This window comes from Sminthopsis crassicaudata, chromosome 6, assembly GCF_048593235.1.
Source record: "Sminthopsis crassicaudata isolate SCR6 chromosome 6, ASM4859323v1, whole genome shotgun sequence".
NCBI lineage: Eukaryota > Metazoa > Chordata > Mammalia > Dasyuromorphia > Dasyuridae > Sminthopsis > Sminthopsis crassicaudata.
This window is the reverse complement of record NC_133622.1, coordinates 54,155,276-54,227,364: the sequence shown is the minus strand read 5'-3', so window position 1 is coordinate 54,227,364 and position 72,089 is coordinate 54,155,276. Positions and strand designations below refer to the sequence as shown.

General features: G+C 34.9%; 1 protein-coding gene across 1 annotated transcript; it reads left to right on the top strand.

The window, feature by feature from the left end:
* The first annotated feature begins 33,347 nt into the window (after positions 1-33,347).
* On the top strand, positions 33,348-66,464 carry LOC141547264 (uncharacterized). The gene is made up of 3 exons (XM_074275747.1): positions 33,348-34,119; positions 53,478-54,107; positions 66,295-66,464. The coding sequence occupies exons 1-3, from the start codon at positions 33,402-33,404 to the stop codon at positions 66,462-66,464; spliced, it is 1,518 nt and encodes a 505-aa protein (XP_074131848.1). The 5' UTR covers positions 33,348-33,401.
* Positions 66,465-72,089: the final 5,625 nt, after the last annotated feature.

Genomic DNA, 72,089 nt, shown 5'->3' with positions numbered 1-72,089 from the left:
TTCCAGATTGCTCTCCAGAATTGTTGGATTCTTTCACAACTCCACCAACAATGCATTAGTGTCCCAGTTTTCCCACAGCCCCTCCAACATTCATCGTTATTTGTTCCTGTCATCTTAGCCAATCTGACAGGTGTGTAATGATATCTCAGAGTTGTCTTTATTTGCATTTCTCTGATCAATAGTGATTTGGAACACTCTTTCATATGAGTAGAAATAGTTTTAATTTCATCATCTGAAAATTGTCTGTTCATATCATTTGACCATTTATCAATTGGAGAATAGCTTGATTTCTTTTAAATTAAAGTCAATTCTCTGTATATTTTGGAGATGAGGCCTTTATCAGAACCTTTAACTGTAAAAATGTTTTCCCAATTTGTTACTTCCCTTCTAATCTTGTTTGCATTAGTTTTGTTTGTGCAGAAACTTTTTTAATTTGGTGTAATCAAAATTTTCTATTTTGTGATCAATAATGGTCTCTAGTTCTCCCTTGGACACACACTCCTTCCTCCTCCACAAGTCTGAGAGGTAAACCATCCCATGTTCCTCCAATTTATTTATGATCTCATTCTTTATGCCTAAATCTTGGACCCAATTTGATCTTATCTTAGTATATGGTGTTAAATGTGGGTCTATGGCTAGTTTCTGCCATATTAATTTCCAGTTTTCCCAGGAGTTTTTGTCAAATCCCAAATCCCAAAAGTTGGGATCTTTGGGTTTGTCAAATACTAGATAGCTATTTTTATTCACTGTTGTGCCCTGTGAACCTAACCTATTCCACTGATCAACTAGTCTATTTCTTAGCCAATACCAAATGGTTTTGGTGACTGTTGCTTTATAATATAGTTCTAGATCAGGTACAGCTAGACCACCTTCATTTATTTTTTTTTTCATTCCTTTCCTTGAAATTCTCGACCTTTTGTTGTTCCATATGAATTCTGTTGTTATTTTTTCTAGGTCAATAAAATAGTTTCTTGGGAGTCTGATTGGTATAGCACTAAATAAATAGATTAGTTTAGGGAGTATTGTCATCTTAATTATATTCACTCGGCCTATCCAAGAGCACTGAATGTCTTTCCAATTATTTAAATCTGACTTTATTTTTGTGTCAGGTGTTTCATAATTTTGCTTATATAATCCCTGACTTTCCTTTGGTAGATATATTCCCAAATATTTTATACTATTGATCGTTATTTTGAATGGAATTTCTCTTTGTATCTCTTGCTGTTGGATTGTGTTGGTAAGGTATAAAAATGCTGAGGATTTATGTGGATTTATTTTGTATCCTGCAACTTTGCTAAAATTCTGAATTATTTCTAATAGCTTTTTAGCAGAGTCTTTGAGGTTCTCTAAGTATACCATCATGTCATCTGCAAAGAGTGATACTTTGATTTCCTCATTTCCTACTCTAATTCCTTGAATCTCTTTCTCGGCTCTTATTGCCGAGGCTAGCGTTTCTAGTACTATATTGAATAGTAATGGTGATAGTGGGCAACCTTGTTTCACTCCTGATCTTACAGGGAAAGGTTCTAGTTTATTGCCATTACATATGATGTTTACTGACAGTTTTAAATATATGCTCGTTATTATTTTAAGGAATAGTCCATTTATTCCTATACTCTCAAGTGTTTTTAGTAGGAATGGATTTTGGATTTTATCAAATGCTTTTTCTGCATCTATTGAGATGATCATATGGTTTTTATTAATTTGATTATTAATATGGTCAATTATACTAATAGTTTTCCTAATATTAAACCAGCTCTGCATTCTTGGTATAATCCTACTTGATCATAGTGTATGATATCCTGGGGATGATTTTCTGAAGTCTTTTTGCTAATATCTTATTTAAGATTTTAGCATCAATATTCATTAAGGAGATTGGTCTATAGTTTTCTTTCTCAGTTTTCAATCTACCTGGTTTAGGTATCAGTACCTTGTCTGTGTCATAAAAAGGAATTTGGTAGAACTCTTTCAATCCCTATTTTTTTCAAATAGTTTATATAGCATTGGAGTTAGTTGTTCTTTAAATGTTTGGTAGAATTCACATGTAAATCCATCTGGTCATGGGGATTTTTTCTTAGGGAGTTGGTTAATAGCTTTTTCTATTTCTTTTTCTGAGATGGGACTATTAGACTACTTACTTCTTCCTCTGTTAATCTGGGCAAGCTATATTTTTGAAGGTACAGAAGTCAATTTGTTAAATTATTACTTGCCAGTGTATATTATTTTCCTAAAGGACATCAGACATTCTGGAAACTGCATTAACTCTTTCAGGTCACTATGATAGTACTGAGAAGCAGTTTTTACTGAGCACAGTTCATTCATGTCACACATCAGATTTCTTTGCCCATAGGCTTTTAAAGATAGTACTGGCATGGTGTAAGTCTCAGATTAAGTTAAGAGTTGAGCTTCAGAGCATGAAAATATGAAACATTTCAGAAGTAATTTCATAAAAGAAAACCATCAAACCAATGCATCAGTATGTCATTTTAGCTTTAGTGTCTAAAATGAGTGGCTCAGACTTTTTCAGAAATCCTCTTTATTTCTTTTTTTTTTTTTCAATTTTCTTTCTTGATCTGAGATTAGGCAAGAATCACAGATGTAAATAAACCATGTAAATCCTGAGTGTGAAAAAATAAGTTACTGAAGTACTTTGATCTCACCAGCATACATATGTATGCAAATGCTTGATATGGTCCATTTTGATCATAGACATTTTATATACCAGAAACAAAGAAGATTCCCAAATAGTGACAGAACAAATACATAATGACCTCTATCATAGAGGAAAAAGAAGTGCTAATGACACTCTGATGTTGAAGTTCTTCCCTGGACACATGCCATATATTTTTAAGAATTTAATAAGTGTTTGTCAATTGTTTACTTTACCCTTTATCATCATTATGTGTGATGAGAGTGAGGCCCTTGACTTCAGATCTTCTCAAGATTTGATGTTTTTTTGAACACATGGCTCTTCTTCTTGCCATTTGTGAAGAATATACCTATTCTATCTTCCATCACTTGATGGTGCTTGTCCCCATTATTTGAGAATATAGCACCTTCTCTCCTCTATTTCCACAAGGTCCCAGGTACTGCCCAGATGATAATGATACCATTGGCACTGATCCTGTTTGGCGTGCATTTACTCCCCATATTCAAGAGTCCTAAGCCCCTCAATAGTCCAATGATGGAGAGGAATAGGAGTGGAGAGACCCTTGTTTCTTTAACCTAAAGACTACTTTCACAATTCATCTCTCCTTTCCCTGGCTATCACTAGAACTGACCTTTCAGTAGTCTCCCTCATTACCTTCTTTATCATCTTTATGACCAAGTCTCTCTTCCTCCATTTTGATTAACTGACATTTGCCCTATTTTAGATAAACACTCTTCAGTTATGTTATAATGATGAACCTTTTTTAGATGGGTTGAACTACATGACTGATGGAGTTCCTTCCAACTTCTAAATTCTATGATTCTGTAATTCTGATAGTTTTCTACTAATTCCTAATTCTCAAATTTCTGGATTTGGAATTGTACAGCAAAAAGCCTTTCTCCTGTTACATTAACCTGAACTTTTATACCTGTCCAATTCAGGTCTACCTTTTTTACATACTCTTTTCTTCCCTATGCCCATTATGCCTTCTGAACTTTTGGCCCTAACATGAATGTTTTCTACAGCCTAAATCTCTTCCTTTCATATTCTTTCCATCTTCCAGTGGTCATAAAATCATAGCTTTCTCTAGATTGGTGGTGGGGAACTTTATTTTCCTGCCAAGAGCCATTTGGATATTTATAATGTTGTTTGTGGGGCATACAAAATTATCAACTTGTGGAACTCAAATAGTGGGAAGCTGTTGTATCTGGCTTTCAGTTATCATCACCTGTAGTTGCTTTAGCAAATAATTTTGCAGGCCTTATATGGCCTGTGGGCTGGAAGTTCCCCACTCCTACTCTAGGTGATACATCATCCCTTGGTTACTATCTGGTTGATACTTCTTTCATGGCCCAATACACAGAGCTTGTAGAAGGAGCCTAGTATGTATCTTTCTCTCCATCACCACTTCCAGACCTCCCTTTTGCTGACATTGCTCACCAATCACTATTCTTTTGAATTTTACCCCATTGATCTATGGCGCCCTGTCCAGATACTTGCTCCTATCATGAAATGGGTCCCAAATTTTTCTTCCTTCTTTCAGTAGCTAAGCATTTAAGACTCACAGTCTTTCTAGATGTCCCAGAGAAACCTTTAATTTAACATGCCCTCAACTTAAAATATACCCAAACTCCCTTGTTTCTGTACCACAAATATTCCAAGCACCCAGCTTCTCAGTGTCAACGTTATTCTTGATTCTTCCCTTTCTCTCATTTCCAATAACCAATTAGTTGTTATTTTTTAGTCAATTTTATCTCTACCAACTGAGTGCTTGTGAAGCTGGGAATAAAAATATGCAAATATTCACTTGACTTTTTTACTCCTATCATGCACCTAATAGGTAGATTTATGCCACTCAAATTATCTTCAAGATTTGATACCATTCAAGAAAGCACTTAGAAACATAGGAAAGGAGAAGAGCAGAGATGGTGACATTTGCCCATCATTTCTGCCATTATTGTATTAAAGTCCTTGTTCCTTTTAAATAAGCTGTGATTATTTGGATGATTTTTATATGGTAAGACTTAAAAGGGCACCATGACTTAATGGAAAGGAAGTTGATCTTGGAGTCAAGAAAACCTAGTCCTGCCCTTGACAGATACATGCTAGCTATGGGACATTTGGGAATACATCTCATTCTATAAGCGTATCATCACTAAGAAATTGTATATCATGAGTTGCCTAGATGAGTAGACTCCCAATTGAACACTTTATATATGTAGATAATACCTCTTTTCTCATTAGCACTTTTCTCCTCACTCTTTACCTGAACTTCTCAGAAATCTTCTCCATTCTTGTCTTAGACCTACTGCATCAGTGTTTTAATTATTTACTTTGCTTCTTTTTCAGTACTAATGAAGCCCTCCTAGTCTATGATGGCTTTCCTGATAAGATTTGAGTTCTTAGATACCAGGTAAACAAATACCTGCTATTCTGAACACTTGGACAATAACTAATAAGTCACTGAGTCTGACGTTTTCATTAAGCTCTGTGTTACAAGTTTCTTTAGGAACTAGTCTTAATTACTATATCCTGCCCTGTTCTGAAGGGACTAATGTTATTTTATTTTTTACATTTGGTCTGCACCTCAGGACACATGCTTCACTCAGTTTTGGTCTAGTTGGGAGGAGATTTCAGCCATGTCAGCTCCACATCATTTATTGAGGAATCAGCCTTTAGACAATTCCCTAACACATGTGTGGTGGCCAGTACACACAGGGGGACATTTCAGAGCCCATATAAATGGACTTTAATATTGCAGTGCACCTTTTGGGATATAGCCCTAATTTGTTATAACAGGCAGAAAAGCTGACAAACTACTTTCCTTCTTTTGGGGGACCTCAGTTAAGCACTTGCTGACATGGTGAAGTGCCAGTGAAGAATATTTAGCCAAATTTACTGTCATACAACGAAGACCATACTCACTTTTTTTTAAAGGAATCCTCACACTTATTTTGTAATAATAACACTAAATCAAGTTTAAACAGATCTTGTAAATTCACAAAGACAGTTTTTCTTACAACAATATTGTGAAGTATGGATTATGAGTATTACCATCTCCATTTTCCAGATGAAGAAACCAAGAATCCAACAGATGAAGCGATTTTGCCACACAAATGTGGCCACAAATAAATGATGCAGCCAGAATTCAGATTTAGTTCTCTAGACCTAAAGTCCAGAACTATTTCCATCACATTATTAAAAATCTATAAAGTGAATTACTTTCCCCAAAGATCCTAATAAACAATGAGTGACTGAGCCAAGATTTAAGAAAAGGTTTATTGGCTTCAAGTCAATTGATTTTTTTCCATTATTCTACAGTGCTTTTTTCCTCCCTTTTCATCATTAGTTTAATTTCTTCCATGTGTTAGAAGTTTAAAAGCAAAATTTATTTCCTTTGTAGTTTTCTTCTCCTATGAAGCTCTCTCCTTCCAACTTCCTATTTTTTTTATTGAGAGCATCACTATCCTCCTAATCACTCAAGCTTTTTCTACTATATTCCCACATTCTATCAATCCCTAAACGTTGGCAATCTCATCTACCTATCTCCTTCACCTATCTATCTATCTATCTATCTATCTATCTATCTATCTATCTATCTATCTATCATCTTTCTTTCTTTTTCTTTCTTTTATCTATCTATCTTCCCTTATGTCTATTCATAGGGTCCTTACTTCCAAACCCTTGATCAGACCCTCAACATCTCTACTATCTTTTGTGCAGAGTTTTTGCAATCTTCCTTCTTTCCATTCTTTTTTCCAATCCATTTTCTACACAGATGCTGAATGTTTTTACCTAAGATATAGGTCTGACCAATCACTCCTCCCCAAGACCTTCTTTGGCTCCTTTACCCTCTAGGAAGGGTAGTATTTGAAGATCTCTACTCAAACTATCCTTTATAGCTCTTTACAATTTGGTTCCAATTCTATTAGTGTCTTTCACACATTCTGCAATCTAAAAAAACTGGTGATTCCAGGGTCAGTACTCTATCCACCACACCATCTAGCTGCCCCTCATACTCATAGTCAGAATCTCTGACTGTAAATGGAACACTTTTTTTCTACCATGTCCTGCTGGCTCTTGAGAAAAAAGCTTGGTCAATGAGTTGAGCCAACATTGGCAAAGCTAAGGAGATAGGAAGATAATGCATCTCTCTCTAAGCAGACTGTTATGTCCACATCAGTGCCCCATGAGTGGAGGATTAAGACTATCCATTCTCACTCCAGCTGGAGTAGTCTGTCCCAGATTAAAGGGTTCCTAATGACTCATAGTGTGTATATAGTTAATGGGGGTGGAGGGAGGTGTTGCTTGGAACAGAGTTTACATCTTCCTTACCCAGGATATCTCCAGAATGGATTTTGGAGATGATATTCTCAGACCTGACACAAAGAGTTTGGGCTAAAGGACTAGTAAGAGAGATTGACCTAGAATCTTGAACCTTTTCAATTAGATCATGTTTGTTTTTTGTTTTTAAACATAAAACATCACACTTTCACAATGAAACTTCCAATCACTACTAACTAAGGGATCACTGGAATTATAGAAAATATGTCTTTTGGATGAAAATGTTTTCACAGCACTGGGAAATTTTTTCTTGGCTTTAGATAAGCTTGTATTTCAGTTTTGACTATGGATATGAAGTGGGGTGACATGACTTCTGTTGAAAGGAAAAAAAAAAACTTGTTGTTGTCTGTCCTTTGTACTTGAAGAGGACCATGATATCAGGGAAGTGATGCCATGACATGAGGAAGGGCTGTGCAAGGTCACCTGCCTCACTTTCCCTGACAAAGCCATCTGGTCCAGTGGCAAGATATAAAACAAGATGCCTGGAGAAAGGGCCAAAGCATATAGAAAAACAGTGGGGAGTTAAAAAAAAAAAAGAGGACATATCTGAATGTGTAGTTCCTTTCCCCATTTCTGGATCTGAGTAGACAGTAATTCTCTTCATTCCATGTGGTGACACATGAAACTGGGTGAGCAATCATTTCTGTCCTGTTGATTGGAGCAAGTAGATTTGGCGCAGCTCAGGGAGCAAGTGTGTGCATCTGTTGTAATTTTCTGCTATTTCCTCAGTCAGCTGGACAAGGTGTCCAGTCTGATGCTCATTTAGCCTTTGTGGAAGTAATAGTCATCACCTCTTGCATGGCTGGTCACTTGTTTCTATAGCAAATGTTGTGAATGGCTGCCATTACCCTTTTCCTGTGCCTACGGCATTGAGAGACAAGTAGTAGATATCATGCAGTTGAACTTTCTGACTTCTGGGCTTTGCAGTTCAAAAGATATAAGAGGGGGAGGAGGGATTGGGACTTTGTCTTGGAGGCAGGATGAGGAGATAGGGAAGGAGGAATTGAAATTCTGATACTATGGCTACTATGGTCACTGGTGTTTTTTTTTAAATATAATTTTACTAGTCTCATAAAACTTATTTTAAGATGCTGAGGTGATTGGTAAAAATGAAAAACAAAAGCAGGATCAAAAAGGATTTGGAGGATTTTTTCAGTGGAATGGAAACACACAAACTCATAGAATAAAGCCTGGGAATGATGGCCTCTATCTCTATTGATTATGGGATAAGATATAATTGTAAAGAAGGTTGGTTAGGGAAGCTCTTTATCATTTTTATGAGTTTATTGATCAACTTGATTATGGGGCATGGATCTTTGAGGGAAGAACTACTCCAACAAAGGCATTCATTTGTCCTGATAACTTGTGTACAGCACACTAGGAGTGCCAGTATCTGGGCCGCTGCCAAGATCACATCACTCCATCAGTCAATCAGTCAACAAACATCTATTAAGATTTGCCAAGCACTGTACTAAATGCTGGGAATACAAAGAAAGGCCAAACAAAATACACTCCCCATTCTTTAAAAGTAACATGAGCAGACAACATGTAAACAGTTAGACCTATAAGAGATGCTAAGAGTAGGTGGAAAGTCATCTCAGAGGGAAGTCACTGACAATTGGAGGAGAACTCCTTGTGTCACTCCATGGTGTAGAAGAGTAACCTGAAATGCCAGCTCAGGTTTTTGTTGCTGTTTTTTCCTTGAATTTATAGACCAGTGTATACCAAGAGGGCATAGTCAGGTCCTGTCATATAGAGATGCTTCTGCCACATATCTAATCTTTAATCCGTATGATATTCAATCTCTCTAGTCCTCCGTTTCCCCATCTGCAAAATGAGATTAGGTTAAAAGAACGTTAATGATCCAGCATTAAACCTATAATCGTATGAGTTATGCTATCTTGTATATAATTTTCTCTTTCTCTTTGATTCTCTCTCTCTCTCTCTCTCTGACTCTGTCTCTCTGTCTCTGTCTCTGTCTCTCTGTCTCTGTCTCTCTCTGTCTCCCTCTCCCTCTCTCTTATTTTTTTCTTTGGTAACTCTGACATTCTTTCTGCCTCTTCTCTGTCTCTCTCTCTCTCTCTCTCTCTCTCTCTCTCTCTCTCTCTCTCTCTCTCTCTCTCTCTCTCTCTCACACACACACACACACACACACACACACACACACACACACACACACACACACACACGAGTGACAGTGTGGTGTAATGATTAGAGCAATGAACTTGGGACCTGGATTCAGATCCTCCCAAAGATGCAGCTTTTAGAGCCCATTCTCCCTTACTCTTATATTCTCTCCCTACCTTTCATCCCCGCCCCCTCAAAAAAAAAAAAAAAAAAAAAAAAAAAAAAAAAAAAAAGACACTCGGGAGATTCTGGACCCACAGCCCTCACCCACTCAGGGAGTCTTGACAGGAAGGGGGAAAGGTAGCCATGAGCTCTGAGTTGTAAAAAATTAGCGAGTTTGGGCGGATGATTGCAGCAAGGATTCAGCCTCTTTAAAAATGCAGCTCTCTGCCGGTTTCCAGCTTTCTCCCCCCCTCCTGCACCGCCGCCAACCCTCCTCCCTCCCTCCCTTCCTTCCTCCCCATCCTCCGCCCGAGATTTTCAGGTGACACAATGATGAGACCTTTGTAAGCGAGCACTTCTTCTCCTGGAGGGCTCGGAGCAGCTCAGGAAAGTACTGCCACCTCCCGGCTACGCCGCCTGCCGCAGCACACGCCGAGGCTCTCGCTGAATCCCTGGAGTGCGAGTCCCGAGCTTCGGCCCTAGGACTCCCTCCCCCCCGGCCCCCCCCCCCTCCCTCCCCCCCTCCCCCAGCGCCTTCCTCCTCCTCCTCTGGATCCAGACACTAGCGGGACAGGACACTCTGACGGCCCCCCGCGGCCCCGGGAGGACGCGTCCCTGCCTTTCCCACCGCGTGATAAAATGTCTCTGACGTTCACCTGGAAAAATCCCTTCCCCGGGCTTCCAGGGGCAGCTGTGTGCCAACGTGACAATCTGGATTTTTCCAGATGACGCAATCAACAGCTCCTGTGTCAAGGAGAAAATGAAGGAGAAGGAGAAAATGATCCTGCGGTGTTTACTAAGAAACAGAACAGTGTTCAAACTCCATCTCTGGAGCTCAGTTGTTTTACACACACACACACACACACACAAACACACACTCCTCCTGTGGGAAATTAGATCTGACACTTCCTTGTCTTCAAAATATCCAGGGTTTTTTGCTCTGGGGCTGGGCCATGAATTTCTTGCCCTTCCCTTTGATTATTATTTTTTCCTTTTGTAATATTCATATGAGTCGGGGGAAAAATGCCCTAGGAAGCAAACACTTTGTAAAACAACAACAACAAAAAAAAACAAACAAAACCCCCCCCCTATATGTATTTATTTATTTATTTATTTATTTATTCCTGTGAGTCTCAATATATCCTAGGAGAAAGGAGATTTGTTAGATCACATTTTTCCGGGGCAGATCACTTGAAAGGTTTTGTTTCTTTAAAAAAACAAGCAAACGAACCCACTTCTCTAAGGATAGGTAGAAGATTACCTTGGTTGCTTCTCCTTAAAGCCACATTTTCAAAGTCCCACTCTGGGAGTTAAAAGCCCAAATCCAGTTATTGTTAAGGGATTAATGCAAGGAACTCCCACGAAGCCACTTAAAAATTGTGATTGAGGAATATTATTTTAACATATCAGATTTTTATTTTCGATTTTCCAGTTGTCCTGATTATTAGCTGGCCTATTGAGTCAGACCAAGCAGATATGTGGGATATACTGCTGTCTCCAGTCCAAAATTCTAATTGGGTTTTGTGCAATGGGTAAGTGTATGAGTGCATCTGTCCTATATTGTTGAATATTTGAAGAAAATGAAAGCACAGAAAATAAAAGCCACTACCTCCTACCTGTTCTGTTGCTATAGATGCTGCTGCTACTCAAGCTGGATATTATTTTTAGCCTCTCTCCAGTGGGAAAAAGGGGATAGAATACAGCAAATAATAACAGTGATAACTGATAGGTCTGTTGTGCTTTAAAGTGTGCAAAGCTCTTTATATGCATCATCTCATTTGATCCCCATGACAAATCCATAGATGCAATGTGCATAGCACAGGGGAGAAGAGAGCTGGGTGTGGAGCTAATAAAGCTTAGTTCAGATCTATACTCTGATACTTATGAACACAAGCAAGTCACTGAATCTCTTTAGACCTCAGTTTCCTTAACGGTAACATAAAGAGGCTGGAGTAGATAACCTTCCCTTCCAGTTGTGTATATAATTGAGATAGATTCTTAAAAAAAAAAAAAAAAAAAAAAAAAAAGTTTCTATATTTGTAACATTGCTCTGGAAAAAATCAGACCAGAAGGTTAAAAACAAAACAAAACAAAACAAAAACAAAACCATGAATAAGAAAAAAGAAGCAAACAAACAAACAAAAGTAAAAATACTATCCTTCCATACATATTCAGTTTCCATACTTCTCTCTCTGGATATAGATGACATTTTCCATCTCAAATCTATTGAAATTGCCTTGAATCACCTCAATTTTGGGAAAAGCCAAGTCCATCACAATTGATCATTATATAATCTTGCTGTTACTTTGTATCATGTTCTCCTGGTCCTGCTCACTTCACTTAGCATCAGTTCATGGAAATCTTTCCAGGCTTTTCTGAAATCAGCCTGCTTGTTATTTCTGATAGAACAATAGTATTTCTTGACATTCATATACCATAACTTATTCAACCATTCCTCAATTGATGGGAATTCACTCAATTGAAATGGATTTTGAAGGTAATAGGTATTGAAGGTAATAAATATTACCTCCATTATATCCATGAATAAATGGAGATTTAGTGAAGTAATTTCTAAATATAACATTATCACCATTTCACAAATAAGGAAACAGATTCATAGAGTTTAAGAGATTTGCTCAATCACATAGTTTGTAAGTGTTAGGTTCTTACTAAATGCTAATGAGATAATGAGATATTAGGTTTTTACTAAGTGCTAAGTCAGTACTTAACAATTCTCTAGTTCCTGCCTTTACTGGGAGTTTTACTTGTGAATTCCTGGGGAGGAGCTTGCATGCTTAGGAGGAGCAAGTTCCTTGGTTGAAGTAATTTTTCCCAGAAATTATCCCACGCCCATTCTCTGGGAGGATAAAAGAGGGCGGCCCTAGAAAGAAAGAAGAGTCTCTGCTCTAGGTCAGAGTTGAGGCGGCTCTCTGGAGGGAGAAGTCTCTCCTCTAGACCAGAGAGTGATTGGCAGTTTCTGGAGACAACAGCATGTTACATATTGGCGCCCAATGTGGGGCAAGGACTTTTGCTTATCCTGACAAGGACTTATTCTGAGCCCTTCAGAGGAGCTAGCCCAGACCTTCACATTTAAGGACTTATTCTGAGCCCTTCAGAGGAGCTAGACCAAACCATCACAATTTGGCGCCCAAACAGGGACTCTTCAGCCTGGACTTCCACCTCCTACTCAGTTGCCAAGAGAATGGCCTCTATGGGTTATAGACATTAAGGATTGTTTCTATTCTATCCCTCTAGATAAAGAGGATATGAAAAGATTTGCTTTTTCAGTGCCTAGTGTTAATTTGGCTGAGCCTTATAAAAGATATGAATGGACAGTTTTGCCACAGGGAATGAAAAACAGCCCTACTATGTGCCAAATGTATGTTGCTGCTGCTCTTGCTCCAATAAGAAAAGCCTTTCCAAAAGTAATATTGTTACATTATATGGATGATATTTTGGGATATGCACCTGAGGAAAAATGTTAGAAGCATGTCTATCAAGACCATGGAAACACTAAAATACTACAAACTGCATATATCTACAGAAAAAAATTCAAAGACATGCTCCTTTTCAATATTTAGGATATGAAGTATATCCTAAGACACTCACAGTACAAAAGCTTTCTTTAAGAACAGAGAAGTTGAACACCTTAAATGATTTCCAAAAATTAATAGGAGATATCCAATGGATGTGTCCAGTGTTAGGCTTAATTACCAATCAACTACAACCTCTATATGACATTTTAAGGGGAGACAGTGCTTTAAATTCACCACGCCAACTTACAAAAGAAGCACAAGAGGCTTTGAGACAAGTTGAACTGGCTTTATCCAATGTGGTTGAAAGAGTCACTCAAAAACCCTTGGAAATATCAGTTTTTGCTACAAAAGAAGCACCCACAGTGTCCTTCATCAAGGAGACAGTGTGATTGAGTGGGTGAACCTCCCAGCACAACCAGAACAAAGCCTTACTCCTTATCCAGTGCTTGTGGCTAGAATTTTATTAAAGGCTATTAAGAGAGTAATACAATTATCTGGGATAAGTCCTGAAAAAATATACACATTCTATACTAATGCACAAATTAATATACGCTGTGACACCATCCCAGAATGGCAAATTTTATTGGCCACAGCTCCAAATTTTGCACATGGATCTCCATTAAAGATAACCCGGCTACTACAGATTGGCGATGGATTTTTGAAGAAAAGGTTTCTAAGGTTCCTCTTAAAGGATCAACAATCTTTACAGATACCTCCAAAGAAAATATTTGTGCTGCATACTCTCATGATTTAACCATAAAGAGAGTAGTCAGGATTCCTTTTCAGTCCACTCAACAGAATGAATTATTTGCTATCATGGTAGCTCTTACTTATTACCCAGAAGACGTAAATATAATTACTGATTCAGCCTATTTGGTAGGTGTAGTACAAAGAATTGCCACAGCCCAAATAAAATTTGCAGCCTCTAATATTTATCAGCTCTTTAAGGAACTTCAAGAGCAAGTGAGAAAACATCCAGGCAAGATTTATATCTTGCATGTCCACTCACATAGTGGACTTCCAGGTCCTATTTTTGATAGAAATTCAAAGGCAGATAGCCTTCTAACCATGTTGGCCAACACTCCTTTATTTCAGGAAGCACAAGAATCTTATTCTAAATATCATCAGGCTGCTTGAGCTTTATGTTTACAATTTATAATAACAAGAGAGGAAGCTAGGAGCATAGTAAAAAGCTGTACAGCTTGTCTTCCTTTCCACACTCCTACACTCCCTCCAGGGAAGAATCCTCATGGTTTGAGACCCAGTGAAATCTGGCAAATGCATGTGACCCATTATAAATCTTTTGGTCATCTGTCTTTCATCCACATGGTAGTAGATACTTTTTCAGGTTTCACTTTTGCAGTGCCAACAGCAAAAGGGACAGCCCAAGTGGTCACTGAATTCCTTATCCAAGCATTTGAAATTATGGGTGTGCCACAAGAAATAAAAACAGATAATGGACCTGCATATAGTTCTAAACATTTTGCGCACTTCTGTGCGCAGTATAAAATATTACACATTACTGGAATACCTTTTAATCCGCAAGGTCAAGCAATAGTAGAGAGAAGAAACAGAGACATTAAGACACTCCTCCAAAAACAAAAGAAAGGGGGAGCCACAGGTAGCCCTAGGGAACTTCTACATTTAGTTCTCTATACCATTAATTTTCCAATTTTTGACAAAGATGCACTGGCTCCAGGAGACAGATTTTATAACCCACCAGAAGGGCAGTGTCCAGTGCGAGCAGTTCCACTGTCCTTAGATAATTGCCAGGTGATGTGGAGAGACCCAGAAAGTGGTGAATGGAAGGGACCAGATAGGTTAACTGCTTGGGGGAGAGGGTTTGCTTGTATTTCTTCAGCAGGAAAAGGAATCAGATGGGTGCCAATGAGTCGTATTCTCCTTGTCCATCAGAGAGAGACAGAAAAAGAGAAAGACCTCAAAACAAAGGATAAAATCTAAGAAACATCTGACACTGAAAGAGCATGGCTAATAAGAAGACTGTTAAAGAACTTTAAAACCAGCAGGAATCATTTGACTTCCTAATACAAGATGAGAGTAATGGACAATGGACTTATGGACATTTATAAATTTTCAATTTATGCTCATTTGATCATGTTATTTGTTACATACTTCTAGCATGTGTTATGTTGCTATGTTACTATGTGTTTATGTAATCTATGTATTTATGTGTAATGCCTCCCATATTGATGGATTTATGTTTCAAGGTCATGACCACCCTATGTTCTAAATCAAAAGAAAGGGGGAGATGTTAGGTTCTTACTAAGTGCTAATGAGATAATGAGATATTAGATTTTTATTAAGTGCTAAGTCAGTACTTAACAATTCTCTAGTTCCGGCCTTTACTGGGAGTTTTACTTGTGAATTCCTGGGGAGGAGCTTGCATGCTTAGGAGGAGCAAGTTCATTGATTGAAGTAATTTTTCCCAGAAGCCCTTGCATTATCCCACATCCATTCTCTGGGAGGATTAAAAGAGGGCGGCCCTAGAAGGAAAGAAGAGTCTCTGCTCTAGGTCAGAGTTGAGGCGGCTCTCTGGAGGGAGAAGTCTCTCCTCTAGACCAGAGAGGGATTGGCAGTTTCTGGAGACAACAACACGTTACATGTAAGTATCAAAGATATAATTTGAATAGATGTCTCTCTGGACTCCAATTTCAGCATTGTTGCTGTGACTTCTGTTGCTACTTCTGAGTTCCACTAGCATGATTGGAATTTAACTTTAATACTGTCATGGTTCCAGTTCTATTCTTTAAAAAATATTTTTAGTTATCAAATATTTGTTTTGATTTTAATTTTTCCCCTCCTTCCCATCTCTGATTTCCACTGAAGGAAAAAAATCAGAAAGCAACAAAGAAATATAGATTCCTTGTATCACATAAGCACAATCAATCAAGCAAAACAAATTCCCATATTGGTCATTTTCAAAAAATGTATTTCTTATCCTGTGTATTAGTCCATCATTTTTCTGTCATGAGATGGACAGTATCCTGTATTATCAATCCTCCCAAATTATGATTGATCATATACTTGATGAGTTCTTATCTTTCAGAATGATTTGTTTTCACTATTTGTATGCTAAAATGTATTTTCTTCCTAGTCTTGCTCATTTTATTCTGCAATCATTTCACACAAATATCTTTATGACTTTTGGAAACTGCCATTTTCCTGAATTCTTAAGCATAATAATATTCTATTACATCCATCTACCCTAATTTATTCACTCATTCCTCCATTAATGATCCCTCCCTGAGGTTCCACTTTTTTGCTACCACAAAAAGATCTGCTATAAATATCTTTGTACATAAAGGACCTTTTCTTCTTTCTTTGATCTCTTTAGGGCAGAGACCTAGCAGTCATGTAGTTGGGCCAAAGAGGAAAAATTCTTTTGTAACTTTTTTGTTTGCACATTTCCACATTGCTTTCCAGAACGGTTGGATACATTCACAGACCCACCAACAGTGCCTCAACGTAACTATTTTCCCAACAGCCCTTCTGATATTTGTCATTTTCTTTTTGTGCCATCTTTGCTATTCTGATGGTTATAAGGCATAATTATAGGATTGCTTTAATTTGAAGTTCTCTAATTAGTAGTGATTTGGAATACATACTCCTGGATTTCTTGCCCTGATAATTTCCTGTCTAGGTTTCAGTTAAAAAAAAATTTTTTTTTAATTTCTACTAAAGGGAAAATTCTACTAGGAGCTAGTTTGCTTTCATATGGAAACTAAAAGGATTTCTTCCCAGAGTCAACCAATATTTATTGGTGATGTAATTACACCTTATTGGGTTATATTAAATCAAGGCCTATCTTTACTTTTACCCTTTAAATAGTTTGAATCTGTGATAGTAAAATACCAACCTCCAGGATGTATGTACCCAGAGACATTCCCATATATTTACTAAACCCTAGACTCACAACAAGTCCAAAAATATTTCCAATTATCATTTTCAAAATATCATGAAATTCTGAAGGAGAAAAAATAGACTTAAAACAATAGCAGAAATTGGAAGTTCATAAGTGCTAAATCAGATAATGTCTTATAGAAAAAAAAATTCTGTACTCTACATTTTATGCAGGAGCCTGCCAAAATCATTTTTTATTAATTTATATTAAACTAACTTTAAACAGTTCTGCTTAAAGAGGAGGTCCAAAGATGGGAGAGATACTTTATGTCTCTGAAAATCTAATGAAAACCATTAGGAGCTAAAATTTACAATATCCCCAAGACAACAAGTCTAAAATAAGACAGAACATAGTTACAGAGCTCCAGTGACAGCTTGATTGGATGGGAAAATTTTTACTTTATTTTTATTGGTTTCCTTTGTAATCTTATGTATTTTCTCTTATTGATTTAAAAATATTATTTTGAGAAAAGCTCTGTATGCTCCACTAGCATCTTGGCTAAGAGGTTCATGACAAAGAATGTTAAGAACCATGGTTTTAGGAGATTATTTTTTTTTCTAAAAACATTCAGTCCTTTTTCAACCACTACCTCCAACAGAGAACTCCAAAAATATTTCTGTATTTTTTTTTAATTAATCAAGTTGATGTTCCTTCTCTTAATTTAATTATTGCCCTAATAACTTCATGGAGGAGGCCTTCCTTAGTAAATTTGTAGAGAGGGTTCCCATTATGTCTTAGCATCTGGTTAGGCCTTTGATAAGAATGATAGAAAATATTTCAGCGCAAAATATTATTTTATGCTGAAGAGACACCTGGCCTATCAGTGTGATTGGGAGCTGAGATAAGAGATCTCAGGGTTTTCAGAAAGTACATTATGATATGTAGAAAAATGTTTTCTTATTTAGAAGAGAGAAATTGAAGCTTAATGTTATATTTCTATTATCTATAGGGTTCTTTGTTAAAGCTCTCTCTATGAATAAACATTTATTGAGTACCTTCTATGTGCCAGGCACTGTGCTAACTCCTAGGCTATATACAGGACACGTATGAATTAATTAACAGAGGGGAAGATTCTAAAATTAAGAGTGGTTGTGGAAGACTTCCTATAGAAGGTGGAATTATTGATTGGTTGTTGTCTTTCATTCTTGAAAAGGACCAAAATGACATCATTAGGTTAGAGTCAAGTCAGTGTGTCCAACTGTGACGGATCAGAATAAGAAGCTCGGAATGCTCAGACACAGGTTGGACACAAATAATGCTAGGAACATTTAGGATGGATTCTCTAATTTTGAACATCTTAAGTTTCTTTTGAGCTACTGCAATTCTGCTTTGCTCATAGAGCACAGCACCTTCTTTGATGAGGGCTTACCATGGTGGTTCTGTGCCAGTGTCTGCCATGTCATGCAATAAATTCAAAAGTTCTTAAGTGAGATCTTGAGAGTGACCTGGTACTAATTTTTTTTTTCTGACCATTTTACCCTGAGTGCTCAATAAGATAGTGTTTTGTGGTAGGGACTTAAAGGAAATTATTTCTGATAGTAGTTTTAGGACACAATTGTAATATATTTTGATCTAATAATCTCATCAGTTGTTCAGCATATATAGTTTATACAAGAATCTTATTATAAAGAAAAACAGTAAATGATATCTCCTTTGAAGAATCATAAAACAGCATTATTTGTTGGAGTTAGTGATCTTGAGTTCAAATCCAGCTTGGACATTACTACCTGAGTGACTGGACAAGTTATTCCACCTGTCTGAGTCTCATCTATAAAATGAGAACATAGACTTGATGATCCCAAGAAATTGCCCCAATACACATTGATTGAATAAACCATGAAGTAGCAATGCAATGGGAAAACTATGAAAATGATATCTGTTAAAGAATTTGGAAAGACATATGTAAAAATGTAACATAAAGACAGCAGTTTGAAAAACTAAAGATACTGCAGTATGACAGTGCAACAAGGAAAAATATATATACACAAATGAAAGATAAATTAATGGACAGAGCACCGTAAGGTAATACAAGGGTATCAAATAAGATGTGGAAATATTTTTCATATTAATTAATTTTTTATATGTAAATAATTACAAATGCAATATGTATTTGGTTTTGTTATTTTAAATTAATAGTTTAATACTTCACTTTAGAGACATTTTAAAGTGGTGGTACAGAGTTTCTGGATAGGGAGGCAGGAGTTTAGGGGACAAGAAAATGGCACTGCAGAATCAAACAATAAGTCCTTTACAAGTGCTTGCTTATTTATTTTGGGGGCAGGGTAACAGCCTATGACCAAGAGTACAGAACACAAAGAGTACTACACTGAATTTAGAGGGTGCCGGGAGCTATTGTGCTACTTCAGGAATACAGAAGCAACAGAACTATGTGGATGAGTCAGGTCAGTGACACAGTCTGTGTCCATGGAGGAAGTATCCACACTAATGAAATGACAAAATCAGATAAATAGATTCATACACTCTCCCTAACATAGTTTTAGTTTTATATTAAATCTAATATTTATAAAAGAATATCTCTTTTGTCCTTTTCCACTTTGTATTATTTAATATAACCCTTTCCACAGGAATAGGGAAAAAGACTAGACCTGTGATTTGTACTGAGAACTCTCAGATGAGGAATCGCCTCCTACCAATGAAGAATAACAGACACATCTATCTCAATTTTGAGCTTTCTAATTGCCTTTTGCTGGAGTTGCTGTGTCTTGTCCAGGATCTCAGAGCTAGTATGTATTAGAGATTGAACTGACCTCAGGGCTTCCTGGCTTTGAGACAGCTCTCCAGCCACTATACACTATAATTTTTTATATATTCTCAGTAATTGCTACTCTTTATGCTAATATCTTCTTCTACTGACTAAATGAAAATTAACAGATTTAATCTCACTTATACTACAAAAAGTTTTCTTCCAATGGCCTTTCTTAAACATGGTTCTCTAAGGTTAAGCCAATGAGACATATATTTTGGCAGATTGATTCTATAAACCTATAAAAGCTTCAAGTATGGATTCAATGAGTGACTTCCATGAAAGGTCCATCACTATATTAAGAGAGACTTAACAATCAATGGACCAAATCATGATAGATTTTTCAGTTGCAGCAATATTTGAAGACCATAGTCTTCAAGTTATAGAAGTGTAGCAACCTACATCAGTCTAGAGAGCACTTAATGATAAATTTTGTATAACTGATTTTTTAATAGATTTATTTAAAGGTACAATTATATAAATTCAAAAATATTCTGGTTTGTAAAAAAAAAAGAGAAATAAAATGAGTAGAGAGGCTTTGAACTTCATCAGTAGAAGGAATAACTGTATATATTAAATTATAGAGCCATTTTATATGTAGGTTTGTATATATACATGCAAACATACATACACACAAATATTCATATATATACAATACATATATACATACACATATCTCTCTGTGTGTATATATATGTATGTGTAGATGAATATATATCTATATATCTCTAGCTCTATATCTATCTATCTATCTATCTATCTATCTATCTATCTATCTATCTAGATACTCATAGGCAGGGAGTTCATCCTACAGGATGATGTAGTTGTAGCATTTAGTCTCCCAGCTCCCAAAACAGTTAGTATTAGAAGAGGCACGGAACGGCCAGCATGCTTAGTAGGAAGAGAAGCAGTAGCAGGGGCCCAAGCAGCAGCAGCAAGGGATGGCAATGGTGGCAGAAGACCCAGGACCCCTGGCAGCCCCAAGCTCCAGGAGGACAGCCAAAGCTCTGGATATTGGAGGGCTCAGAACCATGGCTTCTACTTCACATCCAGCCCACTACCCTTAAAGGAAATTTGGATGGCATGGGATGAGGGGAGAATATAAAAGTCATGGTTCCTCTTAGAAAGTGAGTTAGGTTGGGGGCAGCTAGGTGGCACAGTGGGTAGAGCACCAGCCTTGAATTCGGGAGGACCAGAGTTCAAATCTGGTCTCAGACACTTAACACTTTCTAGCTGTGTGACCCTGGGCAAGTCACTTAACCCCAGCCTCAGGGGGAAAAAAAGAGTGAGTTAGGTCAACAAGAGAGAAGCCCAACTAGGCTGATCTAGGCTGGCTTGTTTCTCTGAAGCTAGAAACCCCATTTATCCCTTTGGGAAACTGGATTGGGAGGGATGGTTAGACTGCAGACTGAAGATGTATTCCTTATGGGAAAAAATTCATTCAGGACTTCTTGTTTTCAATCAATGCTTTCATCACTAATTAATGATGAGTTCTGAGCTACTTGTATACATAAACAAACACATGTATGTATACATATATGATATATATCTACATATACACACATATCCATGTGTGTGTTATGTCTGTGTGTAAACATATAAAATGAAAGAAATTCTAAGAGACAAAGTTCCAAGCATGAGCTATTTATTAGCAAAGCTAGCAATTGTCAATAAATGGGCTCAATGATCTCTCATATGACTAAAGATCCCAAATAAGGGTTGACAGGATCTTTTTTAGTGATTAAAAAGATGATAGAGCAAAATCTTGAGCAGCAGAGATGTGATTTCTTCTGATTGTTTAGAAAGTAAAAATCTCTCACATCAGCTTGAGATTTCCACATTTCCACATTCCCCTTATGAAACCCCCTTAACCACAGACAAAACATATGACTCAGGGAATTTGGGAGTGGCCACAACAGGTTAGATTGAATCAGCTTGAATTTTAGGTTAAACCAATTTCTCCAGAATGTGAGTAAGAGATAGGGATTCAGGGGTGGAAAAACAAGTCAAAAGACAGGATGAATATTCAATCTAGCTTGATTAAGTCTTAACAAAATAGAAATATAAATCAACTTTCAATTTCACAACTCTATATTCTAATATATAGTGCCTGTCATATTAAAGACATTTTACTGATTGATTCGAATTTTTTTGGAGATAGTTGAAGTTAAGTGACTTGGCTGGTCCTCCTGACTGCAGGTCTGATGTTCTGCTGGCCACACCATCTAGGTGCCCCAATTGATTTGAATTTATAGGGAAGCAGAATTGTGTAGTGGATAGGGAAAGCTGAGCTTGAGTCAGGAAGACTTGAATTAAAGTCTCATCTTTGATACATACATACTCTCTATATGACCCTGGACTAATCAATTGACTAATCTCAGTGTCCAGCAGGGCAGGAATTGGTGATTTTCATGAAATTTTGTGATCCATTAAGTCTGAAGGACACAAACCACTTGCCAGTGGGATTTATGCCTTTAATAGAAAAGGAAACTAAGTCAACAAAATGAGATATCACCAAGAAGCTTTGTCAAGAGAGGCATAGTTTGAATTTTATCCCATCCCTCACCAATCAAATTCTAGCTTTATTAATTTTTGAGAAAAATTTTGCAATGCATATCAATCTTAGCACATAACTGTATGAATAGACTTTAGATACACATTGTGAAATGGGGGGGAAATTAGTATAAAGAATGACAATTATCAAAAACATATAGAAATAAGGGAAGTGCTACACAAAACAATGCTAAGTGGGGGAAATAAACTTTAATATATACATACTAAGAACAGTTTTATAAACATATTCAATTATCTATTTGGATCTATGGTATTCCTTCCATTGGTACAGATTGCATTGCTATTAATCTTTTTTTATCCGATGTAATTCTCATTTTTGTCTTTTCATAAATCTTCATACAAATATGGCTATATATTTTTGACATAGTTGTCAGGTTGTGTATATGGCAGTCCTAGTTTTGTTTTTCCCCTTCACTTTGTAATATTTGAAATCAAACTTGCCACATTTCTACATGTTCTTCACTATTGGCATTCTTTGTGATGATTCTATTAATATCTTTTGATGTGACTCATTTTATGACATTGAGCATTTGGGTTGGAATGCTGTTTCTTATATAGAACTGCCTGAAAGGTTATTCCTGATGGAGAATGGAAGTCCCTGCAAGGTTTAAATCCAGTTACAGTGTGAAATCTTTTAAATGTGAAGAAACTGCAGTGTTTTAGCTAGGTCTTTAACCTTGTATTGCTTATGATCCTTACATTCTGGAGAGACTAACACTTTAGCCTCACCAGTTGATTTAACATTTGCCTTGGTTATTATCAATTTCAAGTTTCTTTTGTCTAGAGTTTTAGAAATCCCAGTAATAAAATCTTATCCTTTCTCTTTCAAGAGGAAATTAATCTTCTCAGTTATTTAACTCTCAGAGAACATTTGAGCTTTTCTTTTTTTCCCTTAATCTCTCTTCTTAAGATCATCATTTTACCACATCAAATTACTGATTCCTTGTTGGGATTATGATTTAAGACTGGCTTTAAGTCCAGTTCTTTATTGTATGGTGCAGAGACTCCTACGGAAAGATCAGGTAAGCAGACTTGACATAATGTTTAAAATTAGAAGATGAAGTATGAGTTGTGATATCTTCAATGTCAGAGGTAAAAAATTGATTTGTTGGAAGGAAATTGTGACTTGATGCAACAAGTATTTGTGGGCTTATCCAACTATTTGTTTTTGGTAGCATAATCTTTCTTAGGACTTAGAATTGGCCAGATATTATAGATTATAATATAAATAGTACTTTTTTTCCCTCTGGATCCAGCAGAATTGTCTCAGAATTGTTCTGGACACCTGATAAAGGCAAGATGTCAGGTGATCCTACCTCTTTATGCTAAAATGCCAAATGGGACTTGAGCAGAAAGAAATGGTATCTCAGGAGGGAGGGCTAACAACTATAGCTTGACCATATTTGCCACATATGTAGGTATGTTTAGATGGCAAGTGTCCCCGAACTGTTCCAGGAGGTTCTTTGATTTCTGGTTTAGGAATCTATCCCAATTCTTCTCCCACTTCTTCCCTGTCTCTGACACTCTCTCTCTCTCTCTCTCTCTCTCTCTCTCTCTCTCTCTCTCTCTCTCCATGTATGTATATTTGTATGCTTATAAATCTCTACATTATTACATATGAGACAGGCTTATGGTATCCAGAAAACTACTAAATCCATAGTTTATTTTTATGATTATGGATTTTGACTCTCAAACAATAGCATATGGCTTCCTCTTCCTCATTTTGGATATTTAAATGCCTTGGATTCAATTTTATCTAAGCTATAGAATTGTCTTAAAAACCTAAAAACTAGATATGGACTCAATCTCTTTTCAACTATTGTTGATAAATCCCCTGCAGACAACTTTTTCAAACCAAATGTTTGAACCAAGATAGAAAATAAGGAGAAAAGCTAGCTTTTTGCTTTGCCTTTATTCTATTACATTCTGCTTTTGCCCTTAACTTTATTGGGTATTACTAGAGGATGGGAGAGGCTAAATTACCTTTACCTATGTGCTGAATGTATTTTGCCTTCAAGGTCAACCACTTCTCACTTCTGAATAAACGAAAGGTCATTTAAGACACTGTCTTAAGGTGTCTCTAAGTCAACATGAATTTAGGACTAGGGATGAAACAGGAACAGTACCATTGGACCACACAACAGGAGGAGGAGGGGTGCTGTAATATTGGGAGAATAGGTCTTAAATATTGGCTACTAGTTAGGATATATAGAGCCAATCCAAGGCAAAAATTCCATAATATTATTTATAATCCATAACTTAGTTTAGCTTTGGGAACTAAATAAAGAAGCAGTGTGGCATACTGAATAGGTGGCCTGCCTTCTGGAGACTAGAAGACATAGGTTGAGAACCTCCCTCTGCTATGGTAGGTATGTATCCTTAGGCAAATACTATCACCTCTCTGTGTTCTAGTCAGGTTTTAAAATCTATAACTTGTAGTTCTAAATCTACTAATCTCTATTATAAAGGCAGGTTCCTCATCAAGGAGTTGCCTATACCAATGAGATCCAGTCTCTATCCTTATCCCTAAAAGAAGAGAGTTTTGCTGTTAACTTTAATTAATTCTACTATGTAACACCCATGGATGGTCAAGATACCATGGAAGAAGAAGCTTGCATTATAGATTTAGCTTTGATGAAAAGTACTTGAAACAGACCTCTAGCTCATTATTTTATAGCCTATCATATCCAACAACCCTTAAGTGTTTTATTAAGAGCCATAAAAATTTAAAATAACTAGAGGAAGATCTCTAACATGTTGGATGCTCTGTGGAAGATCCTTGAAAGAATGTGGAATTACAGAGGAAGAGAAGGCACAAGAAGAGTATTGACATCAGTGAGACTGTGTATCTATTGCATAATTAAGGGAAGCTTAAGATAATATTAGCTGACTAGGATGTTAAGGTTTATAAAATGCATTATAAACATGATCTCTGATTTTCTTGTGCAATGTGATAAATATATATATATATATATATAATATATGTACAGAAGAATTGCACATTTTTAACATGTATTGGATTACTTGTTGTCTAAGGAGAGAGTAGGGAGAAAATTTTGGAACACAAGATTTTGCAAAGATGAATGTTGAAAACTATTTTTGTATGTGTTTTGTAAATAAAAAGCTATTATTTAAAAATGGTCTTATTTGATCCTTATAGCAATCCTGTGATGTTTTCTTAATATTAAGATTCTTAGGACCCCACTTAGGATTTTCTTGACAAAGGTACTAGAGTGGTCCACCATTATAATCTCCAGCTAATTCTATAGATTAGGAATTGAAGCAATCTGGGTTAAGTGACTTGCACAGCTAATAAGTCTGAGGCCAGATTTGAATTTAGGAAGATAAAGTTGCTGACTTCAGGTCCAGAACTCGAACCACTTCACCACTTAGCTGTCCATCATTTTAGATGAGCAAATCAAAATTTAGGGAGATTAAGTGATTGGACTCTTAATCTTGGATCATCTTAACTTCAAGTCAAACATTACATCCATCTACACAATACTATCTTCCTAGAATCTGTTCCCAAACTTAATAAACTTTTATGTGAACATCTAATAATGCACACATTTGAAACATTGCTTATGGCTCAGTTGTACCTTGTTTAGCTTGATTACCCCTGGCTCTAAAAGACATCAAGAGCACAAATTATAACACCACAGAAGGAGGTGACACAGAAGAGACCTTGGAGACTATATAATCCAACCCTCTTATTTTATAAATAAGGAAACAAAAACTTCAAAATGTAAAGTGACTTGATCATATAATTGAAGTAGATCTTAGAATCTTATGATTTCTCATCCTTTCTATGTTTACTATAAAGAATGATTTCAGAAATAATCAAATACTATGGGTAGACTCAAGATATTCCTGAGATGTCCATGAAGAGAAGTATATGCTTTTATTTCCGGCAAGGGGGGAGGAGGGACTCAAGAACTTAATACAAATGAAATGAACATTTCTTTAATAAATTTAACATTGGAGAGCAGAAGTGACTGATTGTGGAAGTAGAAGGAAAAAAAAAGGAAGGGGGAACAATATATACAGGGAAGGTCAAGTGATCTATCTATATCCTCAAAAAATTTGGGAGAGAATCCCTTATTTGTGAAAGAGTTGCAAAGCTACAACATACCTCAAAAAAAATTTAGGCCCCACATGTTGCTATAGATATACTTAGTCAATCAAGGAAAACTTTAACAAATTAAATTGCATGATGCAAATCCAATTAGCTAGTAGAGGATCTGGCAGCTGTATAATTTGGGCAAGAAATTTAATTTTTTCAAATTCAGTTTTGTCATCTATAAAACAGGGGTTGGCATGACCAAGGTGATCTTAAAGATCTCTTTAAGAATAAAGGTTCTCTGATTTCTCTTTAAAAAATCTTTATGATCTAGTCTAATTATCCTTTATGATATAATAAGATCAACCAACATTGGTAAGAGAAGAGAGAGGGGACGCCATGATCCAAATGAAGATTCTCAGCATCTGTTAAGATTAGGTGATTAAGCTCTATATTAAGGATGTTTAACTAAGAATAGGATAAAAAAAAGTCACTTAATATTGGTCAGACCTTTACTTAAAGATTGCCCAAGTCTGGGCTTGGCAATTCATAAATATAAAAACCTCTAGGGGAAAGAGAAACACTATTTACCTATTAATTAATAAGACTTCATTATAGATTTACTATGTCATTAAATTAAGCCCTAGTAATATAAAGCAAAGCAAAAAATTAGTCCTTACCTTGAGGACTTCATATTCTAATGGGGTTATAAAATAAATAACTAGGTACATACAAGAAAGAAGTTAAAGAACAATCTGAGAAGGGAAGGTACTTGGAAAGACTTGAAGAATGTAAGGTTGGACCTGAGACTTGAAGGAAGGCACAAGGCCAAACAAAGGGACAGAACTTTATAGACAGGAAGAATAACATGAGCAGAAAAATATAAGGAATGGAGTTGTATGTTCAGAGAACAATAAATAAATAGCTCAGTAAAGCTGAATCTTAGAGTATATCAGGCAAGTAATATATAGACAGCTGGGAAAGTTATGAAAGATTCAGATTATGAAAAGCTTTAAATGTCAAATAGAGTATTTTTTATTTTCTCCCAAAAGTAATAGTCACTGGAAATTATTGAGTAGAGTTGAGAAATGAACAAACCTGCAGTTTAGAAAATCACTTTGACAAATGAGTAGAAGAGGTGAAAAATGGGGAAAAACTTGAAGAAGGGAGCTTTTTAAAAGGCTTTGTAATATTGAAGGTAAGAAGTAGTGAGTACTTGAATTGGACTCTTAGCTATCTGAGTGGAGAACAGGGGATATAAAGTGAAGAATAGAAGATAGCATCAAGATGTATAAGTTTCAGTGATTGGGAGGACAAGAGTGCTTTGGATTGTAATAGGAAAATTTAGATGAAGGGATAGTTTTCGAGAAAAACTAATTAGTCTAATTAAAGGGATGGAAAATATTTGAGATTGAAATTGTTACTGTGCTTTTAAAAAATGAAAACAAAGCTATAATATGAAAGTCTAGGATCATTTGTATTAAATACAGAACATGAAGTCAATTTAGATTGCAATGTGCAGAAATTAGATTAGTTGGGTGAAAGGATTCTCTCCTGGTGCATTAAATCAAATCTTAGAATGCAGCTACTGTAAAATATGGTGAAATGTTTTACTCTGGAGGACTTAAAAATGATATGCTTTTTATCCCACTGAGTAGGTTTAGATGTTATTCTGCCTGGATATGGGAATTGAAGACTAAATAGTCTATCAATTTATTGATAATTTGATTAAAATTCAACAAATATTTACAGAAAAACTCACCAGAATGTCCTCTCAAATGCTTTATATGTTAACAAGGAGAAAATCATATGTATAACATGAATTTAATAAAAAATGTTTGCATTAACTTCACATGTATCTTCTCAATGGGGAGGGGGGAAAAGAGAATCTGGAACTCAAAGTTTTAAAAACAAATGTAAAAAATTGCTTTATCAATAACTCAGAAAAATAAAAATATTAAAACATAAAAAGACAAAAATGTTATACAAGTAAATAAATATAAATATATTAAAAAGTAAAAACAAAGAGATTGGGATCCAAGACATGAGAGAATAAAAACAGGTGGAGGATGAGGAAAATATCCATATTCCCCCCAAGGCTCTGTTATTTCTATGCAGGATGGTGTTGTAGAAATAACTCTGGTTTAGAAGTCAGAAAACCTCAGTTCAAACCCCACCTGTTATGAGGGATTCTACTGTCTGATTGAGGGACAAGTGATTGACCTTCATTTGGCTTCCCTTGAGACTGTATTTTCTTCTTAACTTACACTTAAAATAATACATTTTAAAACATTTGTGGAACCCTCTCCTGAAATGTTTTACAATGTCAATCTGCTTCTCATTTGGAAAGCAGTTAACCTAAATAATTATTTATAATCTGTTCTTCATTTGAGACCAAATCCCTTATATACTTTCTTATCAAATTGAGGATTCACTTAAATTCAACTTGTTAAACTGAGGCATAGAGACCAAGTAATTAAAGTGGTAGAATAATAAAGGCTAGTTGCTGACAATTTGTGCTTAAGATAGGAAAAAATAAACAAGAGATACTTGTGGCTTTTGCTTGTTTGATTCCTTTTTTTCTTTTCTTTCCTTTTTGTTCTTTCTTTTTCTTTCATTCTCTCTCTTTTTTTTCTTTCTTCTCTCTCTTTAATTCTCTCTTTTTTGGTACTTTTATTAATGTCCACTTTTCTTTTCTTTTTGGAGGGAATGGTGATATTTTTGAAAAAAAAATTGTTCAGATTCTCAAATGAAATCAACTTTATATAGATTCAGGGGAAGATTCTAGGAAGATGGCAGAGTTGGTAAGCAAATTCCAAGCTCTCCAGATTTCCTCCACAAACATAGGCGAATGTAGACTGGTGAAACACAAAAAAGACTTGTGGCAAAACAGGGATTTTTCTGGTACAAATAAGAAGATCTGAAGAGAAAGATCCCAGGCCAGGATTAACCCATGTGAAGTATGAACACTTCCAGGCTAGCTCCACAGAAACACCAAGTGGGGAGCCTTGGGACTAGCTGGATTTGGCTGAAATTTCAAGAGGAACCACAGAAATATTCAACACCCAAATTGCATGTGGCGTGGGGGTGGAGGTGGGAGACCAGGAAAACCTAGTGAACTTTGGTTGATTAGAAACACTAGGCCCAGCTATGTGGCAGAGACATGGCCCTGGGCAAGAAGGAATCAGCACATTGGCTGAGTGAGTGCAGAAGCAGTGGGGCAGAGAAATTGCCGGCTATAGGCACTTGCTGAAGTGGGGGAGCTCTTGGTTTGAGGTTTCAGGTCAGAAAGGAGAACTGAAGTGAAACTAGAAGCACCATTTCTTTACCTCACGATTAGAAGTATTTCTATTAATACTTATTTTTTTTAAAATGGACTAGTAAAGAAGAAAAAAATAATTATAGAAACTTACTGTGGGAACAGGGAAGATTGGGGTTCATCTTAAGAGGGACATTGAAATAAAAAAAAGCTTCTTCTACCCCAAGTAATAATGTTAAATAGCTCTTTGCCCAGAAAGAATTTATAGAAAAATTTTTAAAATAGTTTAAAAATCAAATGAGAGACATTGAAGAAAAACTTTTTAAAAAATCCAAGAAAAGCAAAAATATTATGAAAAAACCTACTAGAAAAGGAGATGCAGTCTTAAAGATGAAAACAACTTTTTAAAAATTAGAATTGGGCAGAGGGAAGCCAGTGAAGCTATAAAAGACCAAGAAATAACAAAATGGAATATAAAGAATGAAAAAAAAAAGAACAAAATGTGAAATGTAAGAAAACAACAGATCTAGAGAACAGATCAGGAAGAGAAAATATAAGAATAATTGGACTACCTGAAAGGTATGACTAAAAAAGAAACCTTGATGAAATAATCCAAAAATATTGTCCTGGAGTAATAGAACTTATGGGGAAAGTAGAGATAGAAAAAAAATCTACTGATCATAACTTCAAAGAGATCCTTTGTGGGACACATATAGGGATATTATTGCCAAATTTTGAAACCCCTACATTCAAAAGAAAAATTTGCAAGAAACAAGGGAAAAAACAATTCAAATATGTGAGAGCTACAATTATAATTGTACAGCACTTATCAGCGGCCACAGTAAAAGAACATAGATCCTGGAATCATATATACCAATAATCAAAATAACTAGGCCTATGGCCAAAAATATCATATCCAGTAAAATTATCTGTAATATTCAATAAAAAAGATGGAATTCAACAAACTTGCAGATTTTAGAACTTTCAACCAAACTCAAACTCAATAGAAAATTTAATCTATAACAATCTATTTAATCTATAACAATATCAAAGGTCAATTTCAAGGAACGTGACATTGATAAATTATTTGTGTTTTTACATGCAAATGTATACCATATGTTTAAGATTGATATTAGCAATTGGGTAGCTCAAAAGAAAGACTGAGGCAGTTAAGATAAAAATAGTAATTCTGTTATACAAATGAGGTGCAGAAGAAGAACAGATACAGAAGCATTAGAGGAGAGAAAAGGGCTCATAATTCTGAAAACCATTTGCACTGAGAATGTGTTAAATAGCTATCACTATATAAATACCATAAAAGGTATAGCACCCTCCAAAATCTATAAAAAATAAGGGGGAGATCGATGGACAGAAAAGGAAACAAAGGGTGGGGGAAGAAGACAAGGGAATTCTTGTGTGGGGGGAGATATTAAGTAATACCAAGGCAAGTTAAGGAACAGAATTAAAGCTAGTTAGCAGCTATAGGAAAGATATGTGTGTTTGGGGAGGGCAGGGTGTATGTGTATGTGTGTATATGTATATATCCTTACTTAACTATAGTTTGTTTGGGTGAAGTGGAGAGAATAAAAAAAGGATAAAGTAAAAAAAAAAAGTGTGCAGCAAAGAACAAAAGAATAACCTAGATGGAAGTAAAGAAAAAATGAACATTTCCTGAATATATTTTTCTATTATTACATATTCTTTCTTGAACTGATAATTTATTGTTATCTATTTTGAATCCTCCCTGATGTTCTTTTGGACACAAGACAATGTTCTGTTTTGTCTTGTTTTATTTTGTTTTTCTTTTTAATTTTTTTTTTAAAAATGAAACAAATTTAAAAAAAAAGAAAAATAAACAATAGATTCAGAAAATCACCTTTAGACTAGAGATTTGGCAGACCTATCAATAACAAGAATTTTATTAAGCACCTCTAATGCACCAGGATATGTGCTGGGGACTTGGGATACAAAGTCCAAAGTAAGTTAATTTTGAGAAATTAGAGTCCAACTAATTTCAAAATTGCCCTCCCTCCATAAAATTCCCATCTTTACATGCTGGAAGAATTTATTTATTTCAACAATTTATTCAATAAATATTAATTGGACATGCACTGTGTAGAGTGTGTGGTGATACAAATTACACCAAGAAGTCCCAGTTCCTGTTCTGGGAGAGCATGTGGTCTACTAAAGAGAGAAAAATACTTCCAATCAATTTCCAGTTCTAAAAGGAAATTTTTCTTATTTTTTTTTCTTATTTTTTTTTATTCATTTTTCCAAATTATCCCCTCGCTCCCTCCACTCCCTCCCCCCGGTGGCAGGTAATCCCATACATTTTACATGTGTTACAATATAACCTAGATACAATATATGTGTGTAAATACTTTTTCTTGTTGCACATTAATTATTAGCTTCCGAAGGTATAAGTAACCTGGGTAGATAGACAGTAGTGCTAACAGTTTACATTCGCTTCCCAGTGTTCCTTCTCTGGGTATAGTTATTTCTGTCCATCATTGATCAACTGGAAGTGAGTTGGATCTTCTTTATGTTGAAGATTTCCACTTCCATCAGAATACATCCTCATACAGTATTGTTGTTGAAGTGTACAGCGATCTTCTGGTTCTGCTCATTTCACTCAGCAACAGTTGATTTAAGTCTCTCCAAGCCTCTCTGTATCCCTCCTGCTGGTCATTTCTTACACAGCAATAATATTCCATAACCTTCATATACCACAATTTACCCAACCATTCTCCAATTGATGGACATCCATTCAACTTCCAGTTTCTAGCTACAACAAAAAGAGCTGCCACAAACATTTTGGCACATACAGGTCCCTTTCCACTCTTTAGTATTTCTTTGGGATATAATCCCAATAACAGCAATGCTGGGTCAAAGGGTATGCACAGTTTGACAACTTTTGGGGCATAGTTCCAAATTGCTCTCCAGAATGGCTGGATTCTTTCACAACTCCACCAACAATGTATCAGTGTCCCAGTTTTCCCACATCCCCTCCAACATTCATCATTATTTGTTCCTGTCATTTTAGCCAATCTGACAGGTGTGTAGTGGTATCTCAGAGTTGTCTTAATTTGCATTTCTCTGATCAGTAGTGATTTGGAACACTTTCATATGAGTGGAAATAGTTTCAATTTCATCATCTGAGAATTGTCTGTTCATATCCCTTGACCATTTATCAATTGGAGAATGGTTTGGTTTCCTATAAATCAGGGTCAGTTCTCTATATATTTTGGAAATGAGACCTTTGTCAGAACCTTTACTTTTAAAAATATTTTCCCAATTTGTTACTTCCCTTCTAATCTTGTTTGCATTAGTATTGTTTGTACAGAAACTTTTTAGTTTGATGTAATCAAACTCTTCTATTTTGTGATCAATAATGATCTCTAATTCTCCTCTGGTCATAAATTCCTTCCTCCTCCACAGGTCTGAGAGGTAGACTATTCTCTGTTCCTCTAATCTATTTATGATCTCATTCTTTATGCCTAAATCATGGACCCATTTTGATCTTATCTTGGTATATGGTGTTAAGTGTGGGTCCGTATCTAATTTCTGCCATACTAATTTCCAGTTTTCCCAACAATTTCTTCTGAATAATGAATTTTTGTCCCTAATGTTGGTATCTTTGGGTTTGTCAAAGATTAGATTGCTATAGATGTACCCTTTTTTGTCCTTTGTATCTAATCTGTTCCACTGATCTACCGGTCTATTTCTTAGCCAATACCAAATGGTTTTGGTGACTGCTGCTATATAATATAGCTTTAGATCAGGTACACTTAGACCACCTTCCTCTGACTAAAAAGAAATTTTTCAAAGAGCTATGTCAAGGTACAAAATTTAGTTATTTCTGAATGAATCTGATGTTTGTCGCTAAACTTATATTAGAATAAAAGTATGTTTAAAATGCCCTATTTTTGTTTTATATTTTAGGCTTAAGGAGGAAAATATCTGTTTGCTTTGGACTCCAGAAAGACTTCCATCAACGTACACCATGTTGGGGAAAACTATCCTGTTTCTGGCTTTTCACATGACTCTATTAGGGACAATCTTTGCTGGAAATGTCCTGATTTGGCCAATGGAAGGTAGTCATTGGCTTAATATCAAGATAATTTTAGGAAAACTGATAGAAAAACAGCACAATGTCACAGTACTGGTTGCTTCTGGAGCACTCTTCATCACACCTACTACTGATTCATCTTTGAAATTTGAAGTATATAAAGTATCCTTTGAAAAGGAAAAAATAGAGGGTGTCATCAGAAATTTTGTTCTCACATGGCTGGAAAATAAGCCCTCTCCTGCAACTATCTGGCGTTTCTACTCAAAAATGACCACAGTCATTGATGAGTTCCACCAAGTGTCTAGAGCAATCTGTGATGGTGTGCTTACCAACCAGAAGTTAATGGATAAGCTGCAGAAGGGAAAATTTGATATCTTAGTCTCAGATCCAGTATTTCCCTGTGGTGACTTGATTGCGCTTAAACTAGGAATCCCATTTATATATTCCTTGAGATTCTCTCCAGCCTCCACAGTAGAAAAACACTGTGGGAAAGTGCCATATCCTCCTTCCTATGTTCCTGCTGTCTTGTCAGAGCTCACCGACCAGATGTCTTTTAGTGACAGAATAAGAAACTTCATCTCCTACCATTTACAGGACTACATGTTTAATACTCTTTGGTCCCCATGGGATTCCTACTATAGCAAAATTTTGGGTAAGTTGCACTTTCCATTTTCATATTTGTATCCTGATTCTGAGATTCTTTTGGATTTCTCCATTTACTCTGTAATAAATCTGATGTAAGTGAATTTGTGGAAAAGTGATATGATCACAAGGAACCAGTCTGGCTCTTACTAGATTACCTCGATTTCCTTCTTTGACAGGGTTGTTATACATGTAGATCAAGGGATTATTTTAGATAGGCTTTGCCTAGACTTTAGCTAAGACTTTAACAAAGTCTCAAATTCTGTTCTTGTGGTCAAGATGGAAATATGCCTGCTAGACACCTGTAAAGTACAAATGTATTTGGAACTGGTTGAATGGTCAGATTCAAAGAGTAGTCACTAGTTATCTGTGGACCATTTTCTGACAACTTGGATGAACATAGCTACTATACTTTTCAAATCTACATATCACACAAAGTTTGGAGGGATTTCTAATGCATTGGACAGCATATTACGTATTCTAAAAGATCTTAGTTAGAAGATGGGGTCAGATCTGATCCAATGAGATATAAGAGGAATAAATATAAAGTCTTATGATTGACTTCAATAGTCAACTCTGTTAATACAAATGCACTTAGTGGCAGTTTAAAAGATCTAAGGACGTAAGCTCATTGTAATTCAAGAATATGAGAGGGAAGCCTAGAGAACTAATGCAATATAAGATTTCTTGAACAAAAAGGATTTTGTGTGGAATATGGGAAGCAATAATTCCACTATAACAATCAGAACACATCTGGAGAATTGTATTCAGTTACATGTGCCACAACTTAGGAAGGGAGTTAATGGGAGAGGGATCTGTTGATTATTAAATTTTCAGTGTGAGCATTTACATCTCAGCATTTACAGCACTGACAAATGCTAGAAATTAGCATTTAGTTTGTTATTTGGTGATTGTCTAAAGAAATGATGGAGATAATGTGTCTTATTGGGCATATACTAAGTGCTAGTAATGGTCAGATTCTATTTTCTCCTGTAGAGAGAATGCATACCAAGGATATCAACATTGTGATGAAATGACAAGGTCACACACCCCAAGAAAAACTGAAAATGTTGCCATTTTTGCAAAAGTGTGTGTCAAAAAATAAAATATAGTTAATAAAATTTTTTATCATAGATGGAAATTCTATCTCATCTTTCTTATAAAAAAATCTCTTTGTAGAAGGCCCTGATAATGATATTAATTTTCATGACAAGATAATTTTTATTATATTTCACACTAACATTTAAATTGTGATTTTAAAACATTATTTGTAATGCTGATGCTGTCTTCACATTTCAGGGTTCCTTTTTTTTTTTTTTTTTTGAAACTCCAGATACTAAATAGCTTTTCCTCAACATTTAAATACCTTTCCAAAAATATACAAAATAAATCAGAATTATAATTTAAGATGAGATCAAATAGAATGCATTTTAGTTATTGATATAAACTTTCATGTTAAAAATTTTAATATGAAACAATTTTAATATGAAAATGTCACAGGACTGGTTGCTTCTGGAGCACTCTTCATCACATTATTGATTTACCTCTGAGGTTTGAAGTATATAAAGCATCACTTGGAAAGGAAAAAATAGAGGGTGTCATCAGGAATTTTATTCTCACTTGGCTTGAAAATAAGTCCTCCCTAGCAACCATCCGACATTTTCATATGAAAAATTATCTGAGTTTCAAGTCCAGCTTCCAACTTTGGGGAATTAGCTCTTGGAGGCATGATTATCAGAGAACATAACCTTGCAAGAAAAACTTGAATAGAGAGTAAATATTTGGACAGTGAAGAGAAAAGAGATGTGGCCATTATCAGTTTAATTCAAGAAGAATTTATTAAGTAGCTAGCTTGTGCAGGATATATAGGATACAAAGATAGAAAATTGATACCCTCTAGGTACTTATATTCTTCAGAGAGGAAATAGGAAATATACAGATAATAACAATAAAAGTAATAACAACTAGTATTTGTATAGCCCTTTAGGTTTGCAAAATGTTTTCCTAATATCTAATCTTATAGATGAGTAATATAAAATATATTCACAATAATGAGGGTGGAGCATTTATAATTTATGGAATAAAAAAAGAACCTCAGAGGCAAGGGATAGAATATTTAGTCAAAAGAACAGCAACTTTACTAGCTTCTCTTAAAAGTGGAGTGTGAGGGCAGCCTGGGATTGCTTCTATTCAGTACTGCTAGGACTGGCTTCCTTCAATCTCTCCCCGCTCAGCAGTATATTGTCCTTTATTTAAAAAAAAAAAAAACGTTCCTGATGATTTAAGGTGAAATTTTGTAAGGTGAAACTTCTTGAAGCTTTGTTTCTTTCCAATGGAATTGGCCTTAAGGCCTACTGTTTATTGATCTATTGGATTCAGTGGACAGTCTAGAAGTGTCTTCACTTTATTAAGGCCGAATCTCAGCCCCTGGAGACCCTATCCTTTCTGAGTTCCTCTTAAGTTGTCTTAGGAGGACAACTGCTTTATTCCTTTAATTTTGCTGTTTTATGTTCACATGTGGCTATTTATCATTTGTATGTGGAAGAAATGGGAAGCATCTGGAAATTTCTGAGCTACTCCCTTATCATCCCAGAATGCCCCTTTGTTTAAGCTAAATTTAAAGGGGATTTAAAAGCCAAACAAGAGAATTTTTATTTTACTCGAGAACCAATAAGAACCCACTGAATATTCTTATGTAGGGGAGTCATATAGTCAATTTGTTATTTAGGACTATGAATTCGACAGTTGGGTAGAGAATGGATCAGGGAAGGATCAGGCTGGATAAAGGGAAACTAATTAGGTGGCTACATCAATATTCCAAGCAAAAGGTGATGGAAGCCTGAATTAATTGGTAAGGAAAGAGAAGGGAATATTGGGAAGATATAATCTAAAATATTTGGCAATTAATTAGAGGGGAGTGGAAGATTAAAAATTAAAGGATGGATTTGAGGAGTGGATACAATGTAAGCTGTCATAGCAAAGACTGCTTTATCTTTATATCTCCAGCATGCCTGGAACAGGGCCTGCTGCTTAATATAAAACATATTGATTACTCCCAGGTTGTGAATTTGGATGTGTGAAAAATTGGTGAAAAATCATGGACAGAAAAGGTAAATTTAGAGTAGGTTGGCTATAGGGAGAGAGCTGAGGAATTCTCTTTGGGACTTGTCTAGTTTGAGATGCCTATGGGACATTGTATTAATGCTTCTTTCTCACTTGACAGGAAAAGTCAATGTATCATTTGAGAGAATTTCTGAGTTCCCTGGCTCATTGTCCCTATGCTGAAAATATGCTACCATCCCTATCAGACATTGTGGAGTGACCTTACAAACAAACAGTTAATCAAATCAAAAAATGAACAGTTTTACTTACAAGTTAAAGAAAGAAAATAGTACTCATACAAGAGTTCCTGGAAATGGACATCTGTCAATGGGTAACCCTCTTCTAAAGACTTGATGACTTCATTCACAGCCTTAAACTAGTTTCTGTTCTCAACTAATACTGTCTCTTGTGGTGCTTCCAAATATGCTTCAGAAAGGGGTTTCCTGAACTCATAAACTGGTATGAGTGATTCCTCTCTCTTTTTTCCTTTACATTTTCCTGACTATTCTGCATGAAACACACTTCCCTCTGTTTGCTGTTCTTAGCCATGGCCAGCAGGTGTCATAACTTGACCAGTTTTTAAAAAAAAAAATTTCCCTAAGCAGACAGAAATTCTTTTGTTGTTTTTAAATTTAATTTAATTTAATTTTTGGTTTTGTTTTTGTTCTTGATTTGTCTTGTTTTTATAGGAGTGGTGGGAGGTAGCAGGCTTTTGCATGTCCAATTCAGATAGGTTCTATTCAGAGGCCTATATCTTGCTTAAATAAGATATATAAAACACATTTCAAATCTTAAAACACTATATAAAGATATTGTAGTTGTTGTGTACAACTCTCCATGATGTCATTTGAGGTTTTCTTGGCCAAAAAAAAAAAAAAAAAAAACTGGCATGGTTTTCCAATTCCTTCTCCAGTTCATTGTTATTATTGTTATTATCCCTGTTGTTGTTTTCAGTATTTAATGAGCTCCTGCCAACATCTAGTTTCCCACCTAGTATTAGCCACATCCTGGGACATTTAATCTACCAGGCCTCCCATCCCTCCCTCAGCCTTCCAACATCAACTTGGATCTGAGGTTCAAAGTCTGAGCTTTTTTCCCCCCTCACATACTTAGAAGGAGTTATCTTGGGTAATTATTGTTATTATTTTTTTGCTCCATGTCTGTATAATTAATTTGATCGATCTATCTATCTATCTATCCATCCATCCATCTATATTACTGAATCCATAAGCCCATGTGATATATACTAATTTATTGATGATTCAAATTAACTTATATCCCTTTCCTTTTTATAAATAATATTATGATTGAGAATACCTTGCAGTATCAGAATGAAATAACTCTCTAAAATTATCGGTTATTTCAGTTCTCTCTTTGTGCCTTTCTTGCTATGATCACTGGAGGTTAAAGAATGAATCCGCCTTCCACCTATCCTTCTAACTGTTAGAAACTCTATTCTTCAGATCTTTCAGAAAAACAATTTATTCCACGAAATAATGATTCACTTCAGTGGAATGCAATCTTCAGTCTCTCAAAACACCAGAAACATCCACAGCTTCATTTTCAGAAAGTGTTTTCCATGCCATTTTGTATTTAACACCCAGAAGTGAGAATTTACTGAACTATCATTCCCCAATAACATGTTTCAAGAAAAATGGGCAATACTGCCATTTTTGCACAAACATATGTTGAAGAATAAAAGAGTACATAAAAACTTCTATTTTCACATGTTTCTCATGAAAAAAAAGACTTCATAGAAGACATAATAATATTAATTTTCATGAAATATATCATTTTAAAGACAAAGATATTTCTTACATTAAGGTTAAATTGTGGTTTTTTAAAATATCACTTGTGTTGTCAGTACAAATAAACCAGTAAATATAATTTAATAATGTCTTCACATTTCAGGGTTCCTATTTTCTGAAAACTCAGATACAACAACTTTTCCTAATTTTTTTCCTAAATTTTTTCCCTAAAAATTAAAAGAATAATTTCTTTTTATAATATATAAATATACATCAAAATTATAATCTAAAATGAAATTAGGTGGAACTTATTTTTAATATTTGATATAAACCTATAACACTCTTTTCCTATAAAATTGCTTTACACTTTTTTTTTGCTCTAGTGCTTAATAATAATCATGGTTAGAATTAAATAAGCATCTACTATCTTCCAGGCACTGTTCCATGTATTACATAAATATCATATAATTTGATCCCAGGAGAGATAGATATTATTATTACCACCCCCATTTTGTAATTAGAGAAACTAAGTAAATGGGGTTTTTGTTGTTTTTTACATAACTTACCCAGTGTCACATGGCTAGTAAGTTTCTGAGACTAGATTTAACTCAGGTGTTTCTAACTTTACTGTTACTTACATTTGGGGAACCTGACAAAAATAGGTTAAGGAAGTTCCTCTATAGCTGATAAGTTTTGGAAGTTATATTTGAACTCAGATCTTCTTTATTTCAGGCCCAGAGCTCTGTGTCAACTGCATCATTGTTCTATCTAGCTGCCTTATTAAATTAAAAAAGAATGCATGCAAAAAAAAATGGTTTTCCTGGAGATCCTGGTTGTTGAACATCTACCAGCCTACCTCTATATTGCTTTAGCAACATTAAGTTCCTCAAGAGTGCAATAAAAGGCTCAGAAAAAATCTTAATTAGACTGGTGACTGTAGGTCAATAATAATGATTATAACTGACATTTACATAGTAATTTAAAGTTTACAAAGTGTTTCACAGTCATTATCTTATTTTAGCCTATTATACCCCTAGTTATTGATGTGAATAAAGTTGAATTTTCCAAGATGTCCAGGAGTAGGACTTTCTGAAGAGAATAGTAATTATGACCAAAAACACAGCTACTATTATGATACTTACATGTTATACATAATTTATATTCAAAATGGAAGGCATGACTTCCTGAAGTCTGTGGCTCAACCCTACAAGGTCATGACTTCATCCCCAAGGAATATGTTATCAGTCAATTAGAAGGTGGGAATTTGTGGCAATTTGATTTTCCCCACAGTAACCAACCATGAAGCTTTTCTCATCTAGCCATACTATCCTTCATTCATTATACCCTAACCAGGCCCTACCTTAAACCCCTGACAGTATTGTACAAATTCCCAACTTTTCCTTTTCTAAATAGGGCATTAATTCCACAGCTGGAAATGGACAGATGCCATTGAGAAAATAAATCTTTTCAACAGCATCTGCCTTCCTTCCTGTCTCAACTGAGTGGCCACTGAGAAAAACAAGGTTTTAATAAGGGTGCATGATCCAAAAAAAAAAAAAAAAAAAAAGTTTTACTCTCAGATTTCTGCCTTTGTAGTTGGTTATAACAAGTTTCTTTTCCCTGCCTTTGAACTTGGTTATAACAAGTTTATTTTCTGACAATTATATTATATAATGCAGGTAGTGGTGTCATCTCTAGTTTGTTGAATAGTATTTTGGGAGTTTATGGGATATAATACCTTTTAGAAATCCTCTCTATGTAATTCAGATTTAATTATTTCTTTCTCTCTCTCTGTTTCTCTCTTCTTTTTCTTCCTCTTTCTGTCTCTCTGTATATGTCTCTCTCTCTCTCTCTCTCTCTCTCTCTCTCTCTCTCTCTCTCTCTCTTTCTCTCTGTCACACACACACACACACACACACACACACACACACACACACACACACACACACACACACACTTTCAATGTTGTTATTGTGTTGTGACTGATTCTCCATGACCCTATTTTTGGGATTTTCTTGGCAAAGATTTTGAAGTAGTTTGTCATTTTCCTCTCCAGCTCATTTTATAAGTGAAGAACTTTTTTTAATAAGTGATTTTTATAAGTTTTATAAGTGAGGCAAACAGAGTCAATTTAAGGGTAGGGGCCCGCAGATCGGTGCAAGAGCAGAGTCTGCGCGGACAACTTCAGCTGATGTCAAGGGCTACGAGCGCAGGTTACTGATGCTGCTCGCACATCACGACTTCCCAGAATCAGTTAGTTAGTAAACATCTGACTTCATATTTAACTTAGTTCCTCCTGACTCCAGGACTGATGTTATCCACTATGTCCTCAAATCAGAAAGTGTGTGTGTGTGTGTGTGTGTGTGTGTAAGAGAGAGACAGACAGACAGACAGACAGAGACAGACAAAGAGACAGAGAGACAGAGACAGAGAGAAACAGAGAGAGAGAGACAGAGAGACAGAGAGAGACAGAGAGAGACAGAGACAGAGACAGAGAGACAGAGACAGAGACAGAGACAGAGAGAGACTATTATTTTGATAGTTTAATAATATTCCTAAATAGGGAATAGTTACTTAAAGTCAGCCCTCAATATTCAATTTAACTTTTCCGACTTTAAGCATTCATAGGATATTTACTACCTATCTTATAACAAATATATATGATCATAAAAAACAAATTCTCACATTGGTTATGTCCAAAAATATGCCTCCTTCTTCATATTGAGTCCCTCACCCCTCGGTCAGAAGATATACAGTTCTCAGAATCATGTTTGGTCAATGTATTGATAAAAGTTACTAGGTCGGTCAAATCTATACATTTTAATAATGTTATAGTACAAAGTGTATTCTTTGTTCTGCTCACTTCACTTTGTATCAGTTTCTCTGAAGCCATCCCATTCTTCATTTCTTATGGCATTCCATTAAAATAATATACTATATTTTGTTACAACCATTCTTCAATTAATGGCATCAGTACTGTCACCACAAAAAGAGTTGCTGGGAAAAGTTTTATACTTATGGGTATTTTTTTTCCTTTCTTTAATCTCTTTGGGGATAGAATTCTTGGAATTATATCTTGGATATGGTAAACATGGATCAAAGATTGTGCACATTTTAGTAACTTTTTGGGACATAGTAACTTTTTGGGACATAGTAACCTTTGGGACATAGTAACCTTTGGAACATAGTAACCTTTGGAACATAGTAAACTTTGGGACATAGTAACCTTTGGAACATAGTAACCTTTGGAACATAGTAAACTTTGGGACAGAGCAACCATTGAGACATAGTAATTTTTGCAACATAGTAACTTTTGGGACAAATTTTGCTTTCTGGAAAGACTGAGTCTAAGTAGTGTTATAAGAAATCGGAATTGCCGCAAATGGACAGGTGGAATAAAAGGAAAAGAGATCTATTATTACTATCCATTCAAATCAATTGTTCCACTACTCAGGGCAGGCAGACCGTGCAATTTAAGGGTAGGGGCCCGCAGATCGGTGCAAGCGCAGAGTCTGCGCGGACAACTTCAGCTGATGTCAAGGGCTACGAGCGCAGGTTACTGATGCTGCTCGCACATCACGAGCTCCATCTTCTCTTTCACGCTCTGTAGCCCACAGCAAGTGTGGAGGCGAGATGCAGAGCTCTTAAGAAGCTTACTGCTTAAGAGGGAACTGCAGAGGGGAGAAGCTTCTTCACAGCCCTTCTCAACTACCAGGAAGCTGGGGCCCTCAGCACTTACCTGATCATACAGGTATAAAGTTCCCTACCTTGGCCGATCACTCCGGCCATCAGAAATGGGGAAAGACATGAAAACAGAAGAAAAAATTGTGAGTAACCTACAATTTTACAATTTATAGAAAAGGAAAACAGAGGCTGAGTTTAGCTTGTCTATTAAATCAGGAGTTGTGAACTTACCAGTAGCTTTGATAAGAAGGTGGTTCAGAGCAGCAGATCTTTTTTCGTAAGAGAAAAGAAAAATATGTTAGGAAGGTAAAATGGTAGAAAGTGAATACTTAATTTCAATTTTTTTTCTTTTAATGGCTATTTGATGCTCATTAAAGAAAAAAATAAACATACTTCAAGTGGGAAAAAATAAAGGGAATATAGTTCTCATTTTCAAATGTACTATAAGTTTAATAACAATCTTAACAAATAAAATCAAAGGGTCAAAGGAACAAAAGCCCACATAAAACCATAAACTCTAAATCACTTCTATTTTGATGAAAATGTCTGTGTATTAAAAGTTTAACAAGTTAAAAAATCTATTAGGCAAAGTCAAAACTAAGAAATCTATTAATTAGAAGAATATGGTATTTCTAGTCTTTAAAACTTCTTAATTTTTTATATTTATTTTTAATAATTTATTTTTTTAAATTTTAATAGTATTTGTCCAATTACATGTAAAGATAGTGTTCAACCTTCATTTTTGTAAGATTTTGAGTTCCAGTCTTTTTCTTCTGTTACTTCCCCCTCCCCCTTCCCAAAACAGCAAGCAATCTGGTGTGTTAGATATGTACAATCATTTTAACATATTTCCATATCAGTCAGAAAAATCAGAATAAGTGGGGAAACTCAGGAGAGAAAAAAAAAGCAAGCAAAAATAGCAAAACAAACAAACAAAAAAAGGTGAAAATAGTGTGCTTCTAATCCACATTCAATATCCATAGTTCTCTCTCTGGATGTGGAAGGCATTTTATTGGAATTGTCTTGCATCCCTGTATTGCTGAGAAGAGCTAAATCTATCATAGTTGATCATTGTGATTTTTTAATGGAGAAAAAGCAGATGCAAAGGTGAATTTTTACTAATGATTTTTGAGAAGAAAACAAGTCTAGTTGTGAGCATTATCATGTTTTTTTCCTGTTTTCCTCTACTCTATCAAACTTTGATTTTGGTCATTTCTTTCCAATGTGCTGCCCTGATATCCTATTTTTGATTCTTATTAATTTTGTGACCTTGGGAAAGTCTATTAATCTGTAGTAAAATGAAGAGATTTTACTGGATGGCTTATGAGGATCTTTCTAGATTTGGATCTATGATTCTATGATCTTATTATCTTATGTTTATTGGGAAAATCAGGATAAAATAATTAAGTAGAGTCAATCAGCAGTTATTTTGTGAAGGTCTCGTATTTGCAAAATGGGTTCTAGGTAATGTACAGGTCACCATCCTTTTAGAACACAGCTCAAATGATCATTTTTCTAGAGGATAGATTTTCATGATTTCCTATGGTTGAAGAAATCTGATAGTGATCAACATTCCAGTTGTTATCTAATGGTTCTCTAAATTGGCTTGACTAGTCCTTAATAGACAAAGACATCTCTGAAACATAGTCTGACTGCATTTAGTTGGCAAAATCTAAAAGAACTCAGAGGTGGCTATTATCCTAGTGTGATATCAGAGTAAGATTTTAAAGGACTAATATCCTAATACCAATAACTGGATTCCTTTGTTGTTTTGCCATGCTCCCAAATCAGTTATGTTCTGGACTCCAGAGGACAGCTCCTCTCAAAGGATCCAAAACAGGTTTTAAAAGATAGATTGGGGAGCAAAAGAGTTTCTTCTCTAAAGGAGCATTTTAATGTAGGAGACAATAGGAGGTTTCAGCTATAAATCAGATAGAAAGATCCCATGGTCCATAGGGTACAGCAACACAGCAGATGTTAATGCCTTAAGGTCATTTGCACTGCAAAAATCCCATCCATTTGTGAGGTCAAAACATCTGTAGTTGTCGAGGTCTTTGATGAGAAAAACTTTCTTTTCTAGGTCATCAGTAGCTGTGACTGCAGCATCAGCAGGATCATTGACCAAGCTATATCTAGTTGTGCAGGCTGCACAGAGGTTGCTTTACAAGATGATGGCTCTGAACTAGATCTGGTTCAAAGCTTTGTACATAATAGTTTTAGCTTCATTGAATTTCTGAACTCAAATTTTACTTAGTACTGGTTGGTTCATCAAAAAATTACTTCCCATAGGAACAGTTTTCAAAAGAAGAAATTCAAGCTATTAATAATCACATACAATACTCAAATAATGACAAAAATATAAATTAAAACAACTTTGATGTTCTAGCTCACACCTATCATATTGATAAAGATGACAAAAGAGGAAAGTAATAAATACTGAAGGTACTGAAGAAAAACAAGTACATAAGTATACTATTGGTAGAGCCATGAATTGGTCCAAACATTCTGATAAGCAAGTCAGAACTATGTGCAGAAAGTTAGCAAACTATTTATGAAGCCAAGGAAAGAGAAAAAGGATCTATATGCACAAAACTATTTGTAGCATCTCTTTTCAGAAGAGCTTTTCTGGCTCAATAACCAGAAATTGGAAACCAAGGGAATGTGCTATTATGTCAGAACAGTTAAACAAATTGTGTTATGTGAATGTAATGGAATATAATTGTACCATAAGAAATAATAAAATGGATAATCTCAGAAAAAAATGGGAATACATCTTTTAACTGATTCAGAAAGAAGTAAATAGAACTAGGAGAACAGTTTATACAATGATGACAACATTATAGAGAAAAACTACTTAAAATACTTTAGAATAGGGAAAGGGAGGGAAGAAAGGAGAGAGAAAAGTTTGGAACTTAATACCTTGTCAAATTGAAAGGTAAAAATTGTCTTGACATGTAATTGGCACAAAAATGCTATTAAGGGGAAAAAATACATTAAAATTCTGATCAATGCAATGAAAATCCACTGTCCAAAAGAATAAACATGAAACATGTGACACCTTTTGGCAGAGATGTGATGAAATTAAAATGAAAAGACCTAGATTTACTGATATGGCTAATGTGGGAATACATTTTGCTATAATATGTATGGAAGTAAGAGCTTGTTTTTCAACTTTTTTTAAAAATGTGGTCAAATGTGGGAAGGTAGTAGGAAGAACAGATTATTTTTAAACACTTATTAATTGAAAAATTAAGACTATTTTAAAAGTTCGTTTTTTTGCCTTATAAATATAGTATCTCGTGCTCAAGTTATTGGAATAAAAATCCTTGATATTTGATCATGGGAGAATAGTAAAGCTTTTACTTGATCTTTTTAATCTCAAATATTTCAGATCATGTTTCTTATCAAATTACTTTCTTCCTAGTTAGAATCACTATTTAAGGTTAACCTTACCAAAGCTCAATTTTCTTGTTGATGCCCTATGGATAGGATAACTTCTACTGGAAAGATCAGGTAAGAACCAGTGAAATAATGTCCTACAAGGACAGGGTAATGCAATGTTATATAGAAATAATTAATGGACAAATGATATAAACATAAAACAGTAAGATAGTGCTAGTATGGAAAGGTTATTTACTGGATTCAGAGTCAAACGGAAAAGGTTTTTTAAACTTAGCCTTGCCATTTATCTGGGAGATTTTGGGCAAGTCACTCACTCTCTGGAACCTGGTTTCTTCATTATATAATTTCTTATAAGTGGAATGGAGTTTACTACATCATCCGTGAGGTCCCTTTTGGCTGCAAATCTATTAAGTTATGAACTTGTAGTCTTCATTTCTCTTATTTAAATATCCTAAGTAGCCTTGTAATGAGCACTGAATTTTATGTATCTACCACATGTCTAAAATAGATTACTGAATAGGTGGGTAGGAGGAGAGATATTTATTGTGAGATTCTATTTTTCTTATAATTAAGCCCCTTAATCTCTATAATTTATTAGGATATGGACATGTTGCTTTTAACTAAAAATCACAAATATAGTATCACATTTCAAAGATAATGATGTAGTATCTTTTTGTAATTTTTTCTTTCAACTTTATTATTCTAGAAACATTTTGGCCTCATTTTTAACCTTCCATTTTTGTTCTCAGGAGTTTTATGAATCACTGTAGATGTGAACCTCTCTTTGAACTTGACTGTCTTTTTTTCGACATAACACATTTGAAATATGTTATTTATGAAGTGTTGCAGAGATAACATATGATATCTCATCTCACACTGCTTTAAAAGGAAACATATGATCATGATTGTATTAATCTGCTCTCTTTTGTTATAGAGATAAATAAAAAGTTACTATGAAAGTGAGTTCATTCATTTTGGGAAACAATATAAAATCATAGAATCCAGAGCTGGATTGGTTCTTAGTGATCATCTAATCTTTCCCTTCCCCACTTTACAGAGCAGGAAACTGAGACCTAGAGTAGTTGAGTGCCTTGCCTGAGGTCACGTTGGAAGTATATTGAAGAGTTTAGACTCTACCCATAACCTTTGATGATAATCCCAATAGTCTTTCTAGTATATATGTAATTATATATTCTAATATTATTTACAACAACATATAAAATATAAGATATGTATTACAATATATAATTATATCTATAGCTATTTTCAAATATCTGAAGAGAAAGAAAGGACTGTATGTAACCAGTTGATACCAGTTTCCACTGAGGAAGATAAAAAGGAAAAAGGCTTAACGATAAGAAAAAGATATAAAGAAAAATTGTACATTTTTTGATCATTATCTAGTGGGAGGGTGGGATGTTCAGTGTATTTCTGACTAGGACATCCTTGGGTAAATTATTGTTCCTCAGAAGCTAGGTACCAGGAGAATTGACTTGCACCCGGGGACTGTGCATATACCTGTTATGGTGAATCATTTAGCTGAGAGTTTCCTTCTGCTCTTAATATCAAGCAGTCTCTGAATATAACCAAGAAATGGACTCACCTGAATCCCATGCTTTCCAATTTAAAACTGAGCAGGTAAATTGAATTTTCAGTTTTCCAAATAGATGTCATAAAAAAGATGGGGCTGTTCAGGGAAGGGGTGCCATTCTAGCACTGGTAATGACATTTATAATCCATAAAGCTGTAGAATTCTCCCCTGCCCTGCCTCCTCCCCTTTCCTACCCCAATGAAAGAAAACATTGAATCAATTTCTACATAACCATGAGACTTCTCATTCATACTTCATGGAGTTTATGTCTAAAACATGTTGCAAATAGGCTAAATTAAATTGGCATAATTAATAATAATAGTTATAAAATTAATATAAAGCTAAATATGCACCAGTACACCTGATAATTCATATGCTAACTGTGGTAAACGCTTTACAATTATCTCATTTGAACCTCAACAAGCCTGAAAGATGTGTGCTATTATTATTATTCTCATTTAACAGATGAAGAAACTGAGGCAGACAGAGATGAAATGACTTGTCCAGATCTACACAACTAGTATTTTAGGGCAGATTTGAACTACACTTTGTAGATTCTTGAAATGAGGGCTATAGACTCTGGTCTATACTTTCATATCAATATTGAATTCTGTATCGTTATTTAATGAACTGAAACACAGAACTTTACTATCTGCTGAAAAGGGGATAAATCAGCTCTCTTTTTCTCTCTGTGGGTTGGGGTTCTGCTGCTCTAGGAGGTCAATAATGGAAAGAATGTTAACTATAATCCTCTCTCTCTCAGACACAGCACATCTATGATATTGAAAAGAGAAATTCAGAGACTTAGTTACTCGACAGCACTGCTAGGAAAAAAATTAGTGTGGAGAGATAAGAAACAGCTACCAAAATGGATGTTTTCCCTTATGTGCTAGGTACTGTTGCTTTTCTGAGAGAGTAAATTAACAGAATCAAGTAAAAATGTCAAACAGTAAGAGAAAAATCAGGTTGAAGGAGTAAGCCAAGAATCCAGAATCGATACCTCCATATTCAAGTAGATTTTGTATGACATGATGGTGGACTAATGCCACTGAACCTCTTCCTAAGGTTTTTCAAAGTAGATGTAGAAATTTAACTCTTTCAAATCTTACCATCATTTTAATTGGGTCCTAGTCCCCCATTGCTGTCCCTTTCCTCACCCTTTCCTCACCCTGGAATGAAGTTCAATGGTTTCCATCTTAGCATCCCATTTTTTTTATTATCTTATTTTTAAAAATTAATTATAGTTTTTATTTACCATATATATGCATGGGTAATTTTACAGCATTGACAATTGCCAAACTTTTTGTTCAATTTTTCCCCTCCTTCCCCCCCACCCAGATGGCAGGTTGACCAATACATATTAAAATATACATTAAATACAATATATATATATATATATATATATATATATATATATATATATATATATATATATATATATATATATACACACACACATGTCCAAACAGTTGTTTTACTGTACAAAAAGAATCAAACTTTGAAATAGAGTACAATTAGCCTGTGAAGGAAATATAAAATGCAGGCGGACAAAATTAGAGGGATTGGGAATTCTATGTAGTGTTTCATAGTCATTTCCCAGAGTTCTTTTGCTGGATATAGCTGGTTCAGTTCATTACTGGTCTATTGGAACTGATTTGGTTCATCTCATTGTTGAAGAGGGCCACGTCCATCAGAATTGATCATCATATAGTATTGTTGTTGAAGTATGCAATGATCTCTTGTTCCTGCTCATTTCACTTAGCATCTGTTCCTGTAAGTCTCTCCAGGCCTTTCTGGAATAATTCTGCTGGTCATTTCTTACAGAACAATAATATTTCATAACATTCCATATACCACAATTTATTCAGCCATTCTCCAATTGATGGCATCCACTCAGTTTTCCAGTTTCTGGCCACTACAAAAAGGGCTGCCACAAACATTTTTGCACATGTGGGTCTCTTTCCCTTCTTTAAGATCTCTTTGGGATATAAACCCAGTACTAACACTGCTGGGTCAAAGGGTATGCCCAGTTTGATAACTTTTTGAGCACAGTTCCAAATCACTCTCCAGAATGGCTGGATGTATTCACAATTCCACCAACAATGTATCAGTGTCCCGGTTTTCCCATATCCCCTCCAGCATTGCGCATTATCTTTCCCTGTCATTCTAGTCAATCTGACAGGTGTGTAGTGGTATCTCAGAGTTATCTTAATTTGCATTTCTCTGATTAATAATGACTTGGAGCATCTTTTCATATGGCTAGAAATAGTTTCAATTTCTTCATCTGAGAATTGTCTGTTCATATCCTTTGACCATTTATCAATTGGAGAATTTGGCATCCTATTTTTAAAAGGTTGCCAACACATGATTTAAACAAAAATAATGAGCTCCCATTTATATAGCACTTTTAGGTTGTTGTTAAGTTTTTCCCTATTTTGTCCAATTCTCCATGCCCCATTTGGGGTTTTCTTGGCAGAGATACTAGAATGGCTTTCTATTTCTTTCTCTGGATCATTTTACAAATGATGAAATAAAGATACCAAAGTGACTTATCCAGGTTCACACCATTACTAAGTGTCTGAGGCCGGATTTGAATGAGTCTTCTTGACTCCAATCCCAGTGGTCTAGCTACTCTACTACCTAGCTCCTCACTATCAAGTAGATAATGAAATTTTAATTGTCTTTATTTTACAGATAAGGAAACTAAGGCTCTGAAAGACTGATTTGGGCAAAGTTGTTCCTTTAGGAAGTATCAAAAACAATGGGTGGTTCAAGACAAATAAAATAAAATTTCTTAAGGAAAAACCCAAATTCCTGCATTTATTTTAATTTAACACATATTTACTGATCACCTAATATATACAGGTCCTATTAAAAAATAATTACGCAATAGAAGATGACTTAACTTTACTATGTAAAAAGCATTTAGGATATATGTGACCATAAACACTAGATGAGCCAGTGGTGTAACTAAGATTCTAATAAAATACTTATCCAATTTTGGAAAGATAGCATCTTAACTAGGGGAGTTAGCACAGTGGACTCTATATTGGTCAACTCACAGCAGAGGTAATGTGTCTAGTTATTTTTACCAACCTCAAAAATAATAGTGAAACGAAATGGATGGAAGCTAGGGTGGTGAAATATTCAGAGTCTGAACAATGAGGGACTGTTGTAGGATTAGGAAATTTAAGTCTGATAAAAAAAAAAAAGGACAATATGCTAACTATTACGATTTGTTATATAATAGACAGGGTAGACTTGTAATGCAAGATTGATTTAAGAGAAAAAAAATTAGATCAATAGGAACAGGCAGATTTCAGTTGGATAAAAGGAAGAATTTTCTTACAATTAGTGTTGTCAATGAATGGAATAAGTTGCTTCAGGGTAGGAACCTCTCAGTTACTGGAGCTGTTTGATGGAATTCAAATCTGAAATAAATTTATTCCAGCTGTCTCATTTCACTAATGAGAAAAAGGGGCAGAAGCATGATGTCTGAAAGACACTTCCATTCTAAAATTCTAGGACTATATAGTGATAATCTTGATGAAAAGTGTAAACCCAAACAATATCACATCTGCAGTACCTGGAGAGCCTTAACAGTTAAGGGCTATTTCTAGATGAGGCTATTTCATAGAATGCTAGGTTGGAAGACCCAGCCTATTTGCAAATTTTTATATCATTTAAAAAAACTAGAACTCAGAGAGCCCTATGTAAAATTCAGGCAGAAGTATTACATATTCCTCAATAACTATATGTTTCTCAAATAAAGAATAAACACAGCTTTGAGATGTTTTCCCTGGGGCCTTTAATCTCCTGAGCTTTCTACTTCAAAGTAAACAATGAGTATAAGGAAAAAGGAATTTGATTCTGATGGTTTTTTTTTAAAGGCTTTGAAATCAGCTTAGATATCAGTTTACATATTTTAATGATTCATATAGTTAGTTGTTTTTTAAATTTAGATTTTGGGTGAAGGCTGGAGCTACAGTGGCCATTCATGGTCCTGATTTCATTTCTGATCATCCAGGAAGCTATGACCTGATCCATTTTTCCAATCTGAAACAGTTCTTTGATACTTAGGCCATCTAATAGTCTTCTGCTTTTAGGGGCTTATAATATTGGTGTAAGACAGTGCCAACACTTTAGTCTTATTAAAATTCAGAACTCCAGAATTCAAATGATTCTTCAGAATCAATCTCCCCAGTAGCAGGGACTAGAAATCTGTACTACCACTTTTGGCAGTTTATTTCTTCTTAAATAGATGTCTTTCTTTCCTCATGTTGGAACTTCGTGATGTTCCTCATCTTTTCTGAGGGATTGATAAATGATTTTTGATTGAAATAAATAGAATTAATAAATTGTAATATCTGAGAGCAGATCCAATCTATTATTCATTTTTGTATTTTCTGAAAAAAAAATAGGTCAATTTATTTCACATTGTAGAGGATCAGCTTACATTAATTGAATTTGAAGTTACATTATAGTTTTAGCTACCATGAACTGATGCAGTGAAGTGAGCAGAATTACAGGAACAATTTATGCAATTATCATTGCAATCAAATATTTGTATGGTGTTTATTGTGTACCAGATAAAACATACTATTAAGTGCTTTACAATTTTTATGTCATTTATCTTCACCACAACCCTGGGAAATAGGTGGTATTATTTATGGCACCATTTTATAGACTAAAAAACTGAGGCAAAGAGGTTAAGTGACTTGGCCAGGATTACAGCTAGGAAGTGTTTGAGATTCTTCCCAAATCCAAGCCCATCTACTGGATGGGCTATCTACTGAAATAATAACAGTAATAATGACAATACTGTAGAAAAAACACATTTGAAAGATATAAGAAACATGAGCTGTATAATGGCTACTCATGGGAGAGGACTAATGAAAAAATATGCACTCCAAGGCAGAGAGAGAGGAAATATATTTGTTTGTATTGCTATAAAATATCCTGTATATAACCATTGAGTGAATTTGTTTTGCTTGACGATGAATATCTATCCAGAGAAATGTTTTTATTTCCCCCAGTGGAGCTGGAGGTAGAGGGAAAATGAAATAGATTTCTTTTCATTAGAAAATAAAGGTGGGAGGATACTACAGGTGTGATTGCAGATATTTTCAAATGAAATTATTGTATTTTTAGTTAACTCTTTTACTTTTTTGTCAGAGACCTCACAAAATGGAAACAATTTGAAAATGTATATAGCATATCAATAATTTTTTTAAAAAGATGTCTTAGGTTGCAGACAGATTTTCTGAATGACAGCTTTTAAGGGCAATTTGCAGGGAGTTAAGTTTTGCATAGCATATGTCTTCTGCTTTTTGGCGATATGATCCAGACTGAGAGGTAGGTAGGTTCAAATCTCTATTCTGATTCATACTAATTGTGTGACCACGAGCATGTCAATAACCTCTCAGTGCCTTAGCTAAACTCATATAGGCTGTAGTTATAGGTAAATGGCTATAGGTAAATTCCTAATCTCTGGTCCTCTTTGCCCTCTCTTCCATTACCAAAGGGGATAGAGATGAATTCAGATTAGTAAAATAAGAACCATTAATTTATAGAAATCTGAAATGTTTTTACTTTTCTTTTTAATCTAGAGAATTAAATTATACCTGTGAATCAGACACAAACACCATTTATAAAGTTGTTGCTTTCTTTGAGGAAAAAGATCTCTGCTTACATATATTTTGAAAATCATCCTAGTCATCTGAGACAAAGTGATTTCCATAGTAAGTATCATGATGTCCAAGAAGTGTGTTTGGCTACTTATTCTTTCTATGGCTTTAACAGGAACAGTCTTCAGTGGGAATATTTTGATTTGGCCTACAGATGCCAGCCACTGGCTAAATATTAAGATCATTATAGAGGAACTAATTCAAAGAAATCATACTGTCACTGTGCTGACATCACCAAGTGCTCTCTTCATTAAATCCAGTCCTGATTTACAGGTGAACTTTGAGGTGTTTCCTGTTCCTTTTGGGAAGAAGGATATAGATTCCTTGATTCATGATTTGATTATGCTGTGGTTAGACCACAGGCCAACTCCTCTGACACTCTGGAAGTTCTATCAGGAACTGGGAAAATTCTTTGAGACCATCTTTAAAATTAATATGCAAATCTGTGATGGAGTGCTAAACAACCGGGGGTTAATGGCAAAGCTTCAAATGGCAAGGTTTGATGTATTACTAGCAGACCCAGTAACCATCTGTGGGGACCTAGTTGCTCTCAAGTTAGGAATTCCATTTATGTACACCTTGAGATTCACACCTGCCTCAACAGTGGAGAGACACTGTGGGAAAATCCCAGCCCCTGTCTCCTATGTACCAGCGGCCTTGTCAGAACTCACAGACCAGATGCCCTTTGGAGAACGAATTAAAAACATGTTATCTTATCCTCTGCAAGACTATATATTTCAGTCCTACTGGGGAGAATGGGATTTATACTACAGCAAAATATTGGGTAAGTCTGGTTAATCTACAAAATTTTTCTTTCTATTGACTGTTTTAAGCCTGAACCAGTCTACTAAAGGAAACTCCTTATAATCTTGAGGAGAGAGAATGATTGAATTAAAATGAAACAGATTATCAAGAAAAAGATTACCAAGAGTTCTCCACATAAGGTTTATATGAGAAGGGCTTTCTTCCTTTCCTATAAAATATATAAATTGGTACATGACCCAGGACAGATACATCTGTAATCTCCACATCACCCCAGAATATTTGAGAAGCTATTGATGCTGGGAACATTGTTGTGATCAATTGTTTGGATCAATTTTAAATTGGACCAAATTTGGACCAAAGTCTCAAATCTTTTTTGATTTCCCCCAGTTTGTTGGGTCTTGAAGAAGGCAACATATGAGAATGTTTTCTCTCCATTTTGCAAGGATTTATACATGACTAGGATGTCATATTTTAAAGTAGTAAACTATCACTCATAGCTTTTTTTTAATTTCTCAAGAGCCTTCCCTAAAGAAACATAGTTTATTTATTCTCACTTACATCAAAATGGTATGCTTGATTTTTCCATTCAATAGTATTATCATTATTGAGAATTTTATTAATATCAGTAATTATTAACAATAATTTATTTTTAGTATAGTTTCTTAAACTATATGCATATACTAGATACATGCAAAATTCTATACATATATCATTTCATTTGATCTCCAAAATAGCCCTCTAAGAAAGGTATTATTATTAGGGAAATGAGGCCAAGAAAAATTAAATTATTTTCCTAGGGTCATACAGCTAGTAAATATCTGAGGCAAGATTTGAACTAAGTGTCTTTCTGAGTCCTAGTCTGACAAAATCTACTGCACCACTTTAATCACCTTATACTAGTTACATTACACCTAGTCACATTTTACTGTATTAAGATCTCATTAAATATAATAACCAAGATCTCAGATAAATATAAATAAAAATTACATATGAATAAATAAACATTACAAAATAACAGCAATATTATGGCATTATCTTCTGTAAATGACTTGGCTATTTTCAGCAATGCAATGATATAAGACAACTCTAAAGTACTTGTAATGAAAATTGTTATCTATACCCTGAGAAAGAACTGAATGAAACACCCTTTCTTTTAAAAAAAAAAATCTTTTTGAGAGTTTTTTTAAGAGGATGTCTGTGTTTCCTTTCACAATATGATTTTTGTGGAAATGTTTGGTATGACTTCATTCATGCTTTCTTGGAGAGGATGGATGGGGAAGGAAGATGGGAGAGAATCTGGAATTAAAAGTTTTAAAAACAAATGTTTAAAAAATCTAATTGTAAAAATAAGACAATTTTCTCATGATCAAACATTGTTTAAATCCTGTAACTGAATTAGTACTTTTGACTCCTCATGTTATATTAGAAAAACAAAAGCTTCTTCATTTCTTGGTGATAAGGAAAAAATATGACCCATAGAGATTATCCAGTGAAGACAAATATTGGCCATTTCAGAAGTTTTATAAAGTTTCAAAATTCTGAAATTTTAAAAATGTGTACTTATATAGCCATCATTGCTAACTCATATTCTACCCTTTCCCAGTCCACTGACATCATAGTTTGACAGATTGGTAAATATGCCAGAGTTTATAAATATGAACCTCTTCAGTAAAACTTCAGTAACTTCAGTAAAAGGCAGATTTTTGAGGTTGCAAGGATTTCAATGTTTCTGTGTTGCTAGTGTAGGCATGAACCCTTTTGAAAATTTTTGCTGAGTGGCCTGGAATTTAAAATCTCTTTGATGATGAGCATATGATTAATTTCCTAACCGACTTTGTTCCTATTTTTCAACAAATGGGCCATAATCTGATCTCTTGCTAACTTGGAAATCTCTGTAATTAACCCAGACCTTACCCTTCAGACTGTGAACTAAATTCCTATTATGTGCTTTATCAGCCAATTGATGCTGGGAGAAAATGGAAGGCTTCCAACATATGTTGAGGAGGAAGCACAAATATTGATGGGTTGTGATTTTCATTACAGAAGAGCATTCCCTTTAGAAAAATTATTTATTTAAAACTAAATACAAAATAGGAAAGACAGAAAACAGAAAGACAGAAAAAGGGAAATTAAAAAAAAAACAGAATATTGTCATGTGCCCAGCAGGATATCAGGAAGGATTCAAAATATGTAACTTTTCCATTTCAAGAAAACATATATAATAATAGAAGGCAGTAGATTCATAGATGTCTATCTTTTCTTGTTTCCTTGTAGATTATTCTTTTGTTCTCTGCTGTACACTCTTTACTTTATTCTTTTTTTTTCCTCCTTTAATTCTCTCCACCACCCCTAAGCAGACCATAGCTAAACACAGATATATCTATATATAAATATAATTTATGTACCTTGAAAAGTGTCTGGTATACAATAAGCACTTAATAATTACTTGTTGATTGAGTAATTGATTGACTCAGGAGCTGTACTTTATGAGTTCATCAATCACTTCAACTGTCTCACTTCTCTGGGAAGTGGCCTAGTCTAATGGAGTTCAATGGCATATATTATTATAGATTTTAGATTGATATGATGATTCTGCTATATTGTCTGAAAGAAGTGAAAATCATTATCCCAAATAGTTTTTTTTAAAGTCTTCCTATGTCCAGGGATCTTTGAAAAGAGTCTATTGACAACTTTGAAAAGTGTTTTCCCTACTAAAAAAAAAAATCCCTTGGCCTTCAGAATGGAAAACATGTACTGTTATAACCCTCCAACCCACCCTAAGTTGTAAGAGATTGTATCAAAAGTAGAATGTAATTTCCCCACTACTTCTACAGATTTGATCTCAGTTCTGGGAAAGAAAAAGTAGAATCAGTAGAATCTGAGAGGAATAATTACAGTGAAAGGCGTGCTGTATTTTAATTCACAAAAGCAGGATGGTGTAATAGACTTAAGAGGCAGGAAATTTGAGTCCTAATCTCAGTGACTTATAACTGGAAAAATCACTTATTGTTCCTGAACCTCAGTTTCCTCATCTTCAAACATGTTTTAATAATTATAGGTGAAGGAAGGTTAAATATAACAAGGCAAGTTAAGGACTAGAATTAAAGTAGAAGAGTTAACAGGCATAGGAAATAAAGAGATATACACAAACTCTATAACAAAGATCAGGAGTAGCTTTCATTAGGAAAAAAAAGTAGAACTAATAATCATTAATCTTAGACAAAGTAAAACTTAAAGATTCAATCAAGAAAGAAATCAACATTATATGTCAGCTATTTTGATATTGTTTTAAATTAATTTCTCTATATGTATAAATACATGTGTATGTATATGTATGTAGGTAGGACTATAGATAGATAGATAGATAGATAGATAGATAGATAGATAGATGTGTGTGGGTATGTGTATAAATGTGTGTGTGTGTGTGTGTGTGTGTGTGTGTGTGTGTGTGTGTTTAGAAATATACCCATGCTTAATTGTAGCTTGTGGGGTGAAAGAGAGAAGCATGAAAGAGGAAAAATAAGCAAAAAGTACACAGTAGAGAATTAAAAAATAACTTATAAGGAAGCAAAGATGGACAGTAATGATATATAATTCTTCTATTATTACATATGCTTTCTTGATGGAAATTTATTGTTACATATTTTGAATCTTCCTTGATGTTCTGCTGAGCACACGACAATGATTTTTAAAATTTTCCTTTTCCATCTTTCTTTTTTTTATTTTCTATTTTTCTTATTTTGCATTTATTTTTAAATAAATAAAAAAGAATACTACAGAGTCATCAAAAGAAAAATTCTTAAAAACTTAAAAAACTATTATCTGTTCATCTCAGTTTCCTAGATCAGATATTTCTTCTATGTAGATTTCCTATGCTCTAATACTATGGAAGAATGGCTGTGTGGGCATTGCTAAATTAGAGTAAACCTTGAGAGATTTCTGAGAGATTGGCAAGGTTTTATTTTCTGGGGATGCTCATTAGCACTAAATTTTAGAAATTCCAGGCAGAAATTTTGGATCACAGATTGTTGACACCTAACCTCTTTTTTCTGACACAACTTTAAGAATTACATTGTAAAAAAATTAAAAGACATATACTTAGTAGAAAGAGAAAATAATGAATATAATGAATAATGAAAATAATGTCTTTTTTGATGTAAAGACCTAATGTGAATAAAACAGTTAAAATACTTATCTCTAAGATCCAAGGTTTTGCAGCCATTAGCATGGATCTCACTATGTGGCTCCTGGAGACAGGCTTTAGCAAATCTGATACCATATAGGGCAATTCATTTCCCACCTTCCCCCCCTGTTTTTCCCAGTCTCCTTAAAGTTAGTACTTTCCTTTTGAGATAATCTGCAATTTATCTTGCTTATATATAATTTACCAGTGAAGTTATTGAGGTTAGGGACTGTCTTTGCCTTCCCTTGTGCTTAGCACAGTGCCTAGTACATGGTATATACTTTATAAGTGCTTGATTTGACTTTTTCTGGGACATTTTTTCCTAACACAATAAATTTTTATCTTTTTATCCTGTGATGATATGTTGGTTCCAAGAATAGTTCATTCTTCTATGGGTTTGTTGTGCAATACTAAGGGAACTTGAAAGAAACTTATCAATGTAACTGTGACAAATACCATCACTTAAGCAAAGACAAAAATTCTCAGTCATTCTTTCTCCAAATGTCCATATTCAATTACTCCAAATTTCCAAATACTAGAAGCTGGATGTTTTCCAAATAATATAGATGTACACAAAACATTTGCATGGGCTTATCCACCTACTCTCTAACTGCAAATTATGTAAAGATATAGTTGATATTATAAAAAACATTAAGTTGGAAGATTTTCCTCTTCCTTATGATCACCATAAATTTATGCCTCCATCCTTCAAAATAGATCCAGAAGAAGCCTTGGAGTTATCTAGTTTTATTATCTCAAATGAAGAAACTTTAAGACTGACATATAAACTCAATTCAAAATTTAAAGCTAGAAAATGAATAAATATAAGAAAACATCAACAATGAAGAAATATTATGGATCCAGAGATGCTTAAGACATAAACACAGAAGATGAGAATGACTCTGTGTAGCATCTACAAGCCAAACTTCAGGAAATTAAAGTCTAAAGTCAAAGCATAGCCTTGTTTTTCCTTTCCTCTATTTACTTTGGGTAGCAGAGTTGTCAAAAACTCATCCCACTTACAAGTATAATTAATCAAAGAGTCATTTACTCAGAACAAGAAACCTTCTAGTTTAACACTGTCACTTGATAAATGAGGAGCTGGAAGCCTGAAGAGGTACACTGATTTGCTAAGGTCTCAAAGCTATTTAAAATATGCAATTTGTGATAAAACTTCTTGACAATTAGAAAGTCCCCAATTTGCCAGCTATAGATAAAAGGAAGCCAGAATGATTAGCTCATGGTTTTTGTACAGCTAAGCTTAATAATTTGCTTTTATTCCTTATGAGTCTCATGTAACTGAAGATTTACAACTGGTATCACGTCTTTGGGACATAGTTTAACCATATGATCTTTATCTGAAGGCTTTACGTAAATAATCTATTATGTGTTAGCTTGTGCACTGGCAGCACCTGGTCACTGTAAAACAATATTTTAATCAGGCAAAAACATTCTCAGTTTTAGCATTGTTCTGTGTTTCTGTGATTGGAACAGATTAAATAACTTATGTTCAATTGCAATAGTCCATCCATGCTAACAGGTTTTCTTAGGTTTCGTGTGAAGAAATAAAATGGACAAGGACAATTAAAGGTGAAATAGGAATATATGGGACATTGGTAAAGAATACAGAATACATCAGCCTGACCTGTATGTGGGGCAAACAAGCTAGGAGGAAGTTATCTTATTTCAATGATTAACTTATTTGTTTATATTAGTTAAATTGCCCATAAGAGATTTTTTAGGTTCAGAGTAAAACAATATACAGTAGCCTCCCAGAATAGCATTGATTAGGATGATAAAAATCCTGATGGAAATATGCTGCTGCCATCTAGTGAAACCTAGAGAGAAGTGTATATGAGATTTAGTATTACTGCTACCTTTTTCTTCGCTGTTCTATACCTCAAAACCTTTTCTCATTTTCTCCCATTCTCCTTTCTTCTCTTCCATGCTCAGATAAAGAGGTGTTTCTTTTCTTTGCCAAGAGAAATTCCTCTCCTTATGGCTTTTATCCCTTTCCCATCTCCAGGTCTTTGCCCATTTGCTGATTATACATTATTCCATCTTCAATCTCATCCTCTCACCTACAAACATGCCCATGCTTCCCTCACTTAAAAAACTCCACCTTCATCCCCTCAAACTATCATCCCATATCAAGCCAAATTCCTAGGAAATATTACCTCTTTACTATGGCCATTGTGCATTGAACTTGGTCTCTGATCATTCATATCTCATTGGCAAGTATAGGGTTTGTATAGAAATGCCACAAGTGACAGAGGCATATTATAAAGTTTGAGGAGAGTTACTGTCAGAACCTCACTCTTCTCTCTTGAAATGTGATCTGCATATGACTGCTCCACACATGACCTTATTTTGATGCAACAACATTATGTCTAATTAAAGGATTTTTTGATCCAGAATTTTTCAGTGTCTGATTGTTGGGTTCATTATCTGTGATCAGTTCACTTAGATTCACTTTATTTCCATTTTAAAACATAATAGAAACCCCCTACTTCCATCTAGGGAGAATAATCAGGTTCTGTGTCTTGCACCTTGATAACATGCAAGTTCCTTGTGAACTAGTTCTCTGTTTTTCTATTGTTGTTAGTAAACTATTGTACTTAGTCCTGCTTACTATTTTGTTGAACCAGATAGAATTTGTAGGAGATATAAAAGATCAAATATGGTGTCTAACTACAACCAAGAATTTTGCTGGCATTCAATGGAATATTCCCAACACTAGACACATGATATAATTAATTTAGGTAGTATTGGCATTTTAATTCCTCATTCTATTCAAGTTCTATTGAGTTTCCAAATCCAGGCAAGGAGCCTTTGTTAAGCACTTACAACATTCCAGACTCAGTGCTAAATTCTGGAAATACAAATACAATCAGAAAAATAGCCCCTGCCCTCAATGAATTTATATTCCAATGGAGGGAAAACAAAACATAAAAGGGAATTGAAAAGTGGAGTAGGACCCAGAGAAGGAACACTGGGAAGTGAATGTAAATTGTTAGCACTACTGACTATCAACCCAGATTACTTATACCTTTGGAATCTAATACTTAATGTGCAACAAGAAAATAGTATTTACACACATATATTGTATCTAGGTTATACTGTAACCATGTAAAATGTATGGGATTGCCTGTCATCAAGGGGAGGGAGTAGAGGGAGAGAGGGGATAATTTGGAAAAATGAATACAAGGGCTAATGTTATTTAAAAAAAAAACTACTCATGCATATATACTGTCAAAAAAATTATAATTATAAAATTAAAAAAAAAAAAAAAGAAAAGTGGAGTAGGTATCAGTTGGAGCTTTATATTGTAGAGAAAGTCCAGGAGAGACAGTAATGAAACCTAGAGAGAAAGGCAAGGCCCTCCAAAAAGTAGGAAGAAGCAGTCAACCAGAGGGAGAATACACATTAACAGGAAGTACTTTCAATGTGTGAAGTCTTATGATTCTGGAAAGACCCTTTATCATTCCCCCTCCATTAAAATGTAAATAGCTTATCAAAGTCCCTTCTTATTTTTTTGGTACATATTTTCAGATTTTTTTTCTTTTGACTCCTGAAATGTATTTCAAAGTTTCTTTTCAATTCTGTGCTTCTACCCTCCATTTGAAAATCTTCTGTTTCATTAAAAAGCATAATTTTCCCCTTCTAGCCTTATTCATTGAAAGGCAAAAAATAAGGAATACAAACAAAAATAATTTATTCAGCAAATATTATCTCATTACATCTTTGAAATATCCCTGTGAAGTGTATGATATTAGGATCCTCATTTTATATTTGAGTATAGGCAAATATTTGAGTGACTTGGAAGTGTAAATAAATTTCTGAATTAAAATATAAACTCAGGTATTTCTCACTCTAGGTCCAGTATTCTATCTTTATACCCCAGCTTCTAAAACTGTTATTCATAATCCCATATGGAGTCACATAAGTAAATGTGAGTGTCATGAAATTATAACTTATTATCAGTAAATTTTTGATTTGTATACCTATTTTATATGTTTATATACTCAAGGTGTCATGTAAAAATTTTTCATGCAAAAGTGGGTTACAAGTAGAAAAAGTTTAAGAAACCCTTCTCTACATCACCCAGTAGCCTTTAGGGTTCACACACACACACACACACACTTTTCTATTTCTATTTAATAATTGCTGTAATATTTTCATATTTAACTTTTTTGACTTTCCAATAGAATGTCTTAATTTGATTCTTTTTACTTTTAAATTAGATTTGTCTAGATCTGAAAGGAATGCATAGATTTCCACCTTTATGATAGTTTTATAATTTATCCCTGAAACTCACTGAGCTTTTCCTTCAAGAGTTTAGGTTACTTTGTCCTTAGGTATCTGTTCCTTTCTATATTCATTGCTTTATTGAATCAAAAATATCTCCTGGTTTCAGTCATATCTCTATCAGCCCATTATGTACAGTATGAACTCCTACCCTTCACTTTTATCTATGCTAGAATTTTGTATTCCTAGTTTTCCACAGAACTTCTCTACATGGATTTCTCATCATTATATTATGTCAAACTCAGCAATTCTCAAAAATGATCTTGAAATCCTCACTGAATTGCTGTTAATTTCCCAAATTGTTTATCACCATCTGCCTTTATTGAAATTCTATTGTTTATAATACCTCTTCTTGATCTTTTCTGTTAAATATCACTAATCCTTTCAGGCAAATCAGACCAAGTCAATCAAATTAACAAAGAATCATATCTATTCTACTTTATTTTTTTATTTTACTATCCTGTCAGGTAGTTCCATATGACTACTGACTATATTTTTGAATGTAGATGGATAAGTAAGTATCTGAGGTAAGATATGAGCTCAGGTATTCCTAACTTTGTAAGTTCTTTGAGGAGAAAATTCTATATTACTACCTCTAACAGTATTCATAGTGCCTAGAACCATGCTGTCACATAACAATTATTCTTTAAATATTCACTGAAGGACTTGTAATTTATTAGAGTCATTGTCCCAGAGTGGTAGAGGAAAGGAGAAGGGGGAAAGCATGTATCAAGTGCTTACTAGGCTTTGTGCTAAGCACATTATTGCATTATTTTCTCATAAAGCCCTGTGAGGTTGCTGTTGTTATGATCCCCATTTTATACTGAAGTGAATTGAGGCAGAGAGATGTTAAATGATTTGTCCAGAATCACATAGTTAGTTAGGGTCTGAGGCTGGATTTGAACTCAAATCCCCCCTGATTCCAGGCCCAGCCCTCTATCCACTATACCACCTAGCTGCCTTTATGGCAAAGAATTCGATTTTTCAATAAAGAGGAGAAGCCAGCAGGGAAGCTGAGGCAGAATCATACACAAGCTGTTTCTACTTGCCCTTTCCTATCTCCTTGTTTTCGTTCTTCCATATCCTAGAATACCCATACTTTATCTCTTGGATTGTTGCTGTCTTACCCAAATTTTAAAGCCCAATCATTTCCAACCTTTTCCAGAAAGTCTTCCTGCTTGCCTCTATCAATAACGACTTTTACCTTCAGATCTCACCTAGCAGTTGATTTTATAACTGAAATGCTCTTACTATATAATTTATACTTTCTGACACCTTACCACCCCTTTATCACACACAGTCCTAGTTTGTAAGTTCATTGGAAACTTTTGTCCTATATGGATTTTTGTAACTCTCATGGTTTTGTACTATCAGAAGCATTTTTTAACTTTTATACATGAAACAAAAAGTATGTTTTGGTGCTTGTTAAAAGAGATGTTGTTAAGGGAGGCTTTAGGAAATTGGGTTTGTTGTGTTTCTGGCATATGAATTTTCCCCTTGTGGATCTAGTGGTTGAACTACTCATCATTCCAGTTGTGGGTACCATTCAATTTTCTCATGAAAATACTTTGGAGATACCATCTGCACACCAAGGCTAATGGGTGGAATGGACTTTGATGAATGGTGAAGAAGTGGGTGTCTTATACTTTTAGTGATGCAATACATTTAGTTATGGTGGTATATTGTCTATTTTGGAATGAATAGTAGAGCAGAATTTTAGGTAAAAACCATTTCTTATTTTTTTAAGAGAGCTTGAAGCAGTCGGTACAATCCTATGACTCAATGGGAACCTTGAGAGATTGCATATAAAGAACAGGTTATCAGGGAATTTGACTTGAATTTATAATGAGTAATAAAAATTCTTGCCCTTTGAGACTCAAATTCCAGAGGGTTGTGGAGAGGATGACATGGTAGATTTAATACAGACATGAAAGACAGAAGTTCAAGTACTATGCTAGCATATACTGAGGCAGCTATGTGGGGCAGTGGGTAGAGCTTTTAAGTCTATATTCTGGAAATTGTGAATTCAGACTTGATCATAGGAATTTACTAGTTGTTTGACCTTAGACAAATCCTTAAATTCTGCCTCAATTTTCTCAACTATAAAATGGAGATAATTATAGCATTATTCTCCCAACATTGTCATGAAAATCAAATGAAATCATATTTCTAATGTTGAGCATAGTGTTTGTGTATATAATGGGATCTATATAAATGCTTGCTATTATTATCATTATTATCATCATCTCTGGCTATGTTACCCTTTGTAAACCACTTAACCCCTCAGGACTCTAAACAATTTTGTAAGTCTTAAGAAGAAAAGGTACCAAAATGAATTGGTAAATTTTGCTCATGTAGGAAAGTCTTATGCCAATGAAATTACAAAATAAATTCCTCTCCCATAGAATTTAGAGTGGCAAAATACCTTAGAAATTTCTCTCATATGTAATATACCCCCTTCTTTTTATGGATGAAGAAAATAACTATAAATTTAATACTGTTTTTACTTTACCATGTCACCTTCCCCAAGATCATTTCACATCGGTTACTCTTTGCCCTTAATCTAGCACATGCTGACCCCTGAACTATACACGTCCACATCAGATGCTTACTGGCTATGTAACTCTGACTGTAACTGTGACTACTTAACCTCATTTGCCTTGATTTCCTCATCTATAAAGTGACATGGAAAAGAAAATGACAAACCATTCTAGTATCTTTGCCAAGAAAACCCAGATGAGTTTGAAAAACCAGATACAGCTGAAAAATGGCTGAGAATCATATTTAAGCTTTTAAAGCTGTCTTTTACACGGTTGTGCTAACTGTAAAAATTTCTTCTAATTTCCCTTTCTTCTTATAATATTAATATAATATAAATTATTCTTCTGGTTTGAAAAAATATCACTTTGATTCAGTTCACACATCTTTCCAATATATATTTAAAATTATCTTTTTCCTCATTTCTTAATACACAGTAGTGTAGTAAGTCACCACATTCATATACCATAACTTGTGCAGTCATTCCTTGATGGATGGTTCTTTTTGAATCCAGATGCAGTGCTCTGTCCATTGAGTCACTTAGCTTTCTAGAAACTACTTTGCTCAACAATATGCCAATAAAACTAACAGATTAGGTTAAATAAACATACACTTATGAAAATAGGACACACTGAAATTAATAGAACAAAAGAGAAAGGATCCTCAGTCTCAGGGGAAGAAATTCTACAGATTGGTAGATATAGTATATAAAATACCAGAACTGAAATCAGGAGACCCTGAGTTCAAATATGATCTCAGATACTTAATACTTATTGGTTATATTACTCTGAGCAAGTCACTTCACCCCAATTGCTTTGCCTTTTATAATTCAGCCGAGTGCCTTAAAAATATTTCTTGAATTGGACTGAATTAATTAGCCAGTTTTGTTGCATTGCATTGTGTTCCTTGGTTTGTTTCTTGAGCATATGTTGGTTCTCTCTATTTCAATTGTAAGAATTATGAAGAATGGAACCATACTTTTTATATTGTGTTTTCTGATTTCTACCTAGAAATTCACTTAATACAGCTGCCTGCCAAGAGCTTGGTAAATATTATTGAGTGATGGACAGAGTTCACTGTAATAAATGTGTTTGCTTTTATGTAGTGAATGGGTGTGTATTTTCAGTGGGAGGAGAATTGCATTTAGAGATTAATCTTCTACTTGTCCCTTGATTAGCCTCTATGTCTTCAAAAGAACAGCAGTCCAGTGTGATAGAAGACTTCAGGCTCAAGCAATATGGCAAAAAACTGGGCTTCTATTCTGCTGGGGCTGCAGCTCTGCTTCTTTGGCTATGGGGCTTGTGGGAAGGTTCTGGTGTGGCCGGTGGAATGCAGCCACTGGATTAATATAAAGACAATTCTTGAAGAGCTGGTACAAAGGGGTCACTATGTGACTGTGCTAATACCTTCTGCTACAATTCTCATTGATCCCACTGACTCTTCAGGCCTGAACTATGAGGTTTTCTCTATATCAGAGACTAAAGAGGAAGTAATAAATAAAATGGAAACCTTTTTGGATGAGATGATATACGAAGCTAACAGCTTTTCATCCTTGAAAACTGCATGGAAATTTCATACAATAATGAAGAAATCTGCTACTGAAGTAGTATCACACTGTGCATCTGTAGTCTTCAATCAGACTCTCATGGAAAAACTGAAAAAAACTGATTATGATGTCCTATTTACTGATGCTGCATTTCCATGTGGAAGCCTGATAGCAGAGATGCTTGGAATCCCTTTCATAAATAGTCTCCGATTCAGCATGGGGAATTCCTATGAGAAATACTGTGGAGTACTTCCATGTCCTCCTTCCTATGTGCCTTTGCCTCTGTCCACACTGACTGACAAGATGACCTTTATGGAAAGAGTACACAATATGCTACTATCTCTCTTTTTTGATTTTTTCCTTCCTTCATATGACAAAATTTGGGAGCAGTTTTTCAGTGAAGCATTAGGTAAGAAAAATAATTTTAGAAGTGTTTTCCTATGAGCTGTCTTATTTTCAGTTTTGTCTGTCACTGTGATTGTTATGGCCTTCTTCCATGAATTTAAGCTTTTCTTCTTTGTAGAACATAAACAGACTGAGAAAGCTTTTCTAGTATAAAGATACAGGTTTCTAACTGCCTTAAATATAGTAATACTATCTATAATGACTGCAATAGTATATTAGTAATAAATAATCTTTCTGTAGTGATGAGAAACAATTATCACTAGTAGAAAAAGAAAACATTGACCTAAATCAATTCTCTTACCAATGTGCTCCTTGTGTTTCTCCACTCCTGATGCATTTTCATGATCCCCAAATGTCTTTCCTTATCACTCTATAATCCTATTTTTCAATTTGTGTTTGTCAATACATTTCAGGGCTTGAATGGCTGGTTCTTCTTGTGAGTTATTCATTGCCATTAACCCCTTCTTGAGACCTAGATTTCCTTTCTACTGAGATATCACAAGACAAAGCATTTATTGAGGGGTGTGTGTGTGGCAAAATAGCTCTCTGAAATCAGAGCAAAAACAGCTTTAATTTTTTAAACAATTTTTATTTCTAACAAGTGCAAAGGTTTAAAAGAATAAAGTTTAAAACTGCAGATAACTTTAGTTTGCTGAAGTCTTACAGGCAAAGGTATGAAACATTAGAACTTCATCTTTCTAACTTCATAATTTTTTTCTTCCTCACTATCTTCTTCATATCATCAATAATAAAAGTGAAACTGTGCAAAACATCTTTGAGCTTTCACACCATAGCTATGAGCAAATTTAACATCCAGGGGACAGAATTCATTTAAGGAGGATTCTGGAACTCTATCAAGCCCATGGGGCTGAAACTTTGGTCAACCATTTTAGAAAACAATGACTATAATATAATATAACTGATGATTCAAAAAGTCCATAGTACTCTGATTTATTATGATGATTATTAATTTTTCTTCAGGATCTTTAATAAGAAATTATATCTCTCTCCTGTGGCAGAGAACTATGGGACTCTGGGTGTGGAATATGAGATAAAAAACTACAGAATCAGCTCTAAGGGCAAAGTTTTTCTTGATGTGGTCTTCCCACATTTGTAGGAACACTTTTCACTGTTAATCATGTGTTTGTGGTTTAGTGGATGAGTCCTAGAAAATTGACTGATTAATACAGAATGCAAATGACTTGCCTGATTGGTTATTGTCCTTCATTCCCACTATGTTAGAGTTGAGTTATAGTGTGGCTGACTGTGGCTGATCAGACCAAGATGAGCTTGGAATGCTCTGCCACAGAGTGGACACAAACAGTGTCTATTTGGGGCAGATTCTCTATCTTTATACATCTTGCATTCTTCTGAGCTAATTCAATTCTGCTTTGCTCATAGAGCACAGCACCTTGTCTGATGAGGGTATGCCATCCTGAGGGGTGTACCTATGTATCATTGTATCCGTGTCTCCCATGGTCCCATATCAGTATGTCCCATAGTTATCCAATCAATTTTAAAGTTCTTAAGAGAGACCTTGAGAGTGTTCTTGTATCACTCTTTCTAATTATCTTGTGAACTCCTGCCCTGTGAATTCTGAATAAAATAGTCTCTTTGGCAAGTGTACATTTGCCATTAGAACAATATGGTCAGCCCAACAGAATTGTGTTCTCTGAAGTAGAAGGGACTGAAGAACAGTTTGCTGCCTGACAACTCAAGGAGAAATACCAGGAGCAGAACATGTCTGTATAAAATGTTTGTAGATCTGATCAAGGCTTTTGATAGTCTCAGGAAAATTATGTCAAAATTTGATTGCTCAGAGAAGTTTATCAGTATTGTGTGACACTTTCATAATGACATACTTGCCTAGGTTCTGGACAACGGACAATGCTCTCAAGCTTTCTCAGTCACCAATAGAGTAAAACAAGGTGGTGTAGCTTGCTCCTATACTTTTTAGCATGATGTTTTTAGTCACGTTGCCAGATACCTTCAATGAGGACAAACATGAAAATTTACTAAGGTCATTTGGAAAAATATATGAATCTTTTATGTAAGTTTGCCTTTGCAAAAACACTTGTGTTTCAGGATAGTATTATAAGGAAAGAAAAGGAACTTCCAAGAACAAATTAGAACAGAATGAGTCCATCAACTTAGACTGCAGATAGATAGTAGAGGTATGCATATATATGTGTGTATAATTTATTTTATTTGAAATACCATGTATTTTATTTATACAATTAAATGCAATATTTTGAGAAATGAGTCTATGGGTTTCTGTAGACTGCCAAGGGATCCAGGAAACAAAGAAAGATTAAAAACCTTGAAATCTGAGGGACTGATTCAGTTTTTTGCAAGGAGAAAGAAAGATTAAAGGTGGAGAGAATGATTGTTGGGGTGAGGTCTGAGAGGAGATTGGGGGAGATGACCTCAATCACTATGATTTCCAATAAACATATACTGATTTTTCTATATCAGGAAGAGATGTCTGCCTCCTCTGAACTCTTAAAGTACCTGGTTTAGAAGACTCATAAAGTTCTTGCTGTTTTCTATCTTTTGTTTGAATAGCCCTTTAAAGTATGTAAAAATGGGTTACAAATATCTTCTTTCATCTTGATGACAATCCTGAAGTGTAGATGCTATGTTATTACCATTTTAAAGCTGAGGAAACTGAGGCAGATCAATCTTGTCCAGGACAATACAGAGTACTGAGAACAATATCTGAAAACTGATCTTCTTGGTTCCAGGTGCACCTCCTTATATCACAGTTATTTTGCTTGTACAAGAATATAGACATCTTAATTTCTCATGATTTCAGAGGGTAACCCCCCCTGAAAGCTGTGCCGAGTTTTTTCTTACCTTTTTTTTTACTTTACTACAAATACCTGCAAACCTTAAAATTATGTGCAAAGAAAAAGTGAAAGATTATAGAAATCTCATTTATTCCTAGTCTTCCATGCAAAGAAAAAGAAAAATTGGTTTTAGTTTTTATTCTCCCTTTTCTTACAAGACAGACCTCCTTGCTAATTTAGCTAACCCATTCTCATCTGTATCAAGATCTAGATATTTTATCTAGGGTGTGACAAGCTTATAAATTGATGATTCGACCATCAATCATTTATTAAGCAATTTTTCTGTGCCAGGCACTGTCCTAAATCTTGGAAATTCAAAGAGATAAGTGAAATAGTCCCTGTAATCAAGGAGTTTACATTCTAATTGGATGGCAATGTTGGTATAGGGTAAAACGTAGAAGGGAGTTTGCTAACAGCTAGACAGCAAAGGCCTTTTGTACAAAGAGGTGCTTGAAGTGACTCTTGAAGGAAAATGGAGATTTAAAGAGATGGAGATGAGGGAGAACAGCATTTCAAGCACAGAGGACCCAAATGCAAAAATACTGAGAGAAATTATGCACTGTCTCTGATTGTTCATTGTGGCTTAAACCTATAGTACATGGAAGGGAGAAATATGTTGGCAGATTAAATAGGAAAATAGAAAGAGTCCAGGTTGCAAAGAATTTTAAATACCAGTCAATTTTTGATTCTAGAATTAGTAAGGAGCCATTAGTATTATTGAATAGGAAGGTAGCAGGGTCAGGTCTGTGCATTAGGAAAATCACTTTTGTAACTCTATGAAGAATGAATTAGGGAGGGGAGAAACCTGAGGGAAGAGAATTGAATTAGGAGGCCATGGATTTTTGATCCACCAATTCTTTAGAATTAAACTGTTTAATCTATGTTAATATTTGAATTTTTTCTTCAAAGGACATTTATTGATTACACCTTTATTCTACTATATTATGGTCAATTCTGGTTTTCTATCTTAATTAATTTCATTTATTTATTTATTTATTTTGACAAAGCAATCAGAGTTAAGTGACTTGCCCACGATCCCACAGCTAATAAGTATCAAGTGTGCAAGATTGGATTTGAATTCAGATCCTTCTGAGTCCAGGACCAGAGACTGACTCTTTAGCCATGGTAACATCTATCTTCATTTATGAAATATTTAACACCTGCTAGGTTTTATAGATATGTCATACACATATGCTTAATCCTTTTGATTCACACATAGTCATGGCTATGGAGCTATCATATCCAAATTTTCTAAAATTCTATTAGATCCTTAATATCTTCTTCCCTCTTTCTATTGCTTCCCCATAATTTTAATGTATTTACACATAAAATTTTGTGAGTGTATGTGTTTTGCATCTGTGTATAGCAACCTTCTTCTATCCAGATAAGAGTAAGTTTCATGTGGTATCCATTTCACTATACTTATTCTTTTGCATGCTCTTCTTGAATCTGATTACAAGAGAAATAGTAAATTTGAACCCTTTCCTTGGAGAACATTTATTGATTGTATTTTATTTTATTGTGTTATAATCAATAAAGATTGCTTTGTATTTTTTTGTTTTCTTTGTTTTCAATTCATCCAACTCCTTTCTCTGAAACATATGAGGTGACTCCTTTCTTTTTCCTCCTTCTCTTATTATCATCAGAATAGAATAGATCTACTCTAGATTATCTGTGTAATTTATTTTTCCATTATGGAAGGAAAGGAGGAAATAAGCATTTATTGATTGCCTACAGTATACCTGGTACTTGCTAAGTGCCTTATTAATATATATATATATATATATATTTTTGTTTTGTTTTGAGAGGCAATTAGAGTTAAGTTACTTTCCCGGGATCCATGAAACAAAAAATTAAGAATAGAGGCTTTCTGAAGACCTTGTGTTTGTTATTCAGGTAGACCCATGCCATTAACTCTGATCATGACCATTTTGTAGAGAAAGTTTAACCAGAGCAAAACTCAGAGCAAAACCAAGCAGCTCAGAAAATATATTCATCAGAAAATATATAATCTCCTTACCAAATGGTGAATCTGGCAGTGAAAATAAAGGGTTAAGAATATAAATTCAAGGGTCAGCTAGTTGGTTTAGTGGATAGAGCACCAACCCTGAAGTCAGGAGGACCTGAGTTCAAATCTGGCCTCTACACTTAACACTTCCTGGCTCTGTGACC

Coding starts and splice junctions, on each gene's coding strand:
- LOC141547264 (XM_074275747.1), top strand. CDS start 33,402: ATGTTGGGGAAAACTATCCTGTTTCTGGCTTTTCACATGACTCTATTA. Junction 34,120..53,477: donor CTACTATAGCAAAATTTTGG/GTAAGTTGCACT, acceptor TTTGGCCTACAG/ATGCCAGCCACTGGCTAAAT. Junction 54,108..66,294: donor ATACTACAGCAAAATATTGG/GTAAGTCTGGTT, acceptor TCCCTTGATTAG/CCTCTATGTCTTCAAAAGAA.